The 72,089-nt window shown below is 31.0% G+C and overlaps 2 protein-coding genes, 1 long non-coding RNA gene and 2 pseudogenes across 11 annotated transcripts; 1 reads left to right on the forward strand and 4 right to left on the reverse strand.

Annotated features, from left to right (window-relative positions):
• Window positions 1-1,967: 1,967 nt before the first annotated feature.
• Window positions 1,968-5,517, reverse strand: LOC146887357 (putative disease resistance RPP13-like protein 1; annotated as a pseudogene).
• Window positions 5,518-10,085: 4,568 nt separating this feature from the next.
• Window positions 10,086-15,068, reverse strand: LOC146887358 (uncharacterized). Of its 2 annotated transcripts, XR_014994558.1 has the most exons (6): window positions 14,288-15,066; window positions 13,085-13,140; window positions 12,714-12,845; window positions 12,581-12,631; window positions 11,119-12,476; window positions 10,086-10,597 (listed from the first exon to the last, which is right to left on the reverse strand). It is a non-coding gene; the product is annotated as an uncharacterized LOC146887358 (long non-coding RNA). The 2 variants fall into 2 exon arrangements; XR_014994557.1 differs by having other exon boundaries at window positions 12,714-13,140; window positions 14,288-15,068.
• A 494-nt stretch (window positions 15,069-15,562) lies between these two features.
• On the reverse strand, window positions 15,563-19,575 carry LOC114182592 (putative disease resistance RPP13-like protein 1; annotated as a pseudogene).
• A 2,918-nt stretch (window positions 19,576-22,493) lies between these two features.
• On the reverse strand, window positions 22,494-30,941 carry LOC114181875 (ATPase E1-E2 type family protein / haloacid dehalogenase-like hydrolase family protein). Of its 3 annotated transcripts, none has more exons than XM_085672424.1 (11): window positions 29,900-30,941; window positions 28,001-29,361; window positions 26,977-27,090; window positions 26,603-26,879; window positions 26,297-26,385; window positions 26,103-26,211; window positions 25,797-26,027; window positions 25,544-25,669; window positions 24,524-24,632; window positions 23,956-24,008; window positions 22,494-23,409 (listed from the first exon to the last, which is right to left on the reverse strand). In XM_085672424.1, the coding sequence occupies exons 1-11, from the start codon at window positions 30,293-30,295 to the stop codon at window positions 22,813-22,815; spliced, it is 3,462 nt and encodes a 1,153-aa protein (XP_085528550.1). In that variant the 5' UTR covers window positions 30,296-30,941; the 3' UTR covers window positions 22,494-22,812. The 3 variants fall into 3 exon arrangements, with proteins under 3 accessions (XP_085528550.1, XP_027924291.2, XP_027924292.2); XM_028068490.2 differs by having other exon boundaries at window positions 23,956-24,147; window positions 24,534-24,632; window positions 29,900-30,938; XM_028068491.2 differs by having other exon boundaries at window positions 23,956-24,147; window positions 24,534-24,632; window positions 26,977-27,087; window positions 29,900-30,937.
• Window positions 30,942-52,423: 21,482 nt separating this feature from the next.
• Window positions 52,424-66,554, forward strand: LOC114181106 (Protein kinase superfamily protein). 6 transcript variants are annotated; one of them, XM_028067456.2, is made up of 23 exons: window positions 52,425-52,784; window positions 56,530-56,627; window positions 57,698-57,765; window positions 58,228-58,300; window positions 58,645-58,899; window positions 59,170-59,294; window positions 59,382-59,426; window positions 59,550-59,631; window positions 59,732-59,800; window positions 59,893-60,063; window positions 60,147-60,212; window positions 60,351-60,419; window positions 60,538-60,684; window positions 60,799-60,872; window positions 61,441-61,638; window positions 62,089-62,180; window positions 62,431-62,507; window positions 62,998-63,120; window positions 63,210-63,252; window positions 63,332-63,378; window positions 64,675-64,733; window positions 64,817-64,868; window positions 65,961-66,554. In XM_028067456.2, the coding sequence occupies exons 5-23, from the start codon at window positions 58,672-58,674 to the stop codon at window positions 66,003-66,005; spliced, it is 1,812 nt and encodes a 603-aa protein (XP_027923257.2). In that variant the 5' UTR covers window positions 52,425-52,784; window positions 56,530-56,627; window positions 57,698-57,765; window positions 58,228-58,300; window positions 58,645-58,671; the 3' UTR covers window positions 66,006-66,554. The 6 variants fall into 6 exon arrangements, with proteins under 6 accessions (XP_027923254.2, XP_027923252.2, XP_027923257.2 ...); XM_028067453.2 differs by having other exon boundaries at window positions 52,424-52,784; window positions 57,698-58,300; XM_028067455.2 differs by lacking the exon at window positions 56,530-56,627.
• Window positions 66,555-72,089: the final 5,535 nt, after the last annotated feature.

The following is a 72,089-nucleotide window of genomic DNA, read 5'->3' on the forward strand; positions in this document are numbered from 1 at the left end:
GATTCCTCATGTCCTTACACACACTAACAAGCTCACATGAATTTCCCTTGAAATTCCATTTCAACCACAACTCCTCATAATTCATATTCATCAAATTTTCACCACTCACTACATTTATAATGACATTTCAAACATATAGGAGATTAACTGCACAAAATTACAATTTTACATATAACTTCACTCCTTAAAACAGGACTTCAAGCAACCCACTGCAATGGCCCTCGCTCAAGCTAGACAATCTAGCCTAGGCGAGAGGTCGTCTCGCTTAGGCGAGTCAATCTCGCCTGGGCGAGGCTCTAGCAGTGGCAAAAATTAAAAACATGGGCGAACTCTCGCTCAGGCTAAGCTGGTTCGCTTAAACGAGGGTGGCTCTTGCTTAAGCGACCTCAGCTCGCCTAGGCGAGACTTCGCGCAGGAACATGGGTGGGTTTTCTGGTGTTTTCGCTCAGGCGAGAGCCACTCGCCCAGACGAAAATACCAGATTACGAACCTGTTCCCACATGCAAGAGTCCAGATTCTTCACAAAATCAACACATACTAAAATCATGCAATTCAAACATCATTTTCAACACTTAAACATGCAATTCAGACTCATCAAAACAGATTGTTATACAAATTTGAGTAAAAATCGCTAGCTCCCCATACCTTTGAAATTTCCACAAGTAAGGACTCTTTCAACAAAGGGGACACCTCAATCTCACAACCTAAGGCACTAAATTACAATTGCCAAGTGTAAGAACAAACCCTACCTCAACTTAGAAAGACAGAAATACCTAAAATTCGAAAATTGGAAGACAAGGGAGGAATACATATTGACTTATGCGTAGGGAGGGAAGGCTCAGCTTGAGGAAGTGGTCTTGATCTAGCCTCAGGTCTGAATTCTATAACAGTGGGAAGGATTTCGGACTTTTGGATGTGAATTAAAATGTTTTCGGGTAGAGAGAAGGCAGAGAAAGAAATAGAGAAGGAAAAGAGTGCAAGGGGAGAGTGTGCTGTTTTCTGTGAAGTGGGTGGCAGCGAGGGAGGGTTCTCACACCTGCCATTGATAAAAAAAAAAAAAAAAATTGGTTATCTTCAATGAAAACAATTTCGATTTATGTTTATAGAGAAAAGGTCAATATTAGAAGAAATTATCTTAACAAACTTTGACAAAAAAAAACATCAAACGGCTGAAAAAAATAATCACTATTAATATTTTAAATCATTAACAATTTTTTTATATTTAAATAATTTTTTCAAATTAGTGGTAATTGAAATATTTTAACCAGACAAAAAAAATGAAAATCTAATGAATTTAAATCAAATTATCTAAAAGTAACATTAAAAAATAACACAATATGAGATGACAGACGTTCAAATTGAACGTCTTGATTTTTTTTTTTTAACAAGGAATTTTTCGTAGAAATAAAATTGAACTTATGAATACTAAATTCTAAAGCAAAATCACCACAATGAGAAATATTAGATATAATAAATTTTAAATTATAGTTCTAGCTAACTGAGATTAGTTTAGAATAATAAATTGATTTAACATGAAATTTAGCAGAGCAACAAATTAATAAAAAAAAATACTAAAGTAATTTTTGTTTACAATTTCTTGATCAATAAATCTTTGTAACATACTTGCTGATATTGTTCAAAACTTTTAAACTTCCACTTCATCACTGTGCCCAATTCTCAACTCTTCAATGTGAGAAATCTTATTCCAGTAGTCTTGGGCTTTTGGATTCCTCCGACAACGAGGTTCGAGCAATGGACAGTTCCAGATTGAGAGAGAAGACATGGATTTGGGCAAACCCTCCTCTGGTAAGCATCGAAGGTTGGGGCAATCAAAAAGTCTGAGAGAGGAGAGGTGGCAGAGACCCTTGTAATCCATCTTCTTAAGATTTGGACAATCAGAGATTCTTAGAACAGTAATTGAGTGTGGCAGCAAAACATCATCAGGAAAAGACTCCACATCTACATTTTCAATACACAAGCTTTCAAGACATGTGTTGGCATCCAAGTTCTCTCTCAGGGTGGCGATAAGTTTGAAACTTGAAAGAGACACATCTTTTATATTTGATGGCAAACCTCCATCTGGAAACATCTCCACTTTTGGACACTCAATTACTCGCAGTTCACCGAGAGACGGAAGCAGGATTTGCATGCATTTTGGCAACAACTTCAGATTCTCATCTCCTCGGATTTTAATCTTTTGTAGTTGCGGAGTAGATAATCCTTCATTGGGAAAGGATTCAAATTGAGGGCATTCAACAATTGTTAGTTCCTTGAGATGATTATGAGTCTGCTCCTGTGAAATTCTCTGTAAGTTTTGGCACCTTTTCAATTTAAGTAAACGAAGCCTTGGAAAGAAATCAAGCTGAAAGATTGTAAGAGAGTCACAACCATTGCCAATCCTCATTTCTTCAAGGAGATGGTAATGGGTGATAGGAACATTTACAAGTGGGCATGAATAAAAACTCAATACTTGAAGCGACGATGTGTCCATGTTGTTTCCACTAATGATGACCTTATCACAGGACTTGATAAACAGTTCCTTTAAATGAAGATGATGTTCTGGCAGACCTTTCAACTTGCGGCATTTATCGATAGAAAGATGTTGAAGTCGTGGAAAAGAAGTCGTTTTACATTCCCATTCTTCCCATTCTTTCATGTTGTAGAATTTCAATGTTTCCAAGGACCTGAATGAAGAAGAGTCGCTCCCATAAAATTCAGCACCGATGCTCACTATTCCATCAAGCCCCGTAATCTCGAGGGACTTCAGAGATGACAAAAGTCCCAAGGGAGGCAACCATAGACAATACTTACAGTTCTCCAAATGTAAAAACACCAAATTTGATAATGAGTTATCAAATACCCAACTTGGGAATTGTGTACCACCATAGTTCTCTATTGACAAATGTTCTAAGTGTTTGGGAGGTTGTAGATTCTCAAGCACTTTCTCTTCTTTCCTTGGATCATCGGGGATGTGATTCGCATTCCATTTTAACTCAAGCTCCACAAGGTGTTGATTTTTCAAATTTGCATCCAATGCATCCAGAGGATTCACAATATTCTGCACATCATTAATTGATAGCCTTCCATAAAGATTGAGTCCTCCTAGTTGCTTAGTACTAAACTCACTAATTCTATCAACACAATACATATTCAGTACACGGAGGTTTTTCAATTCTCCAAAATGCATAGGCATCTTTGTCACTTTTGTATTTTCAAATTCCAGGCAACGCAATTTTGTGAGTTTATGCAAATTTGAAGGCAATTCCTCCACGTAAAAACAATGGTTCAACTTCAGTATTAGCAAGTTATAAAGCAAACATATTGAGTCGGGTAGTTTTTGTATCAAAGTACAGGAAAGGTCTATCGAACGAAGATGTTTAAGATTACCAACAGAATCAGGGACCTCTTTTAGATCAGAATATCCATGCAAAGATAAGACGCGTAAAAACTTCAACTTGGAGAACAATTCATGTGTCAAAACCTTGAATTGACAAGGAAGATTCTCATAGAAAGCGTTACTTGTAAGTGGAAGAAATGAACGCAATCTTTCAGCATCAGTTAAACTCCCTAAAGCATCAAAGTATTCTGTGTCAAGGAATGATAATGAGAAATGACGGGATGTTTTGGGTATACAATTTCCTTTATCAAATTTCAACCTGAAACAGAAGTCTCCACAAACATATTTTGCCAAATCATTCATAAGGTCATGCATGGTGAATCGCATTTTAAAGCTTGATTGAAGAAAGAAAGACCTCGTTAGTAGATCATCAAAATATTGTTCACCAATTTCTTCTAGATTGTTGCTCTTTGGAGAGTAATGGAGAAAATTTTCAGCCATCCACAACAAAATTAATTCCTTCTTGTCAAACTCATAATCTTTGGAGAATAAGGCACAATAAACAAAGCACATCTTGAGATGAGAAGGAAGGTGTTGATAGCTCAATAGCAAAGCAGGGATAATTTCAACTTCTTTGGGTAAGTCCCATATGTCGCTTTCCAATACGCTTTGCCAATCTGAAATGGATGGCTTTGTGCGGAGAAGACTTCCAATTGTTTTCAGAGCAAGGGGTAATCCTTTGCACTTCTCAACTATCCTTCTACCAATCTCCTTTTTCTCATCATTCAATTCATGATCATCATCTTTTAGTGCATGCTTTTTAAAAAGTTTCCAACATTCCTCTTCTTCTAATTGCTTTAGCCTATGCACTTCAGACATCATGTTAGAAGCAACTTTCTCACCACGTGTTGTCACAAGAATTCTACTTCCTGGTGCCCCATAGCTAAGAGGAGTCTGCACAGCCTCCCATTCTTCTCGCCTTTCGTTCCAAACATCATCTAAAACAAGAAGAAATCTCTTTCCAGATACTTTTTCTTTCAATCTTCCATGAACCATTTCTAGGTCTCTGCTATCATCTTTAGATTTAGTGATTGCCTCAAGAATTGTTTTTGTCACTGTCAAAACATCAAAATGATCGGAAACACAAACCCAAGCTCTGATTTCAAATTTAGCCTCCTCCATCTTTGGGTCATTGTATACATGTTGGACGAGTGTGGTCTTACCCAACCCACCCATTCCCACAATAGAAAGTATTGATGGATGGTTATGATTGTCGGTTTCAGATGTGAGCCAATTAAAGATCATTTCTTTGTCCGCATCCCTGCCAAAAATAACAGTTTCAACCACCAAAGAAGATGATGGCAATTTCTGTGACACTTTACTACGTGATCTATCATCAGAATAAGTACCCTCTTTCAAACCAAGAGCACCCTTTTGCTTGGCAAGATATTCTAGTTTTTCTACCACTTCTTTCAGTCCTGAATCAATTTTCTTGTTAAACGAACTGAAAGTAGAGGTGAAGAAATTTGATACCTTGTAAGTAAAGGTTTGAGGTTCAGATTCAGCTTCCACTTTGCATCTGGTGATTTCATAGTCTATTTCATCCAAGATATCCTCTGCATCAAAGACAGCCTCTTTGACAGAAAAAAGCCATGCTTTAATGTGTGGATCTGTGAACTGTTTTTGTTCTGCATCATGAGCGAGAGCATTGATGGAGTGCAGCATGATGTTCAAATTGCCGAGAAGCTTCTCATCAAGTTTTCTGCCGCGAAAGAAATCAGCAAACTGAGTAGAAGCCAGCTTTTCGAATGCAACCTGAAGAAAAGCAGAAAGAAGAGCACCACTAACAAGTTCTGCTGCCATCGTAAGAGTTGGAAATGGAGTGAATGGTGAATGGAAGTGTGTAATTTGAAATCCAAGTGCAGGGATGCTATACCGATGAAACGAGTATGTGGCTATTTTACGACGATGACTTGACTTTAAGGATAGTGGAACATCATTTTCTTTTATCGCAATTTTTCTCAGCTTTGTTCCACAGTTCTCTTTAGATTACGAATGGACAGTTCAAACATTCGATAAGTTTGATTCGCCATTATAAATGTGAGTAGTAATATTCATTCAAAGGTTGTAAAGTATGAAATTGTGAATGGAGGGAAAGTTGAGTCCCCGTGAAGCAATAATAGTTGAGTCTTTCGAATCAGACAAATTGCTCACAGCTGTAATCCATGAATATAAAGCAAAACTTGTCTGATTATAAAGCAGTAGTGACATCTGACTTGGTATATCGTATTTTGAAACCAAAACTTTATATAAAAGTAAATATCTTTTCTGCTTTATCTTATATTCATGCAAATTTATTTTGATGTACTAATTCTCATCCTCTATTTATTCACTTAATTGACTATCATGAGGTAATTAAGCTAGTTCAGTAGATGTTTAGTCAGTAATTTCTAATTAGCCGAGATTTAATTTATTAGTACTTCTTCGCCTCTTTTTTATCATTTTTTCAATTTGGTTTAATAGTAAGCATATTATGTCCTTTCCCATCTCTGTTCTTAGTTAATAAAGTCATGATAACATGATGTAAAGACATCATGAGTGTATAAGATTTGGAGAGTTGAAGTGACCATCTTACAAAAACATTTCCCAAGAATTATTTGTTTAGTAGATCAAGATTGAACCGCTAATTGAATCTCATCTTACTTCCTCTAAGATTGTTAATTTAAATAAGTGGTATCGATGGTTTTCATGATATTTTGATTTATCTATATGATATGTTGTAGAATTTTACAGCCTCAGACCCTGCTGTAATATTACAATGAACACAGGAAACAATTATCTCTTTATACATCATGAACTTTAATTCCTTTTTAATAACCTGCTGATAAGTCTCCATTTGTTCATACTTTTCTAGACTAATTATACTTTTTTTAGACCTTTTGCTTTTATTTCTTTGTTTAAGGACAGATTTGGTTTTCCTTCAATAAATATTAGTTTTTCTAAATCTTTTTTAATTTTGCATTCTAACAGTTAGATTTTTTTTAGTAATTTATTTTTGTTGATATTAGGATTTTCAGAAAAAAGAAAAAAAAAAGGTGACAGCAGCTGTATGGTGCAGAGAATTGGAGTTCAGCAGTTTTAAGCAATCATTGAAGAACAACTTGTAAAATGCTGAACCGGTTAAATTGGTCCCTAATCTGTTTTCATGATTCAACTTGTGTTTCCATTTCATAATTCACATTTCAATTCAGAGTTCTCATTTGTTCATCATGGTAGGTAATATAGTTATGGTAGTTAATATAGTTGATCTTTCATTTTCAGATTTTAGCACTGGTTCTGCATATTAGATTTCAGTTTCTGAATTCATTTTACAATTTTATGCATTATTTAAGTTTAGTTTCATCATTTGAATCTTGTTCATGGCTTTAATTCCAGTTTTGATTGCATATTTCAGTTTTTACCCCATTTTAGAAAGTTAGGTTTATTAGTTTAGTTAGTTTTCCCCATCTTAAAAATCTAATTCTGCACTTGTTCTTAGTATCAATTCTCGGTTATAGTTTTCAATTAGTATGTTTCTAGACTACATTGCATGTTGCGTCCATGATTCAAACCATTTTATTGCATCTTAATTCAGTTTTTCTTATCAATCTTCATAATTTAGTTTTCAGTCGCATACACTACTCACTGTTTTCATTTCAGTTTGCTGTCTAATTTTGTTTCTTGGTTTCAATTTGTTGTTTTAGTTTAGTTTTATGGTTCTAAAGTAGCTCATTACATTGTTGTATTGATTAAAGTGTGTTCCAATTGCTCTCATAATTCATTTAATATTTCAGTTTCGTTCAGGCATTTTATCAAACAGTTTTGTCCGGTTTTCATTTTCACTCGGACATTCCATCAAACACTTTTTATTTTTCATAGTAACTCACTGTTTTTCGTGCTTTCCATTGTTGTTGCATGTTACATTCTCATTTTCATTGCTTTATATGTTTTCATTAGTCAATTCTTGCCACTCTAATTCATTCTCATTAATTTTTGCGACTTTACTCACTTTAGTCCCTCAAGAATTGATCATCTATTTCACATGGGGCAATGCAGCAAATAAGAAAAGAGTGGGCAACATTTCTCCTCCAAAATTGGAGTTAGGTTTAGCTTTAAGATTATTATCATATTTAGTTTAGATTAAAACGTTGAAGAAAGAATTTTAGATTATGAAATCTACATTTTGTATTACCATAATTTTTGTTTTGAAATATATATTCTGCGTTGTGACTTTCTGATTATCATCAGATTTGGTTAATTGACAAATGTAAGTAAAACATAAAAAAAGAAAGAATTTGACATTTGTTTTAACAGACGTAAAATTATGTCGATTAGAGCAACATTTGACGGAATTTTACTTCTATTAATGTCCTAACATACGTAAAATTCTGCCCTTTTTTATTTAAATTGGCTCCAAATTTTATTTTGGTTCCTTAGAGAACAAACATTAATTTAAGTGTATTACAGACCACGTTCGACTTAAAATTACATTTGATGATACCTCCAATATCAATTTATAACACAGGTAATAACGTCAGACATTTCTCTGATGTCAACAATAACAAACATAAAAAGTTTTTTTTTATTAGTGATATTTCCTATCTGCTTATTTATCTTTCCTTCTCTGAATACTTTTTCTCCCTTCTAATTATTTAACTCTAGGTTATTTGTTGTTGCTACTTTAAGAGTAAATTTCATAATAAAAATTATACTTTCTTTCATAAGTGCTTTTACCCACATCAATGGCTAAGAACACATGGATGAAAGAGTTGAAAAATCAAGATACAACTCAAGGTGAAGAACTATAGTGATTCGTGTTAGGAATAATCCAAGTTAGGAATAATCCAAGTGTGAGTCAAAGTCTCACATTAGATAGAATGGACAAAATTAAACACTTATAAAAATAAAGACTCATAACATCATTGCCTTAAGATTTTGGTGTAAACCAGGGGTCACTTATACCTAAAGAAAAATATATCATATGAAAAAGAAAAAAAAAAAAAAAGTGGACTCACTCTTGGAAGAAGATTGTTGGAAATAGTCCAAGTGTGAATCAAAGTCTCACATTGGATATAATAGACAAAGTTAAACACTATATAAAAATAAAGACCCATAACATCATTGTCTTAAAGTTTTTGTGTAAAAGGTTACGACTCGGTTGCAAAATATAACACATGAACTACGAACAGTCACAAAGTAGTACCTGTGAAGGAATGGTCTCAACCTGTCAACATTAAACAGATGTGAAGAAATTGTCACAATGTTAATTGCCATCATAGCTAGCTGCATGTTTTGGACTAAAAATGTGAGAAATTAAACAAATTTAAGATAAATAATTGTTCAGCCAAATTGATTTAAGGACATTCTGCAATCTTGTTGCAGTAGCTACAGCTTCAATTGACTATGCTACTGAGTCAGTGATGTACTTGATCAATGATAAAGTACACGTGTCTCTGGCATTTATGTATATGTTTATGCATATCAAAATTAAATAATTAATTTTTATAAATCTACTATTTCATCCTTTTAACTAACAACAAATTATAAAAATAAATAAAAATATAAAAATATATATTTATATAATATAATTTATTAGTAGTCCTTAAAAATGTTATTTTTCTGACAATAATGTTTAGGATTTTTTTTTAAATGTTAACTTGAAAATTTTTATTAACCTTAACTAGGATTGCTTTAGTCAATGTCGACAAAACAAAAAAATCCAACTAACAATGTTGGAAAATTAGCCTCGATTGAGAAAACAATTTGGATCTACTTCAATGGATAAAAGCTTCGACAATATTAATCGAAAATATCTTAACAAACCTCGGAAAAAAAAAAAGAACTTTAACCAAGAATGATTATAGAATATCATCACTAGTGCAAAAAAACCTTTTTATACCGGTTAAGAAAAGTGTTTTATACCGGTTGTAGAATCGGTATAGATATAAGCGGTATAAAAAGTTTCAACTTTCTATATTTGTTCTATAACCGGTATAAAAAGTTCCACCTTTCATACCCCTTCTGACTTAAACCGGTATAAAAAGTGATTTTTCATTTTTTAATGAAAAGTTTGTTTTTGCTTATTACCACATACAAAACAGGTAATAATTATCCAAAACATCCAAACAACAAATTTCATTCAATCTAATATTCACATAAAATACAATCTAAATTTTATATGAAATATAATACTGATCACATTTCTAATAGATAAAAATTATATTATTGGTTCAAATTTATTAGATAAAAACTAGAATAAATAGAACACACAAATGAAAGGAACAGAAAAATTTGTAATTAATCTCCCTAATAAAATGCACTCAAAAGTGTGTTTTAAAAAGTGTCCTCTTCTAGACAAGTAACCAAATTAGAAACCGTATACTATAGCATCCCATCATCATAATGTATAGGACATTTGTTAAAGGTTCTAAGTACAAAAACCATTCTAGCATCAGAGGAATACTACTGTAGTGATTAGACACACCTCAACATAGCCTTCCCGCAACTTGTCCAAAGATAAAGCTACATCTTTAAGATAAGAGGCAGCACAACCATATTTTCCTTCAAAAAATAACAAAAGCAGAGATTTTAAATAAAGTGTATTTGTATTTATTTTTCTAACCTAAACTTTAGTCTGCATTAGCATAATCAGATGATATATGCAGCAGCAAGAAATGTTTACCGAATGTGACAAAAGCAGCATTGTGGCCTGAGAGCAAGTATCACGAAATTCAGATCTGACCACTTCCCCACCTTTCTCTGCTACGTTGACAAACTGCTGAAGTAAACGCACAAACTTATTAAGCAACATTCCATTAAAAGAGTCATCCTCAACTTGTGGGTGCTGAGGAAAAGCTTTCGATATAATTCTCTGAAGTCCAGCTCCAAGTCCAAGACCACCAGGAGGTGCAACACCAGATTGAAATCCACCAATGCTGTTATACAACCTTCTCATTCCAGCAATTTCTCCAGCATGGTTGCACTTAACTGTCGCTGCAGCTTGGTTACACTAACCAGTACTGATAACATCTAAGTTAAAAGACTCAGATACTTTTAAGTTTGCCCCGGAAGCGTAGCTGTCGCAGCCATTACTGCAAGAATATTTGCTGTTTGTATTGGCCATTCATTTTTCCCAATGCCAATTTTTATCTCAGATAAAAGTAAAACAACATCAATTGTGGGCTGTGCTCTTTGCCAAGTATTTGCTTTACAAAGTTTATTCTGATGTGAAATACATACACACATAGTGTAAAGAGAAACTGGTGAGGACTTCATAAAAATAAAGATATAATTACACTGTCACCAATATATATATATATATATATATATATATATATATATATATATATATATATATATATATTACACTGTCACCAATATATATTTATATATATATATATATATATATATGCATTAGAAAGTAAGTAATAATCAAAATCAAAGGAATTTCAACAGAAGAAGCAGAAGCACAAAATCAAACCTTAAATTTTCTATGAAGTTACTTTTTTGAGCAGAGAATGACAATAAACCCAAGTAAAAGATCATCGTGCGTTTGACACTTTAAAAAACATATTTGAATTTTAATTTTCAAATAAACTTACAATTATGGTCATACAAGAAACGACATATCACAGCATGCCCTCCATATTGTGGAGAATATGATGGTGATGGTGATGATGATGACAAGGTAACTACAAAAACATAAAATATTGGTTTTCAACAACGAAATAGATAAGCCCAACCTGAAGAAGGCCCTGGCTAGTGCATGGAGCACTTGAAAGTGATTTAATTATCCAATCTCGAACAATTCTCTGATACAAGGTACGGGCTGTGGCTGTCCAAGCTGTGATGTTCTCCACTCGACAAATTAAGGTAGTCACAATGAACATGGTACTTCCATATAGTGCTGGCAGATTGTTCTAATATTCTCTCTGTTTCAGTTGCTGGTCTCACATCATTCTATCATGCGTTGTAATTTGAATCATCACTATATGATTGTATTGTTAAAACAAATTTATTTTCCATGAAATTACTTGATCTTCAGTGTGGAACCAACCATACAGGGATCTACCAAAAAGTAAGGTTGTTTGTAACTGGTGAATGAGATATCTGATTGTTTGAATCAATGCATGCACTATGAAAGAAAATTGATGTGATCAATTTTGCTTCTTCTTTTTCCCTGCTCTTATTTCTATTTGATGGTTGAAAATCTTGTTGTTTTCTTTTTCTCCTAGTCCTTTGAGTTTTCCTGTATTTTGCCTGACTTCTATGCTGTTTTGGGATGAACAGGTCAGATACTCGTAAGCAAGATTTAAGGGACAAAATTTTCCCACTTCAAGATTATAATGATGAGGAACCTGGCGATAAATTGGTAGAAAAAATAAAGAAGAATTTAGTTTTGTCATCACAACCCAATAGAGAAATATCCAAATCTGGTTTTAGAAAAGAAGCAGATCTTTCATCTCCCAAACTTGATAAAGTGGAAGATGCAAAGGAAGATGAAAAGCAGGGTGAGGCTGAATTTGGGGAAGAAGGTGCTAGAATTGGATCCGCTAGAAGAGCGAAAGCTGCGGCAAGAATAAAATTTATCTGCCCTGCACAACCTTCAGGAAAAGAAAAGATAGAGGGTGATCAGCCTCGAGTTGAAACTTCCAGTGGAACTCTCAAAATCAGAATTCCGGTAAAGGTTACACATTTTTTCTTATCATGTAATCTTTATCAGGTTCTTCTTTCTTAATCCTCAGTGTGCCTCTCCTTTTAGGGAAGCTAATGTTATTTTGACCTTTTGTTCAAATGATCTTCACATTTGTGTTTTAGCACATGACTATTTCCTGTGATATGCACAATCCTTCAAAACCAAACACTGAGTTAAGGAAAGAAAAGGCTAAAATGTTTGAGCCAGTAAATAGCATGGTGGGAGCTGGAAGAAAACGCAAGTCCCGTAATAATTCCACCATGCAAGAAAATGGTGCGACTTCAGTACCTGTGCACTCTAAGGACGATGACCCTGAGGTTGGTATGGTCGAAATCGACAACCGTAGTCACAAAACTGATGGTAACAAAAATGAGTCAATTCCTTCGAGCTCTGATTCAATGAAACCTATTGCAAGCATCCAAGAAAGAAGGCCAAAACTTTCGGAAATTCAAGCACTAAAAAACCAGCCAACAAAAAAACTCAACAGGAAATAGGAATATAGAACTCACTTGACCCGTAGGTAACACGAAGATAGTTGAGGCAGTGGTGCAAGTCCTTGACTGTATAAGAAAATTCAAAGGTTAGATATTCAAAAATTAATATGATTATCAATGTTAAATAGGCCATCAAACGTAATCTCACTTCTCTTCCGAAGCAAGCAAGCAGAACCAGATTGGACCAAACTCTCTGCTGCTTTCATTATCGAAATTTGATTATCTGGCTGCTGTTTAATTGGTAAAAAGTTGTTTCTGTATATTCCAATCTCTTCTAAACCTACAAAAACAACCTTATAAAAAACAATCTTATAACTCGTAAGTGTTAGTAAGAAAAATTAAACGCATAACCTCACTCTCATTCTCACTCTCCCTTTCAACTTTATCACTAAGTTATCTCATAACTCGGTTCAATCTATCATGATGAATCCATTCACATGTTCAACATGTAAGTAAAAAGATGTAAGCATAAGCAATATAAACCTAAAGAAAATGTGTAAGACAGATTAAAATTTTGACCATATTTCCATGTTTCTTTGCCCTTTGAGATCTTTAGCAGTCTCCATCACTCCATCCTGAGACAAGAACACATTTTCAATAACCAAAAGTATTCAACAGAGGAGTCAACATTTGATCAAATAAGACAGCAATATCAAGTCACTTGCAAAAATAAATATTTTAAGCCACACCGCAACAATGTTTCTTAAAATCATTATTGAATAATTTTTTACCCATAGGAACTGGTTATGGTTATATTTGATTATAAAAACAATTAATTATACACATGATCAGTTGTTGAAGAAACAATATCACTTTTGCAATGTTCACCAACTAGACAAAGTAACTCTAATTGTTTCCTGAATGTTTTCTAACAACTTTAATACATAGCTCCTCTACAAATCATAAGATTGAGAGAAAAAAAAAGGAAATAAAAGCTCCTAGTACATCACATACTTTCTTGCCGGTTGAAATGCATTCATTAATAACATCAAAGACACCTTTGTTCAACATCTTGTAAAAAATCTTGCACGTGTTGTGATCAATTGCCTAGAGGAAACTTTAGAGTTACTTTCATAATAATTGTAAGAAAGGAATCAACAAAAGAATAAAGCTCATTTTAGGTGATGAAAACCCCTTTCAAAAGATAAAATAGTCACAAAATATATAGCATGCACAAACCCTGCCTTGTTGATCAAAATCATAGACACAGAGGAATGAAAACAATTCATTCATGTAAGATTATTCTCCTAATTAGCAGAAATATGAAAGTAAGTAACATTTGTCTCACCACTCATAAGTACTGTTTTCAAGAAGCAACATGTTTTTTCCAACTCAAATCATACATTGGAAGGCACTGATTTATAAATCTCTGCCACAAGGTCACTGAGTGTTAGTTTAAAACCTTTAGTGATAGAAATTAGAATGTAGGGCTAGCACAAAATATTCATTCCAATACAAAAAATAATATAACAAACTGCCACACATTAATAACATCTCAATATTTATTTCATGGTTAAGCTCCTGCAATGCGATAAATAGTAGATGAAAAAAGGGACATAAGTATTTGAAAATGCCACCAACCTTCAACTTCTAAAATAACACAAGAATTAGTAAAGCACAACTATTGAATGCAAAATTCATTTGCCAAATTTTAACTGAAGCACTCATAGTGGCTTCGGTATCATTATTGAATAAAAAAAATTTAGCAGCTCCATAGATTACCTTCGTTGGATAAACTCGAGATGTCATGGACAACCATTTCAGCCACAATTTCAACACCAACTTGTTCCCAACCACCAACCACCACTACGTTCTTCACCTTTAGAATCAATGTTGATTGCAACTGGTTGAACCTTCATCGGAGCCATTCCGTTCTTCTGCTACTTTTTACGAGCTTCTAATTTTTTTTCCATAAAAAATCCCCAACCCTATTCAACACACATTCACCCTTCTAACTTCCAATATTAGTCAATAATAAGTCACGGATTGGCCGTGTTCTTCTAGGCTAAGAGATTTAACGTTTCAAGGGGAGGGTTTTCATGGAACACGTGGTGATGGTGGTCAGAGAGACGAGTATTGGTCATCGAAGGGGAGTTTTGCGTTGCCAAAACCCTAAACGAGGATAAACTTTTACCGGCAATCAGAGACCACCACCATAGCAGAATGCGAGAGCATGAGAGGAAGAAGGGAATACGTCACGAGCACCACCAACAACGACGGGAACAGTCAGTGACAATGCGCGAGAGGAAGAAGGGAATGCATCACGAGCACCACCAATGGCGACGAGAACGTCAGCGAGAGTGCGCGAGAGGAAGAAGGAAAATCGCAAGACAATGGGAAGACCTGACTTTGTCAAAAAGAATTGCTTTGAAGCAGGGAATGCGAGAAGCGGAAAAGACCGAAGAGTACATTTCACTTCTATATCGTTACAGGAACTAAACGGTGTGGAATAACTTTTATTATTATTAAATTGCGGTCACATTTTATTTCTATAACGGTTTTAAGTATAATAGTTATTAAATGTTTCTTTTTAAGAGTTTTAAACCGGTTGGAATTAAAACTGGTTTAAAAGTTATCAACATTTTTACTACCATCTCTTTTTTATATCTGAAAAATTAGAACAGGTATAAAATTTAAGCTATAAAATGTGTTTTTTGGATTAGTGCATTTTGAATTATCAACTATTCTTTGATATTTAAATAATCTGTTTGATTTACGTAATTTATCCAAACAAAAAAAATAAAGTTAAGTTAACTTATATAAACAAAAACATTTAAAAAGTAAAATAATTTGATAAAAGATTAACTCAAATTGAATGTCTATAAATCAATCACCACAATGAGATATATTAATAAATTTTAAATTGTAGTTTTCGTTAACAAACTGATTCAATATAGAGCAAACTGTTTCAATATAAAATTAGCAGAGCAACAAAATAATAGAAAATTACTATAAAATGTTATTACTTTTACAATTTTTGAATGAACAAATCTATAATGATATTTGCAACTTAATTCCTAATTTTGTTCAAGAGCAATAACATATAACAATAACAAGAAGCAACTTCTAAAAAAGTGTTTGATTGCCAAACTCATACTATCGAGAGAAATATTTGCGACTATAGAAAAGTGTAATGGAAAAGGTAGAGAAATATTGTGGAGAATTAGCAGCTGTAGAAGAGACAGAGAAAAGACAAGTATGCACATCTAATTTTGAACTTCTTTGTCTTATTTCCATTTCCCAACTCTCAGTTGTTCAATGTGAGCAATCTTTTCCCAGTCTTTGCCTTCTGGATTCTGACAACGTTTTTGGAGCAATGGACAATCCCAGATTGAAAGAGAAGAGATGGATTTGGGTATACCTTCCTCTGGTAAGCATTCAAGGTTGGTGCACCCATTAAGTGTGAGAGAGGAGAGGTGGCAGAGACCCTTATAGTTTAGCCTTTTAAGATTGGGGCTCTCAGTAATTAGTAGAGTGGTGAGAGAGCGTGGCAACAAACCTTCGTCCGGAAAGCACTCCACGTCCAGCTTTCCAATTTGCAAAGTGTTATCCAAGTTCACTCTCATGGAGGCCATAAGTTTAACATTTGAAAGATACATAAGTTTAACATTTGATGGCAACCCTCCATCCGGAGGCATCTCCACTTGTGGACAATCAATTATCCATAGTTGATTTAGAGAAGGAAGCAGGACTTGCATGTGTTTTGGCAACAACTTCAAATTCTGCGCTCCAAAAATTTCAAAACTGACTAGTTGCGGAGCAGATAACCCTTCACTAGGAAATGATTCAAATTGAGGGCATACCGCAATTGTCATTCTCTGGAGATGATTATGAGTGTCCTCCTGTGAAATTCTTTGTAGGTTTCGACATCTTCTCAAATAAAGATAACAGAGATTTGGAAAGAAATCTAGCGAAAAGGTTGTAAGAGAGTCACAGCCATCGTCAATTGACATTTCTTTAAGTAAATTGTAATGCGTAGTGGGAATACTCACAAGTGGACATGAATTCAATTTCAGGAATTCAAGCGATCGTGTGTCCATGTTGGTCTCGCTAATGATGAGCTTATCACAGTAACAAATAACTAGATGCTTTAAATGAAGAAGTTGGTTTGATAGACCTTTCAGCTTGGGACATCTATTCACAAAAAGATGTTGAAGACGTGGAAAAGAAGTAGTTTTACATTCCCATTCTTCCCATTCCTTCATGTCGATGAAATTCAATGTTTCCAAGGACATGAACGAAGAGTTGCTCCCATAAAATTCAACACCAATGCTCGATATTCCTTTAAGCCCTATAATCTCAAGGGTTTTCAAAGATGACAAAAGTCCAAGGGAAGGCAAACATACGCAATACTTACAGCTCTTCAAACGTAAGAACACCAAATTTGATAATGAATTATTGAAGACCCAACTTGGGAGTTGTGTACCACCATAGTTCTTGATTGACAACTGTTCCAAGTGTTTGGATGGTTGTAGATTCTCAAGTACTTTCTTTTCTTTCTCTGAATCATCACAGACATGGTTCGACTTCCAATCTAACTGTAGCTCCACAAGGTGTTTATCTTTCAAATTTGCCTCTAATGCATCTAAAGGATTCACAATATTCTGCACCTCATTAATTGATAGCTTTCCATGAAGATTGAGTCCTCCTAGCTGCTTAACACTGGACTCACCATTTCTATCGACCAAAAACATATTCAATACATGAAGATTCTTCAATTCTTCAAAATTCAATGGCATCTTTGTCACTTTTGTATCTTCAAATTCCAGACAATGCAATTTGGTGAGTTTATGCAAATTTGAGGGCAATTCCTCCAGATATGAACAACCGTTCAACTTCAGTATTAGCAAGTTATAGAGCACACTGATTGACTCAGGTAGTTTTTGGATGTAAGTACGCGAAAGGTCTAACGAATGAAGATGTTTAAGATCACCAACAGAATCAGGTACCTCTCTTAGATCGGAATATCCATCCAAAGATAATACGCGTAAAAAATTCAACTTGGAGAACAATTCATGTATCAAAGTCTTGAATTGACAAGGAAGCTTATAATGGTAAGATTTAGTTGCAGTTTCTCTAATTGGAAGAAATGAACGCATTCTTTTAGCATCAGTTAAGCTCCCTAAACCATCAAAACATCTTGCGTCTTCCAATCTAAATGAAAAATGACGGGTTGTGTTGGGTACAAAATTTCCTTTATCAAATTTGAATCTGAAACAGAAGTTTGCACAAACATATTTTGCCAAATCATTCAGAAGGTCATGCATAGAGAAACGTGTTTTGATGCTTGATTGAAGAAAGAATGACCTCGTTAGTAGATCTTCAAAATACTGTTCACCAATTTCTTCTACATTATTGATTTGTTGAGAGTGATGAAGAAAACCTTCAGCCATCCACAACAAAATTAATTCCTTCTTGTCAAATTCATAATCTTTCGGAAACAATGCACAATAAGCAAAGCATCGCTTGAGATGAGAAGGAAGGTGCTGATAACTCAATAATAGAGCAGGGATAATTTCATCTTTTGTTGGTAAGTCCCATATGTCGTTTTCCAATAAGCTTTTCCAATATGAAATGGATGACTTTGTTCGGAGAAGACTTCCAATTGTTTTCAAAGCAAGGGGTAATCCTTTGCACTTCTCAACTATCCTTCTACCAATCTCCTTTAGATCATCATTCAATTCAAGATCATCATCTTTTAATGCATGCTCTTTAAAAACATTCCAACATTCATCCCCTCGTAATTCCCTCAGGAGATGCACTTTAGACCTCATGTTAGAAGCAACTTTCTCAGCACGTGCTGTGACAAGAATTTTACTTCCTGGAGCCCCATAGCTAAGAGGAGTTTGCACAGCCTCCCATTCTTCTCGCCTTTCGTTCCAAACATCATCCAAAACAAGAAAAAATTTCTTTCCAGATACTTTTTCTTTCAATCTTCCATGAACCATTTCTAGGTCTCTGCTATCATCTTTAGATTTAGTGATTGTCTCAAGAATTTTTTTTGTCACTGTCAAAACATCAAAATGATCGGAAACACAAACCCAAGCTCTGATATCAAACTTAGCCTCCTCCATCTTTGGGTCATGGTATACATGTTGGGCGAGTGTGGTCTTACCCAATCCACCCATGCCCACAATGGAAAATATAGATGGATGGTTATGATTGTCGGTTTCAGATCTGAGCCAATTAAAGATAATTTCTTTGTCTGCATCTCTGCCATAGATAATACTTTCAACCACCAAAGAAGAAGATGGCAATTTCTGTGACACCTTACTATCAGAATAAGAAGTACCGTTTTTCAAACCAAGAGCATCCTTTTGCTGTTCAAGATATTTTAGTTTTTCTAGGACTTCTTTCATCTCTGATTCAATTTTCTTGTTAAATGAACTGAAAGTAGAGTTGAAGAAGGTAGATACCTTGTAAGTGAAGGTTTGAGGTTCGGATCCAGCTTCCACTTGGCATCTGGTGAGTTCATAATCTATTTCACCCAAGAGATCCTCTGCATCAAGGACAGCCTCCTTGACAGAAAGAAGCCATGCTTTGACGTGTGGATCTGTGAACTGTTTATGTTCTGCATCATCAGCAAGAGCATTGATGGAGTGCAGCATGATGTTCAAATTGCCGAGCAGCTTCTCATCAAGTTTTCTTCCACGAAAGAAATCTACGAATTGAGGAGAAGCCAGCCTGTCGAATGCAACCTGAAGAAAAGCGGAAAGAAGAGCACCACCAACAACTTCTGCTGCCATGGTAGGAGTTGGAAATGGATTGAATGATGAATGGAAGTGTGAGATTTGAGATGGAGTTTACAACAGGGATTCAGTGCAGGGATGCTATACTGATGTTATGATTGAGCAATATAAGATGTGAACAGCAGAATATCCATTCAACGTTGTGATGAATGAAATTATGAAATCCTAGCTGTGGGCCCAGTGAAGCAATAATTGTTGAGTCTTTCTGATCACAAAAATGTTCACAGCTGTAATCCATGAATGTCTCACAATAAGAATCAGCACTGACATCTGACTTGGTATACAGTATTTTGAAACCAAAACTTTAAATGGGCGAAGGAAACTATAATTGTTTGGATATTCTCTAACTTTAAAATATAAAAAAGTAAATATCTTTTCTGCATCAATTATCTCATATTCATGTACTAATTCTCATCCTTTCTTTATTCACTTACTTGGCCATCTTAAGCTAGTTTAGGATATGCAGTGAGTAACTTTTAATTATCCAAGATTTGGTTTATTAGTTTTTCTTTGCATCTTTAGCATATGCAGGGACCTCTTATTATTTTACAAGGTCTCAAGTTAGTTCCACTCTTATTTACAAATAGTAAGCTAATTTTTTTAAATATTGTTTCATTGACTAACTCGAAAGTGGGACCTGACATCTATTTGATATTATTTTTTTTAAGTACATACTAATTAGGTATTAAATTGGTTATGAGGACGATATCTTGATATACGATTTTTTTGAAGAATACGGTGGTGGCCGTAACCTGTCATTTAAAGATGTTGACAGCAGATGTGGTAAAGAGAATTGGAGTTCAGCAGTTTTAAGCAATCATTGAAGAACAACTTGTAAAATGCTGAACCGGTTAACTTAGTCCCTAATCTGTTTTCATGATTCGATTTGTGTTTCCATTGCATAATTCACATTTCAATTCAGAGTTCTCATTTGTTCATCATGGTAGGTAATAGTTATGGTAGTTAATATAGGTATGGTAGTTAATATAGTTGATCTTTCATTTTCAGATTTTACCACTGTTTCTGCATATTAGATTTCAGTTTCTGAATTCATTTTACAGTTCTATGCTTTGTTTAAGTTTAGTTTCATCATTTGAATCTTGTTCATACTTTAATTCCATTTTTGATTGCATATTTCAGTTTTTACCCCATTTTAGAAAGTTAGGTTTATTAGTTTAGTTAGTTTTCCCCATTTTAGAAATCTAATTCTGTACTTGTTCTTAGTATCAATTCTCGGTTTTAATTTACAATTAGTACGATTCTAGACTAAATTGCATGTTGCGTTCATGATTCAAACCATTTTATTGCCTCTTAATTCAGTTTTACATATCAATCTTCACGATGTCTATTTTTCAGTCACATACACTACTCACTAGTTTCATTTAGTTTGCTGTCTAACTTTGTTTACTGGTTTCAGTTTGTTGTTTTAGTTTAGTTTTCTGATTCTGAAGTCATTAATTACATTGATGTATTGATTCAAGTGTTCCAATTGTTGTCATAATCTATTTCATATCTTAGTTTCGTTCAGGCATTTTATCCTTCAGTTTTGTCAAGTTTTCACTTCCACTCAGACATTTCATCGAACACTTTTTGTTTTTTCATGGTTACTCACTGTTTTTCGTGCTTTCCATTGTTGTTTCAAGTTGCATTCCCCTTTTCATTGCTTTATATGTTTTCATTAGTCAATTCTTGCCACTCTAATTCATTCTCACATTGGTTTGCAACTTTACTCACTTTGCTGTCATGCATTTTAACTCTGCGTTCATGTGTTTTTCAGATATTGTTTTTAGCGCAGTTCTTTGTTCCTATTTCATGGTTTAGGATAGCCCTTTTAGTTTTAATTTTCATTTACACTTTCTTGCTTTAAAAACCCCACAATATTTGCATTTCATTCTCGGCCAGACTTATACAATCAACTACTTGAATCATGTTTCCTCATATTGATACCTCGGTTGATCCTATACCACCTTAAGCGTAACTTCAAATGTTGTTTGAATCTGAATCTGAATGCGATAAAGGGTTCAACACCTGCTTTCTTGTAGTTGCAACAATGTCCTTTCTTGAACAAGGAGATGTATTGTAGAAATTCTTATTAATGTCTTTTTAAGAGTGTCGGTTATCTAGCATTGAGCTTAGTTCATTCTTTCAGATCTTTGAGATCCTCTTCAAAAGACAAGCTTTCACATCGACGGCTACCAATGATCGACATAAATCAATTCCTCACGAGGATCGACGTAAAAAGTAATGCATCCAATAAAAAATTACAATGAAATGAATATGTGGTCTTTAGTAAAGTCATGGTTAAATAAAAATAGAAACTTTAGTAAACAAACATTAACGACGAAACAGATTAGACAAAAGTACTCTTCATGAGATGCACCACCACTGAAGAAGAAGACCGTTCAAACAGTATCACCAAACCACCACCTTTTCCTCATCAGAGATGAAACCCTAAGTCGGAAGAGCGTTTCAACATTTTCTTTAGTGAGAATGAGAAGAAAACATGTGGATATATAAATAAGAAGAAACTTATAATCGCTTATGGATCAACCTAAGCGATATAATTTTGGTCGAATGTTAAACAACTAAACATAAATTTTCTCGTTTATGTCGATACATAAGAAATCAACATAAATTGGTCGAATGTTGTTTTTACTTCATATGTTAATTAGGTGGCATCAAAGATATTTTTTTGTTTTAATAAATGTAAAACAATTCTAATAAAATATAATAAACTAAATAAAATACTTTCCTTATCTTATTTTCAATAATCATAACTTTGTCAATTTCCTTTTTTTTTATCAAGACCTACTATTTGCCCTAATACCTTTATCATCTCTTCTCTCACTTCCTTTATCAAGACCTACTATTTTATATTAATACTTTATCAAGACCTACTATTTGCTCTAATTCCTTTAGAATTTCTAGGTCTTCGCTATCATTTTCAGATTTAGTGATTTTCTCAGGAATAGTTTTTGTTTCTGTCAAAACATTGATCAAAAACATAGACCCAAGCTCTGATATCACATTTAGCCTCTTCATTCTTTGGATCATTATATACATTTTGGACGAGTGTGGTCTTACCCAACCCACCCATGCCCACAATGGAAAGTATAGATGAATGGTTATTGTCTGTTTGAGAAGTAAAGCCAATCAAAGATCATTTCTTTATCCGTATCTCAGCCATGAATAAAGATCATTTGTATATAAAATATATGGTAAAAGATCTATTGCTTCTTCCATTAACAAATACAAAGACCGTTTTCGGTACAACAAATACTCAAACTTTACATAACTAATCTACATCAGGTCACTGCTACACAAATTCTCCTCTCCTAATCTTATAAACAAATGAAAGCCCAAAAGGGAAAAAAATTAAAAGCTATTGGCAATTCTCACTACTTCCATGCCCTTCCCCAACTTAGCAAGAAATCAAATACAATTTCAAGGTCTAAGAATTTCAAGGTTTAAGAATGTATGTTTATAAGCATTCACATCTCACAACTCCCTTTGCTTCAATCTCTCTCTGAGGTGTATTAGTTTTCCCTGGACCTGTTTAGGTAACTCATCATCAGATAAGCCAATTTCAATGCCTTCTACTTGTTCTCTCTGTATAATATCATGGTACATTGGCAGAAACCGACTTTGGAAAGACCTATAGCAGAAATAGGGTAGCAACACACACACAACAACCAAAAGGGTCACTAGCCAATACAAACCACTGGGAGCACATGCTTCCACAAAAACCATGTAAGATGTTGTGGATATTTCTGGAGAGAGGTAGCCATAGACCAACACAAATACATACCAGAAGGCGATGCTGCCCCATATAAAAAAATGTTGTATCCAAGTAAAGTAATTGATGGATAGTGCCATTTGGCAATTCACAGTCCACACCACACATGTATACATTGTCACCCCAAGTATTTCAAAATCAACCACCTTACCATCTCTTCTGAAGGCTTGATTCAACACAGAATTAGTGGTTAAGAAGAAGATCACTAAAGAACTAAGAACTCCATTCAACATCCACCCAAGAATCCGGGGCCAGCTGAACAGGGTGTCTTCTACTCCCTCTAGATATAGAAAGGGATACTGGAATATAGACAAGAACTAATCATTATTTATAATCAAGAACCACAGAAGAAATCACTACACATGTCAGCCAAACAATAGCATTAGAATTTTACACAGTAATTCAGACACAGTAATCCAAGGCATTCAGAGATAACGCTTTAGGAAGAACTCTACAAAGCAGATGTATTCAGACACAGAGAAACTAGAGAAAAACATCTTTAAAAATGTCAAAAAGCATCCAAATCAGTAATGGCATATTTTGAGTGAATGTAGGAACATCACTGCTAGCAAACTCCTTTTTCCATCGCCTTAAGGCAGAGACAAGACTTTTACAAAATGAAATAATGAATATAAACTCTAGTGTGAACATATACTAATTATAAATTATGTATTCAACTCAAAAGCTCCAAGACAAACTGGTAATATAAAGATCCCATAGAGCAAAAAAGTATACAGTTCCTGTCTTATAAGGAGAATCGTATATGTCTATCTTCTGGTTCTTCGATATTCTTTAATACATACAAAAGCAAATTTAATAAAAAAAGAAAAAAGACAATATAGTACCTTTAGGCAAAGTTTGGCAGAAACATCCTGATCAAAAACACCTAGAGCGATTACTGGAAGTGAAGTGAAGAAGACATTGTAAAATGACATGTACCAATCATTGTAAGCAGCTTGACCAGAGAAAGAAGCATATGCCTCAAACCAAAAAAGGGTAAATCCAAATGCAATGTTTTTATAGAAAAAATAGCATATCTGCATAAAAGAATTCAACAAGATATCAGCAGCAATTTTTTGGACAAAGTTGCCTAATTTTTAATCTAAACAAGTGTGATATGGTTTAATGCATTCCCAAACACATGCATTCTTACATAGCAGACAGAAAATTGTGAGATCTTTTTCATCTGGGGACTAAACCAATCTACTCATCTATATAAGAAGCAACTAGAACTTTTTGTAAAACTCAGTTTTCAAGTAATGAAATAAAGTTTCTTTTCTATCCATTGTTATTTCTTGAATTCTGTTATTCCCTCTTTTCTGTTACTTCAGAACATTGAGGAACTAAAGTTGGACTGTGAAACAATTGAATAGGTGAACACTAAATCTTTAAGTGTGAGACATAGATGGATACATGGTTTTACCATCATTGATATACGGCGATAACACCAATGCCCATGTACCAACAAAAGACGTTCCAGAAACCGGAATTGAGCTATAGCAAAATCACTTGCCATTACAGCCTGCAGTCAACATTTATTCACAAATATCAGAAATTGGGACCCTGTCATTCAAACTCAATTCATCATTAGCTTATCATTCAAAAATTGGCATGTACATTCAAAAATGTTAATGATGTTTGTAGGATTGCTGGTTTTGAGTAGTTGTTACTAAAACAAATGTTTTTATATACCTATTACTCGTTATTTGGTGATGGTTTACTTTTTATTTGTTCTTCTTGTGATTGTGATGTAGTTTTAAACAATGACTTCAGTGGGTAGTTATTAGGCAATACAGTTACTTTCATATAAAGCTTATGAGTTTCCCATGGATATGAAACAGTGAAGTTTTCATTTCCTTTGCCTCTGCAGAAATTAAAGTTCTGGATTTCTTTCCTTATTAGATTTAAAAACAGAGAAAAGGTACTAGAAAAATTCAGTAGATAATCATCAATGCTAATATGATAGGGAACACAATTATGTTAAAAACTAAGTACAAAACCACTCAAATTCTAACCTTACAAGTTATTAAACACCTTTGGGGTATTGGGTATTATTCTAGACGTGAAAAAAAGAAAGGGAAGTCATTGTATGGAAAGTAATGGGCAAGATAACCAATTAAACTAGATGCCTTTTAAGAATATTTTTCCTTGAGGTAATGAATAGATGTCAAACCCAACTTGTTTCAGAGTTCATAAAAAGTGTTCAATCCAAAGACTGAGTAATAAGATCACCCCACCGATCACCAAATCCAATGTAGAAAATTAAAACCAACTTCCTTCACAATGCTGAATTTTATGAGTTTAGGCACTATCTACATGGCAATTTGATTGCCTTAAACATATTCATGGGATTTGGCACCTGAACACAGTTTCTGAAAGATAGACGTTTATCCTAACAAGCCTGATGGAAACAATTAATGGCTTTAACATTACCTGCATCCCTTCCGCACCACTAATACCAACTCCAATATCGGCCTCCTGAAGCATGCCAACATCATTTGCCCCATCACCAATGGACAATGTTGTCTTCCCCGTTCCCAATTTTACCAACCTTGTAACCTGCATATTTTTTTGTTTGACATGATTATAATATTTTAACAACCTAAGCTATGATTATACTCAACTACTCAATGAATGTATATTATTTATATGACAGAAATTCAAATTGCACACCCATAGTACTCACACGAGCTTTCTGTTTGGGTGAAGATCGACAACATATGACAGAAGCACAACTAATGGCAAGCTCAAAGAAGGACCTTTCCAAATTCTTGCTAAGAGAATAATCCAAGGACTTCCCATCGATTATCAAGCCAAACCCAGAAGAACTTCCTTTATTTGCATTAGAACTCTCCTTTGCAGAGTTGATTTGTGAGATTCCTTCTCCAATTTGCTTCTTAATGCTTTCAAGAGAAGCCTAAGAAATTTTTGTATCAAAGATCTACAATAGTGAGAGAAAATTAAATTCCAAAAAAATTCTAAGGCCGTGTACCTTTGCTAGAGCCTGTTTGTCCCCTTGTTTTTCCAAGTATAGGATATCTGAGGAATCAAGAGTGATCACTATCTTTTTCATGTCCTTTCTAAGTAAACTGCAAGCATACCTGTACAAAGAAAAGGGTGGAAAATAAGTTCAATTTTACACAACCTTCTCATAGAAAGAATCTAGAACAAGCCATGCTAATGTACCCTATGTTGACAGCAGTTTCCATCTTGTCTCCAGTCAATACCCATAACTTGATTTTTGCCCGTGCAAGCTTTTCAATACACTCAGGAACCTGTATTTCCATGTCGAATAAGCTCTATTAACTAATCAAGAACAAAGGTGTTTAGTACCTCATTTTTTTCCCTGTTTTTGTGGTCTATGTCTGAAGCCAAAGTTCAATTTTTGTCAGAAACTTCTATTTTGTTCTCACGGGGTATATAATTGTTGGAAACTTGCCTTGCAAAGACTTGCATAATTAGAATTAGGAAGATTAAAAACTTTGTACTTACCCCCTTTTGCAGTCTATCCTCAACTGCAGTAGCACCGAGAAGTATCAAATCTCTTTCCATCTTGTCAGCAGCTGCATCCACAAGTGCATCTCGGTCTTCTGTTACAGAAGTTTTGACCTTTGAAAACTCCTTATCCCATAACTTATACTCTTCTTCATCAAGTTCACGGTATGTGACTACAAGGGTTCTTAAACCAGCCTCGGCGTACCTTTTGATATGATCCCTGGTTTCAACCTCAAACTGTCTTCCATCTTTTGAGAGCCTTTCAAACATTACACTGAATATATGCAGCAAAATACACAATTTGATGTAACTACATGCAACTTACTATTAACAACTCCATTATTCAAAAAGCATGGGATAATAATTGAAACCTGTCTGCACCCTTGCTTAGAAGCAATAATTGGTTTTCCACATTCCTCACTATCACTGACATTCTTTTGCGGGAACTGCTGAACTCCAAGACATGCAGAAGCTGGTACACTCTACTAGTCAAAAATTAAACCAACGAACAGTAAATTAAAAACAGATTTTTTAAAATATGAAAATGCAACAAAATTATAATATGATATGAAAAGACTTGTTCAAAGCTTCTTAAATTGGTCTCTCTGCGCGGACCAGATGTATCAAACAGGTCCAAATCTATTGACAGAATTTATCAGAAATAAAGACAAAGAATACAAACTAGAAATGTATACCACTCAATGGCAGTATATGAATCAAATAATTTATAAATTTTCAAGTAGAATTTTCTCTTAGTAAGAGTTATAGATGATTCTTCTATTCATAGGAATTGAATATAGGTACTAAGAGGTTTTCAACAATTCACACACATGTGATAAAAATGATTTTCTTATAGTTGGTAAATTTTGTTTACATTTGTTTTGCTTCTCTTTTTCAAGATATTGAATCTTACGACCTTTACTATTATCCTTTTTCAGCCAATGTTCTTCCAAACAAGAAAGGATTTAATTATTCCCCTCAATCTTTCATCCTAAAAACAGAAACACAGACACTTTCTGAGAATCTTTACCTTTACATGTGCTTTTGCAGAAAGGGAAATTTCCCTACAACTATAACTTTTATCATCCAACAACAGAAAATTCATAATTGAATTTTTCTTTTATGGGTCTTATATGCAATGAAATCAGTTGAATAGATATATGAAGATGTAAACGGAATGGCAAACCAAAACTTTGAAAATCCTGCTATAATTTTGTTTTAGTGAGAATCCTGATAAAACTTTGTTGACAACAGAAGCTGAACTACTCTATTAAATGAAAACTATATAATCTAATCTGAGATGATAACTTTGACCACCAACATTGTGGCGAACATATCAGAAAATGAGGCAGATATGTATAACTAAAACAGACATGGTAAAAGGAGCTAGCCAACCTGTCAACCTTTTTTCCAGTTTCATAATTCAATTCGTGCAATGATATGCTTGTTTGTGTCCTTGCAAAAAACTCAAAACCGAGCTCCCTTGCTGCTATGACAAAAGCTGCTTCATCTGGTGACTCGGCCTCATAGGAAATTTCTCCGGACTCTTTATCTTCATCTGGAATAGCTGTGTGACAAATAGCTAAAACTCGGAAGAATTTCTGTATGAAATCTGGATATGGTTCATTAACCCATTGTCCGTTCACTATGCGCTCGTCTCTAAAATTAAAGCCCTTAACTGGATGCAGAGAATCAACTGACTCATTACTCTGGCCCAAGAAATCAGATGATCCACCATCATCATCAGATTCCCCACCTTTTCCTCTCCTAGCAAGTGCCTTCTCCACTTCTGTCATACCACGACCATATGCAATGCCCCCTATTGAACATTTCACAAACTCCATTGAGTTACATGTCAAAGTACCAGTTTTGTCACTCAATATTGTATCAACCTGGCCAAGTTCTTCATTCAAATTAGACGTGCGTGCATGAGCCGGCCTATCAGATTCTTCATAATACATTTCTTGGTCTTGGTTGATGAAAATGCTCTGCAGAACTTTCACAATTTCTATGGACACGTAAAGTGATATCGGAATTAGATATCCATACAACATAATGGCAGTCAAAAAATGAAGGAGAGCAGCAAGTGTTGCCCTTCTGGGATCATAGAACACAGTTGCATTGTCCGGACGAAGATACCATCTTCTATACCTTCCACCACTAATATCCCTTTTGGTCTCAATACCAAAAAAGACAGAACCAATAAAGGATATCAAAACCAAGGTACTGAAGAGGATGTAGATTATCTTATCCATTTTCCTCTCAATTTTGCTTCTCTTGGACGGAGGATCGGTCGAATTCTGCATAACTTTCGTATCATGGCCGGTAAAGATAACAATGCCATAGATAAAATCAGTGTTTTTCAACTTAGAATCTCTTAACAAGATCTGCTGCAAGGAAAGAGGATATTCTTTACCATCATGTTGTAAAGTTCCAATAAATGAGTACAGATTTTCATTGGGATCCTCACATTTAACCACAGCCCTAAACTTTTGTAGAGATTTTTCATCATGAAGATGAACTGTCACCTCCAAAGCATGCTTTAATTTTAGATTAGTTTCTCCATCAAGATTCATAGTCTCGACATAACAAACCCCATCACCATAGCTTGATGAAAGCAAAAGAAGATCAGCAGGAAAGTATTCATCCTTGTACACTTTAATGATATCACCAACACGGAGTTTCTTCCATCTAGTCTCCGTAAATGTATAATTTCTACCATATACCTGAACCTTTCTGTTGTTTGCCTCTACATCCTGAAGAAATACATGAATGATATGTAGGGTACATCAATGGGGGAAAAAGCTTTCCAGAAAACACAAAGATTTAAAAGAAATCAACCAAAAGGGTGACTCAACAGAACACAAAAAGTCAAGTACATCCTAAGCAAATGACTAAGAGAAAAGAATATTCAAAAAAGGCTAAACAAGTTACATAGGCATATAGCAGAACTTAATTACATGACATAATAATAGTGTGCATCAGAATCATCTCGTAGAATTGAATTGTCTTTTTAAGAATCAAGAAAGATGAAAATTATCAAACACAAATTGACATGTACAAGAATTATATTATACTACATATGTTCAAAGATAAAGGAGAGTTTTGCAATACCCCTTTTTTCCACTTTCCAGAAACAAAGGAGAATTCAAATATAATAATTTTCTAACATTAGAGCATTGTAAGATAAGGAACCTACTCGTTGATCATCTATAGTAACCAGTAAGGGGAAAATTACTCTCGTTTTTCTATTAATTCATAACTTTCATTATACCAAAAACAGAAAACTAATACCTGTTTTCTCCTCCTCCAATCTTCCACAGCTTCCTTGGCCATAGTAGCTCCAATCACAACCAGCAAAGGAGCAACAATACTCAGAGCAGTAAAAGGTGCCAATGGACTAAATGAAACACACGCAACAATGAGAAAGTAGATATTTGCAACCCTTCTGAACTGCTCAAACAAAGACTTGGGGATAAAATTAAAAGCTGTATACTTGGTTGTTGAAACATAATTGCCTCCATAACTCAACTGAACTGCTTCAGGGTTATCTGGATCATTGCAGTACACGACCCTGGAGTACCCTTTCTGCCCAATTTGGGAATGGCCATCTCTGAAAGGAGATTTCAAACAAGAAAAACTGTACAGTTTGCTGAAATGTATCCTCCTTTTGCTTCTCCCTCCCGGCATTTTCCAAATGGGGTGTCTAATTGTGTAAGTGTGTAAGTCTTTTCTCTTCACACACAAAACCCAGTTATTCCTCTACTTCTCCAAGGGATCAAAGAAGCACCCATCATTCATAACCCCGTCAAGCACAGATTTTGATCCTCACCTTCTATGAGCAGAATGAAAGCACCAAAGAACAAGGCCAGAAATTTTAAAAATAATAATAAAAATAATGAAAATTAGGCCAACCCCTTCACCTAAAAATGTCTACACTCAATTAATATGACAAGAACCACCCAACATGGCAAGTCAAAGATAAAACAATGGAAACAGAGAAAAAAAAAGCAAACAAGCTTTGATCCCTTCAAACAAGAACACAAAGCCACAATCACAGCCAAAATGAGCTAGAAAAAGTGTGCTCTGAAATTTGAAAACCCCTTAAGGTAAAACTTTGGGAATTCCTTCCCCTCAATGGAAGCTGCAGATGTCTCTTCCTTGCAAGTCCAACCAAACTGTTTGTGGAGAGAGAAACAAAGAAAGAGAGAGAGAGAGAGAGAGAGAGAGAGAGAGAGAGAAAGGATCAAAAAGTAAGAGCTTGGTATGAGTAGCAGTTAACTTTGCCGCTTCTAAAAGCAAACAAATGAGAGAGACAGAGAAACATTGATAGAACCGACTACCGAGCTGGTCATTACTATTAGTTTAGTATTCTGCTAAAATTTACTGTCTTTCGCTTCGATTCATTCACCAAAGAAAACATGACAAAAATAAAAATAAGTAGACCGAAAAACAGGTGAATAATACTGAATAAAAAAATAATGACAATAATAGAAACAGTATAATAGTATAGTGTACCCTTTGTTTGCATGAAGAAGAGTAGCACTTAGATGGAAAAGTTGGTGCAATCCACAAACACTTTTTGACGTTTTTGTTTGTTGCTTTGTAACACGTGTTGTTACATTGACAACAACAAACCCTGATGATACAGATAGATACTTCTTCCTTGTCCTCTGTCACAAACTCTCACTCATCTCCTCTGGTTAATATATTTTAGTGCCTTCATTCTACTTTTTCAATATATTTTATTGCCTTCATTCTACTTTTTCTCATTTTTCTTATTATTATTTCAACAATTTTATCATCATATCTTTTCCAAATTCTATTAATAAATACTCTTAATCAAGAAACTCAGAGAGAGACAGAACCTTATTCCAATGGTATATTTTTATTTACTTTACTGCTTGGTTAAATTATTCTTTGGTCTGTGTTTTATTAATGAAAATATAATTTTGTCTCTTGATTTGTAAAATCATAACAATGGCATGTTGATTCCTACAGTAGTAAGAAACAAGAAAAGGAGTCACCATCATCCCAGCCATGAAGAAAGAAAACTGGAAATGGACATGCAAAGTGATAACGTTTGGATATGAATAGAAACTTCCAAAAGTTACCATGACAAGTTAAGGGCATGTGACCCTGCACAACCTCACAAGTCTAGGGCATGTGCCTCTGCATCTTCTTCCATTAATATGTTGGGAAATCAAATTAAACCCTTGTCATTTGCTGCTTCCTACTCCAATATCCAACATAAATAAATAAATATATATATATATATATATATGTAAAGAAAATATTAGAAATCAAAAGGAAAACTTTCAGAATTTATTGTAGATGTAACACAATGAATTTGAAGAAAACATTTCTAGCTGTTTATACTGATTTATGCAGATTTACATGAAAAGGGAACTGTGAATTCTTGCTCCACTTCACTCCTCAAAAAAGAAATGAAATAAGTTGATAAAAAGAAAAAATAATAGACAATTTCATTGAATCTCCTTCTCGTATAATTTTTTAAATGTGTATAATTTTCTAAAAACACTATTTGTTATTTAGTGAATCTTATAATTAACATAATATATTTTTTATTTTATCACATTTATAAAATATTTCTTTCATTTTTACTGCTTTTTCTTAATTTCAATAATTTTACTCTTTACTTTATTTGTCTATCTTTTTTTTCACTCTCTAATTAAACCAAAGCTTACTCTAAAATTATATATTCTTAAGTATATTTATGTTTTATAGTTCAGTTCTTTAGATTTAGTATTTAAAAGTTAAAAATGCTTTTTTTTTCAAATTTAAAGGACTAAAAAGTTTTAAGAAAAATAAAAGGCAAAACAAGATTCATCTAAAACTTTAGAAACTTAAGCGATTTTTTTAAATTAGGGTAGACTTTTGGAATAAAAGTATTTTAAAAAGTATGACGTTAATAACACCTAGCCAGCAATTATTTTTGCTTTAACTTTCCCGTGGATATTGTGGCAGAGCTTTTCCATTTTTATTATATACTTTTGAAAAGATTTTTTTTTTTCATTTTTCACGATTAATATTTTTAATATTTTTTTCATATCTCTTCACTTTTTCAGACGAGGTTTAACTTTTCATTGTATTTTAGGTATGAAGTTTGCTATACTTTATAGTTAGTAGTTGGATTAAGACATAATTAATCACAATATAATATAAGCTTTTCATACTATATAATAGTTTAAAGAGATAAGGAATTTCTCCGGTGGGACCTACCCTAGACCTAAATCACAACAACACAACACAACCTTCATAAAGTTAAGTAAGCATTGCATTCATGGTCATATAGAAAAATAGTAGAAGGTATATAAAATAAAATAAAAAATTAAACATAAGCATTTGGGATTAAACCATGATATAAAACCTTCATAAAATATCATTTTTTGATATAAAAATTCATAAAAAATCCATTTTTTGATATAAGTGTTGTATTATAGAGAAATAAGAATAGAGTTATTATGTGTGTAAGAATTGAGGAGGAGAGTAAGTAGTAATGGTGACATGTGGTCCTGTCCTAAAATTGAGGGCAACTTGGCAGTTGGTACCTTTGAATAGGGTTGGAAAATTCCCAAACATGGCATGACACATGCTATCAGCCCCATCATGGCCACCTTTCTCTCAAACAAACACCAATGGTTATCCTTTTATTCTCTACATTACATACTAGATGTGTTCAAGGAATCTAGATACACATGTTATATATTCTTAATTTATATATAAGATCAATTGCTTATATACGTATTTTTGTAATTTTTTAATTTTTGACATTGACTTTTATTATAATTCATGAAATCATAAAAAAAAATGGGTTAAATATGTTTATGTTTCTTAACTTTAAGTGAAATTTGAAATTAGTCATTTTTGAAACTTTGGTTCAATTTAGTTTCTCAACTTTAGAACTGTGTGAATTTAGTCATTTTCAACCAGATTTTGTTAAGTTTATTTAACGTTTCAATCAGATTTCATGATAATATTTGAATTGTTTATACAGTTTGACACATTTTCGCTTCAACATTACCTAAGAAGCTATCATGAAACGTGTTTGAAACGTCAAATAAATTTAATAAAATTTTGTTAAAAAAACTAAATTTATATATTTCTAAAGTCGGTAGACTAAATTAGGTCAGAGTTTAAAAGAAGAACAATTCCAATTTTCTTAAAATTAAGAAAATATATATATATATATATATATATATATATATATATATATATATATATATATATATATATATATAACCTAACCTTAAAAACAATATGCAAGTTTGACTATCATGTTTTCTTTGTAATATATTCAAATAGTTATCTAATTTAACCGAATATGTATTTAAGTTCGATTAAATTGAAAAAAAAGTATATTATTTTAAATGTGACTTTAACTCATTTTTCTTAATTTTTCTTATTTGTAGGTTAAGTAATTTAAAGTAGATTTATATACGATTTATCAATATTAATTTTTTATATATTTTTTTATTATGATTATTTATTTCTTTTAGTTAAATAAATGAACATTTTTAAGTTTTTTTAAATATTCGATAGTATTTAAATATTTTGAATGTTTAAATTATTTATCCATCTAACTATATGAGCTAACATCTTTAGTTTTACTTACCGGCCTTTATAATATTACTAATCAAAATAAATTTTATTAATATTGAAGTAAAAAAGTGTCAAATAATATAAATAACACAAATACTATTATAAAATGTGTTTAACGTTTTAAACATGTTTTTTGACTATATTATTGAAGTGAAAATATATCAAACAATATAAACAACTCAGATGTTATCATAGAATGCATTTGAAACAAAACGTCAAATAAACTTGATAAAATTAATTTAAAATAACTAAAATCCTAACATTTATAAAGTTTCGAAGAGAAACTAATTTCAACTTTTGCATAAAAACTAATGAATCAAAAACATATTTAATTCTAAAATTTATATTAATACATGTATATACTATTACAAAATAAAGATATTTTGATATATTCTTAAATAAAACAATTGTCACTTGATAATTAATAAGTTAATTCTTTATTATAAATTTTAATTAATTTAAAATCATATATTATTATATTATTAGAGTAAGTTATGTTGACTTGACGGTTTATTTTTCTTAGATGTTAAATTATTATTGTTATTATAAAAAGTAGGGTTTGCATCATTCAGCTTTAAGTTCATGATGCTATTGACCCATTTGCTCATTAGATGTGTAGACAAGACATTTTGCCGTCCTGGAATTTGTCACTTTGGTTATTGTGTTTCGTTGAACTTAATATTATTTTCATGTTCTATTATTAAATTTCAAATTAATTTCTAATTAAATCTATATCTTAAATTCTAATTAATTAGAAATTAATTAAAATATAATAATAATAAAATAATTGTGAGAAATTAATTTAAACTCTAATCTATAAATTAATTATAAGTTTTTATTAATAATAAATATTATTTTAGATATTAATAATTTTTAATTTATAAAATAATGTTTAATTTAGTCAATATAATAATTCATTAATTTTCATAAATTAATTATTTAATGATTTTTTACAATGTTATATACCAAGTTATTTATTTAGTACAATTTTATCTCTTATATTCTTCACTTCCATTTATATTTCTCTCATATGAAACACTTCCATTTTTCTTAAATTTTTTCTTTTCATTTTCTCTTTTCCGAATTTCTTTTTCAAAATGTATTCATTGAAACGATGAAATTTAATAAACAATAAATATGATGAAGGTACTAGGCAGTAAATGTGGTGATAAGAGAGCCACGTGTACATATGACCCACTTTACATGTAGGGCCACGTCAGCATAAATTAGGGTTGTAGTAAAACGTGTCAAACCCTACAACGTACAAGTAAACCTGTCACAGACCCTCCTCCTCCTTATTATTATTTTTTTCATTATTTGTGTATCAACATTAATGGTAAAATTTTATTATGTTAGATTAATAATAATTACTGAAATTAATTTATGATATAATTGATGAAAAGTAGCAAAAAAAAAATGAAAAGAATATATAATCGAGAAAAGACGAAAAAAATAATAATAATACAGTGCTTGTTACACTTCAATGGTTGGCCATTTATTTTCTTTCTGTATAAAGAAATTAATGTGCATATTTATATGGTTGCTTGTTTATATTGCAAAAGTGAAAGAAATAATAGAGAGGAAAATGACATTTTCTTATTACATTATGGATAGACAGAGACGTGGTATTTATCCATAATTTAATGAATAATATATATGGTATGGTAGAAAGAGAGAAAATAGAGATAATATTGAAGAATTTTGTTCATTTTTAGAAGCATGAAAAGTATAATATTAAATGAACATGATTGAAATTATTGATAGATATATTCTATAAAGTGACACAAGTTTGAAACCTTGGAACACACATTGTGCTGTGCATGATGTCTTGCTTCAAATCATGTTAATAAGAAGAATTTTGTGTGGCGTGTCGTTTTTGGTTTTCAAACATTTTGGTCTCTAAAATGTTTTGTATTCTTTGGTTATGTAGTTAGCACAAGTTATTCCTCTCTTAAGGGGAAAGTGTATATTCCCCATGTGACACAAAGAGAAAAAAAAAATTATTAAATCTTTTGAGAGAGGGTCATTGGATAGATATAACACTAATGAAACATAACATAAATTTACACATAAGAGATTGATATCATTCTTAATCCAAAATTTTAAGATAATGGGTTTATGGGTCTTGATGCTTATATGATATTTCACTTTCTTACTTTTACTCAATATAAAATTTAGACTTACACTTGAATTTTTAACAAAATAAATTCCTTTATGTAATTATACGCAGGCTTATAAATAAAACATTTATAAATAAAACATTGTCACACCTATATGAACCAAAGGTTGGTTATACAACCATTTTATAAATTGGAAAGGCTTGTTATTTTGTTTTAAACAATTTCGTGTTTTTTTATGAGAACTTATTTCATAGCATTTATCAATTTTAAATTTTATATAAGAAAATATAGAAAGCCTTCAAAGTATAGTAAATCAATCATATATATTATGATTAATTTTCGTTCAATTATAATACAATATAATTTTATACAAATTGTAGATCGGGCATTTGCTTATTTGTTGATAAGGAATATATACAAATTATAAATTATAATTTAGGTTGTTATTATAATTGACAATTTAGGCTAATCGTATTATTTGTAAATTGATTTTTATCATGTTCATGCAATAATAATGAAATTTTCAAGATAGTTTGCTAAATAAAATTTTATACATAAGATATATTTCAATAATATGTGAAATTATATTATTTCATCATTTATAGGTGTATCAAAAGATTATCAACATTCGAGATTTTTTTGTGTGAAACAAAGTGCTAATTACGAATAATAAATATTAATATCGGCAAAGAACTGATCCATTGAAAATCTCATGTGAATCTTCAAATTTTTAAATGAGGGTAATAGCTCAAAATGTAAATAATGGTCCCAACTTTTCTTTCACCATATTACCGATGTATTCTCAACAAGAGATATAAGTATAATATTTCCAAAACACTAATAAAATTTTTCATATTTTATAAGATTTAAAAAGTATATTTATAAGAAAAGACTTTTTTTATATTTTTTTCAAAAATTTTAATTAACATATAATTCCTTCATATATAATTATTTTTTATAAAATTATAAAATTTATAAATATTTCTTACGAAATTCGATGAGAAAAGTGTTTTATACAAAATATTTTTTACAAAAAATTAGTACCAATTAAAAAATATTTTTCATAATAAATTTATAAGTATTTCTTACTAAAAAATTTAAAAAACTAAATTGACAAAAAATATTTTTTTTTTAAGTAATGAAAGTTTGGTACACATGTAATAAACAAAAAAGTTAACAATGAATGTATTCTTAAAATAAATGAGATTTATATAGAATTTATAAAAAAAATTAGTCTAATCCTAAAAAGCTTCAATGACAATACAATTCACTAAAGTTGTTATATATTGTAGAAATTAGAGTAGAATTTTGGCAACAATAATTAAAGTTGGGTATATGGAAACGCATTTGGCTATGGCTAAGAAGTCAATGATCGTGGGCTCAAATGGATTATTGGGTGGTTCAAATGTTTAGGAATGTGTCTAAAGTGAGGTGGTTGGAATTTTTTTTGTGGTGGATAAACATGCACACCTCTTTCTTTTTCAAAATCACATTATACTAATTATTGCATAATATCACATTCCATTCACCCTTCATGGACCAAATCCTTGCTCTTAAATACACTTTTTTAGATTATTTTCTTAATACTAAAAAAGTGTGTAAATTTTCTAATTCATACAAGTTTTACTTGTATTATTGGTTTTCTCTCTATTGGATCTTTCTATTTAGTAATAATGTTTCTTGTAAAAATTGTCAAATTTGAAATTTATCACTAGCTATTAATACTATAACCAATCACAAGAGAGAAAAGTAATTTTGAATTTTAACAACTATTTATTTGAAAATTGTAGTAAAAGAATTATTTGTTTTTTTTATTAAAATTACTTTCTATTAGTTTTCATAGCCATTAGGAATGTTTTATTTAGATGTTTAAGTATTTTGTAGTCTTAACCTTTAGCATAATAGTTTTGATATTCTTTGGTAATTTACTATATATATATAATAGTACACTTTGAATTGTATGAAATCTTGAATGTATTGGTATGTTGCAGGTTATTGGATAAGCCAAAAAACAAATCCTATATTTAAAAAAAAAATAGGCTTATTACACGATTCATACACTAACCAATGTAATATACACGATTTGTACATGACCAAGAGATATTACATCGGTTCATACATTAACCGATGTAATATCTCCCTTCGCCTGATACAACACCAGTGAAATAACCTATGTAATAGGAGATAAATAACTAGTGTAGTATCACTTTTTTGTATTAGTGAGAAATACAAATGAAGGAAGATGATAATGAAAAGGAACGAGACATGAACCTAATAAGAGGATAATGAAGTGTACCAAGCCAAAGTAAGAAGAAGAAGAAGAGAGGAACAACTCATCTTTTGTGACGAAGGAGAAAAAGTTTACATTCAATAGTGACTTTTGCAAGCAAAACAAAAATGAAATAGATTAAACTATTCAAGACAATACATAATACGATTCAAATAAAAAAGTAGTCTATTCAAGACAGTATAGACTACAATTTTAATTAATTATTTACCAATAATTTAAAAAATGTCATTGCTTAAATATATTTTACATTTTTATAATAATGTGTAGTTAACATACATATATTTATTTAATAATAATAATAATAACAATAACATCAATAATTAATAATTAATAATTAAAATGTTAAAATAGTTGTTTTAGATTGAGTTACATGATTTCCTTGAGCAACATGAATACGTAGTATACGAACTTGTTTTAGAATGGAACGTTTTTCCATCATGATTGTGTCGTAAAGTCTAGATTTCGAATTTCAAACCTTAAAGTACATAAATATGAAATTAGTTGTATAGCAATGACTTTGGTTGGAAAAGTTTTCATGGCATTCATTGATTTAAGAGATAAGTCACATACACATGAAAAATAGGTTAAGAAAAAGTTTGAAATTTTTGTGCTGAATTGCAAGTTCAACAATCATTTTCTTTTCTGAATAGTAATTTTGGCTTTTCTTAATTCTTTATTTGAAATTTTAGTTTTTTGTTATTTTTCTACTTATTTGTTTTCACCATTTTAAAAAATCTACAGTTAAAAATAAAGAATATATGTGATAAATTTATCTTATGACAAATAAAGAGAAAAATAAGAAAATATAGAATGAAAATTAGATTAAGATTGAAGAGAGAATATATATATATATATATATATATATATATATATATATATATATATATATATATTTATGATATAACAATGGTTTTAATAAAAATTGCATATGTGGTTCTACGAGAGCATCCCTTAACAACTTTATTATTCTTCATTTCCATATATATTATTGTTGCAATTTAAATTTGCTATTCATTTTTTTTCTTTTCTTGAGACATTGATTTCAATGGTATGATTTTAATTTAATTATTATTACAACCTTATTTAACAAATATGTTACCATGACATAGTATTTTTTTTTCTTAAAAAAATATTAAACGTTAAATCAATGAATAAATAAATAAAAAAGTATACAATATATGAAATGCCTTCCTTCTGTATAAATAAATTGTTTTCTTATTTTACATTTTAATATATAAGTACCTTTTCACATATATTTTTTATAACATCATTCTTTTATCATTAGCAAAAATCAAACACGATAGCACCTATATCATTAGAAGCTTAAATCAATTTCAAATTTGAATGATTTCATTAACTATATGCTCATAGTATAAAAAAAATGCAACATCTAATAATCAGAAACCTTTGATCACTTTTTTTTCACATAAAAAGTGTGAAAATATCTTAAGAATAATGACGTATTAACCCACTTTTAACCTACCATTTCAATTATCTTTAGATTATTACATTACATCATTACGAAAAATCAAAATAGATGATCTAAGGGTGACAGTGATGGATTAAAAGTGGATCAAAAAAAAGTAAGTTAAAATATCATTATTCATATTTTAAAATGCGCGTACATATGAATAATCTATTTCTAGAAAGACAAAAAATTTAATACCTTTCTTTTTACTTGTGAAGTTAAAAGAAGTTGTAAAGTGTGTGAAAGTAAAGTTGACTCTAACAAAAGAAAAATGGAAATAATACAATTCATAGTGTAACTATCCACATTATTGAATTGAACTAAAAAAAACTATGCATTGAAATTTGGATAAAGATGTTGATGATTGAAAGCAACAGCATAGTAATTACTACTCTTGAGAAAAAGAAGAGAAAATTCCATTGTTGAGAGGTACTATTGAAGACTCTATTGATTGTGACAAAAATGCAACTAGTTTTGGACACATTAGTTCCAATTTGGAAACGTATAATGCACTCCACTTTGTAAAATGTGGATTCGTAACTCATTTTGATGCAAAAGTCTTGAGAAGTGGCTTTCCAATACTTCCAACCATGGAAGTTTTGTTTGGATGATGTGGAAGCTATGGTGACAAGATTTTCGACCAACAACAAGATTATTGGGTCTGCCTTTTCATCTAAAACGTGGATCTCACGCCTTTCTTTGTAGGGAAATAAAAGGAAAGAAAAAAAGAAGTGTTTTTTATTATATGTAGGTTGTAGTTTTGCATTTTGAAAGAAATAAACAATTTGGAATTGTGCTTTTAGGTTGAAGTTAATGAAATCTTACATTCAACAATAGTGGTTTTGATTGGTCTCCTAAGAAAGATTAGTCAAGAATATATAACACCAATTAGATTAGGAGGAAATTAACCTTACAGTTGGATTTCTAACATTTTTTTCATATGCGGAACTTAATATCATATTCAATTCAACGTCTTAAAGTAATGACAATAGTGCAAAAAATACTTTTAAAATCGACTTACATACTTTGGTTTAAAAAAAAGCTGAAGTGTTTCAAAATACGGTGACATTTTGAAATTTTCTGCACAAATATAGTTATCGATTCTGACCTATATTAGTATAGGCCTTATCTGTACTAATGTGAATTTATGAGTTTTGATATGTAGTTTAACTTTCTTAAGATTAAATATGTTTTTGTCGTTTAACTTTAAGTAAAAATTAGAATAAATTTCTCATTAAAACTTTGGCCCAATTTATTCCTTCAACTTTAGAATTGTGGGGATTTAGCCTTCTTACTTAACCAAATTTTGTTAAATTTTTTTCACTTTTCAAATGCGATAGTTTTTTAGTTAACATTGAAGCTAAAATATTTTAAACAGTGTAAACAATTCAAATACTATCATGAAACGCGTTTAAAATGTCAATAAACTTAGAAGGACTTAATTCACGTAGTTCTAAAGTTAAGGAACTAAATTGGACCAAAATTTCGAAGAGAGACCAATTCTAATTTTTAGTGAAAGTTAAGGTACCAAAAACATATTTAATCCACTTCCTTATTTCTACTTGGTGTGAAATTTAGACTAAGTTAAATTTCCAATCGTTTTATACTTTGTAATTTTTATTCATGTAATGATTTCCTATAATTTTATGAATTTAGAGATTATGCTATGAAAGTAGTTGGGTTAGCATTTACTAAATTAATTATCTATTAATATATGTAAAAATTGTTAGACTAATAATATATAAGAATAAACTTCATCATAAAAAAGTTATTACCTATCTCAATAAATATGGTTATTTCTCACTTAACAATTTAATTATTTATTATTATTATTATTATTATTATTTATTATCTCCATAATAGAAAATTTGTTTGGTGTGAGAACCCACTATCTCTCCCCTCTCTATACACTCTCTTCTCCTACTCATATCACAGAATCACCCTCCACCATCACTATCTTCTTTCTCTCTGAACCAACTACACAGCCTTCTCTCTAAAAAGAGCTCAATTTTTCCCCTTTCTAATCACTCCTCCCCTCTGTTACAGCTGCTGGACCCGGAACCAGGAGAAGAACTCCTCCTCTAGCTGAGTCATCTTCCCCTTCCGGTAAGTCAATTTCGGTTTTCCTTAATTCTCTCCAATTTTGGAATTTCTGGAGTTCAATGCTTACCAAAACTGAATTAGGGTCTTGTACTCACTCTGAGTTTATGATTTTCAGCCCCTTAGGTTGAGGAATTGAGGTGCCCTTGTGATAAAGTCTTGCTTGTGGTGATTTTAAAAAAGGTAAGGGAAGCTAACCAAAATTCTTCTCATTTAAGTCGTGAATCATGTTTTGTATGAAGTTGGTGTGCTGAATTGATTGCTTGAAATGCATGTGTGAGTGTATGATCATTGTTGCCCTAAAATCAGTGTTATTGCATGTGAAAACAGTGGGATGATCTGGTATTTTCGCCTAGGCGGGTGGTTCTCGCCTAAGCGAGACTACCAAAAAGACCCACCCCTGATACTGAGCAAAGTCTCGCCTAGGCGAGCTGGAGTCGCTTAAGCGAGAGACACTATCGTCTAAGCGAGCCAGTTTAGCCTGAGCGAGAGTTCGCCCAGTTTTTAACCCTTGCCACTGTTCGAGCCTCGCCTAAGCGAGATGGCTTCTCGTCTGGGCTAGGTTGTCTAGCTTAAGCGAGAGTCACTGCAGTGGGGCACCTCAGCTTTTGTTTTAGAGAGAAAAATGATATGTTTTAATGTGGTTCTGTGCAAGGAAGTTCTTATATGCTTGAAAGGTCATTATTAATGTATTGTGTGATGAAACTAGAAGAATATGAGTATATAGAGTGGTGGCTGAAATGGAATTTCAAGGGAAATTCATGTGAATTGTTAGTGTGTGTAAGGATGTGTGGAATCCATATTGGTTGGTATCCTGAAACTCCAATAATCATTCACGCTCAAATAGAGTAGAATGGATTATGTCGTGAGGAGTAGCAGGAGGTCCTAGTCTTTGGACTTGATCCAGTCCTAGACGCGAAGGGGACTTACCCTGGGAACGGTCGGGTGATAACTCCTTGTGTCCAGACTCTGCAGAGTCTGGGAATCGTTACAGGTGCAAGCCACCAAGAGCTCCAATGTCGCTTACACAATCCGGATATCGAGTCTAGAATTTTAACTATTGAACTTTGTATTATGAATGATGTTATGTTGTGTTTTGCTTTATTTTCTCTTATTTCAATTAGCTTACCCCTTTTGTTTATGTTGTTTGTCCTTGTGTGTTCTCCTTTGCAATGATCACCTACCGTCGGTGTGAGCAGAGCCTAATCCAGATGATGATGCCCCCCTTCAGAGCAGGAATTGACCCTTACTCACTGCCATAGTAGTTTTGGGCCAAATCTTTGTGGAGTTTTAACTTGATGAGTAGTGTAGGCCCTTTTTATGTATCTACTCTTGCCTTCCAAGATTTTCTTTTGCATAATTGTACCAGCCTTATATACTTATATATATATATATATATATATATATATATATATATATATATATATATATAACTGTCAATTCTACTATCTGCTATGCTTGATCATAATATAATATTTTGTTTGATAGCGTGAAAAACTATTAAATGTTATATTTGGTATACCACTTTTGTAATACTTCTTAACTAATTGAAAACTATATTTTAAATTATATAATTTGTATTATAGTTCTGAACTATAAAATATGAAATATACAACTTCAGATTCTATGATTTAAAATATCAAATAATAAAATCTGGAATACAGTTTTAGATTACAAAATTCAAAATCTAAAATACGTATTAGATTATTTTAATAATATAATTTAGAAATGTTCTAAATTGCGAAACCTACAATATGAAATACAGTTTTAAATGGTATAATTTATAATATGATTTTAAAAAATAATTGGAAATTTTATTTTTTAAACTATATTAAAATAATAAATACAAACATATAAAACAATAAATCTAGAATATTTTTTTGGGTAGAATGTTTCATAATCTATTTGAAACAACATAATATTAGAGGTAATCAACATATTTCAAAAGGAGTTAAATATTTATTTAAATAATCGACAAAAATTTTAGTAGCTACATAATAATCATTAGGGTGAAATAATATATATATATATATATATATATATATATATATATATATATATATATATATATATATATATATATGGAAGAAATGAAGAAAGAAAATGTTCTCAGTTTCTTGTTAAACACGGGCTTCTTTTTACAGGCCCAATTGCCTTCACTTATTTTAGTTAGTCTTAACAACACTTTTTAAAACAATTTAATATAAAATATTTTTAGTTCCATAAGTTTTATTGAAATTTAGAATTAGTTCATCTTTAAAATTTTTGACTAATTTAGTCATTCATCTTTAAAAATGTGTGAATTTAATCTTTTTAACCAATTTTTGTTAGGTTTATCTGACGTTTCGATCGCATTTCATGATAGTATTTGAATTGTTTACACCATTTGACACATTTTCGCTTTAATGTTAACTCAAATATTTTCATAAAATGCGTTTGAAATGTTAAATAAACTTAACAAAATTCGGTAAAAATGACTAAATTCACGCATTTCTAAATATGAATGACTAAAATTGGTATAAAATTTCGAAGATGGACTAATTCCAACATTCACTGAAACTTGAACTTAAGATACCAAAAACATATTTAACCCAATATTTTTTAATATAAAAGAGAAATTAAATTTTATACCATATTTTCCTTTGTACGTTACACCATACCTAAATCATTTTATAATTTTACTCATAAATTATTCCTACGCATAACAAAACGTGATTACATTTTTCAGGAATACGTTTCTAATCTTTTAGAATTTAAATTTTTAAAATGATTAAAAAATCCTTATAGAATTAAATATCAAAACTCATCTAAATAACCTTCCATAATTACTTTTTTAAGTTTAAATTTTGGAATATATCAAACATTTTCTCAGAATTTTAATTCCGAAATGTTTTGTAAATCACACCTGCTTCCAAAAAAGAGAAACATCGACTCATCCATTTTATCTAAACAGGGATAGTTTTTTTTTTTTAATTTTAAAAAGAAAAAAAAAAGAAAACTAGTGTAGTTAAAAAAATTAAAAAGTAAAAAGATGGTGCGACAATGAGCATCGTTTGAAAGACTTCTCTTAGACTTGCTTATTGGGCCTTTTAGCCTTTTTGAAGAGGAAAACTTTTGGTTCACAATAAAAAAATACTAGAAAATCAATTTTGTAGACTTGTTTTCCTTTTGAACTTCATAATTTCTTCTTACACCGAAAATAATAAAAAGAAGTTTCTAAAATGATATTTTCTAAAAATGTATCCGATAAAAAAAAAACTATTTCCGAAACCTAATAAATAATTAAAAGCAGAACAGATTTGTTTAAACTTTTGTTTATAATATTTTCTTTGAAAAGTCAATCAATGATGATTTTTTGAAATAAAAACTTTTACATTGATATATCTTTTTCAAATTATTATATTGAAAGTCTCGGAATCCCACATTAATATAATAAGACGATTTTATAATAAATTAGAGGAGGTAAACCATATTTTTTATAATTTTGTGAAATTAAGTTAAATTTAAAATTTATTTCTTAATTGTGAAAAAAAACGATTTTTTTTCACGAAATTGGATGTTAAATTTCTAACGTCTAATCGAATAATATTTAATTTTAAAATCTGACTATCATGTTTAAATCTTTAAATTTAAAGAGTTTTTATTTTCGATTGTCATGTTTATAGATTTAAATTCTTTTATGACAGAACTTGGAGCAAATTATTTATTTGAATGCAAAGATATCGACTCCAATATAAACTATTTTTTGTAATTTGAAATATTAAATCTGGTATCATAAAAATGTAGGATCAAAAACCATGTGCTCCCACTGAGAATAAAATACAAATACTTAATTATTATCATAAATATCATTTAATGTTATTCATAAATGTCAGTGTCTCAGGTCCGATAGAAAATAGGAAGAGTGAAAGTTTAATTAATTAAAACCTCACATTTAAGCCTATGTTTTAATGTTATCAAGAAAATATATATTTAATGTTATACTAAAGGATAAAGTTATTTTAATTATATATATAATTTTTATTCTCATTTTACCCGTAATAATATAACTATTAAATAATTTAAAAATATATATAATTGTGATCTCTTATAAATAATCGTTATTTTGAAATATTTTGCATAAAATTATCACATGTTTCTCTTTTTCTTTTTATCTCTTTTGTTTCTTTATTATATTTGTAGTTCTACCACTAACATTCAGTTACTTCTTACTACTCTCATTATTTTTCTCTTATATATTAACTTAATTAGCGTATATTATTAATTTATAATATAATACAAAATATTCAAAAAATCGAACACACAACTCGATGATATATATGTTTACACTAGTATTATATATCTTGTGCTAGTAATTTATATAAATTCATGTATCTTGTGTTAGTAATTTACCTATACTATTTAACCTTCTAATTATAATTTTTTTTAAATATAAAAATAAACTATATTCTATTTTGTACCTTTCTTAAAGTTCTTTATTTCTAATAAATGATGTGTAACCTTTTTTATTTCAGTTATTTAGTCTAGTTATTTGGTTCTTTTAATATATGCATTTTTTTTCCTTATAAATAAGTAAGAAGAAGGTAAAAATGAAGTTATAAACATAATTGAAATGTCATAATTTATAGTGATGCCAACATGGTCTTATTTAGGAAGGAAAATACATATATTTAAAAAGTACATAATAAATATACAATTTTTTAAACACTAAATTAACTTCTATTGATAAAATTTAACTTTCTAAAATCTTTAAATAAATACCTACTATATTATTGGTAAAAAAAAATATACATAAGAACTAAAATAGAATAATTTTATTATATTAAAACAAACAAAAAATATTTTTCTAGACAAGATGTATTGAAGCATGATTAAAACAACTTAAACTTTCTCAAAACATATTCATCACAAACATTCTCATATACATTTTTTCCAAGTATATTTTAACACCACCAACACCTCCTCCTCTCAAAAGTTAAAATAATTTCTTAGATAATGACATTATAAATCCTACCTCTATATAGGAAGCAACTTTGAAAATGACAAATGATATCATAAAGGAAAAGTCAGAATCTAGAAAACCATAACCTTAGTGTGATATATCATTGTTATAAAGTTTTGTATAATAAAAGGTTGAATTTAAGGAAGAATATATTTGAAATTGGAAAGACACATAGATAGTGAAATATTTCCACCAAACAATAATTTTTTTGGTAACAATTAAAGAAAGTATTTATATATTCATCAATTCACTATAATTCTAATCAAAACAAGTAAAGCATAGAGAAACATGTCATCTTCTCTTGGTTTTTACATATAAAATGACTATTAACAATTTTTTTGAACATGTGATGTGATTGTACTTAAGTTATTTTTATTAGTTTTTGGGAGTTGAACTATTGACTAAACAAAAAGCCTAAAAACACAGTGCAGGTGAGACAGAGACATATGAATGAGTAGACATGTTTTGTTTGGTCATCACCTAATGCTTCTCCTATGTTTCAACATGCTTACTTGAATAATAGAGATCCAATAATAATGATGCCATAAATACATCAACTTCACAATCAACACCATATTTTATGCCACAAATTGCTTACGTAAATAATGATAGGATAACAACAAAAAACAATTAACATATATATATATGGATGTAAAACAAATCCACGGATATCCGAAAAACCCACAACCATTAGGAAATGATTATTGAAAATAGATATTTATGCGGGTACAAATATTTTGTATATCTATATGTTAATGGGGCAAGTACGAGTATCATAGTATCTGTATTCGTAGATAGATACTTGTATCTGCTATACTGTAATTTAAATTAATTTTTTTAAAATGATTAAAATATTAGCACATTGATTTTGAATGAGTTATTTTGTATCGATTGATTTTAAAAAATATTTATTTATTTATAAACTGTAATTCAATACTATTTAAATAAATTATTTATACTTTGTTTAAAATTTATAAATGTTATGTATTGTATTTTTATTTAAATTTATAATTAAAAATTGATGTTAATCTTACTCGTCCCATTGATATTTTTATATGTCTGTAAAATTCATACGATATAAGTGTGATACTTTCTTTAATTTAATTTAACTATTATCTTTAAATTTTAAAGAAAATATGAATTATTATAGTGGTATTTCTGTCTTATCTTTCAGCTTTTAATTAGTTTATATATATTTATTGTAACGTAGAAATAGAAGGAGTAAAATATACAATTTTATAAATATTTTATTAAACCTGAAAATTTAATTATTTTTTATTTTTTATAAAATATATTAAATGATATTTAAGAAAAATGAGAGAATATACATGTTTACAATATGTTTAAACATTTTCTTGTGGTATACGTATACTTGTTTGAATATAACTTTTTTTTCGGGTATATTCTTTATGAGGTCACTTGTTCCTTTCCCTTTTAGAATTACTACTATTAATATAAACTAAAATCTTTGTATTTTTGTAATTTCTTTTATAATTTTAATATTCAATTTTTTCAAATCAATAATCTATACACACACGTGTGTATATATATATATATATATATATATATATATATATATATATATATATATATATATATAAAATTCTTCTTTGTAATAATTTTTGTATCTGTTTACTCTTATAAATTTTATTTTTTCAATTTTGTAATTTTTTTAAACTTAATTATTTATTTTATCATAAAAAACTGGAAATGATAAAATCATAAAAGTAATTATTTTTATAAATATAAATAAATTTTTTTATTTCATTAATTATAATATATATATATATATATATATATATATATTTGTATTATAATAAGAAAAGAATGAACTCATGCAGGCATGTAGACATTTGTTATAACACCCCCTAATCAAGAGGGTCATGTCAGGTCTGCAGCCTAATACACTCCAATCCATCGCTCCAAGTGTCCCCCACTTCGTAAGGCATGTTGTTGTCAGTGGGTATCGAACCCCAAACCTGACCTTTAACACCCTCTCAACAAAAGAGATGTCACCAGTTGCACTATGTAAGACCCTAGAAAATGGCGTTTTAAAAGTGATAGTGGTTTAAAAATAGTGAGACTCGATTATTTTAATATTAAAAGGTTTTAGTATAAATAGAATTGTTATAAACGAGTTTCATTATTATAAAACACACCATCTCTCTAGAAATCACTTTTCTAGAGTTATCTAACTTCTCTCTAGAGGTTTTGTCTCTCTGGTCGTCTGATTGAAGAACCGAGACCGTAGGATTGATCCTCTCGGCAAGCTCTTCAAATTGGACCGATCAGTTTCTCCGTTCGCGTAAGTTGAGTTTCCGCTCTTTATTTTAGTCTTTTTCTATTTTCTGTTGCATGCAGACCCTCTTCTGCTTGAATGCGACGTTTTAATCATCAGTATGAGTCTCTGCTGATCAGTGATCATAACGGTATGTCTTGATCGTTCTTGTGATGTTTCTATGTGTAGATAGAGCATCCTGTGGAGTTAGAGATGTTGACGTTTTTAAGGCGTTGACGTTTATAAAGTTATCTAAACAGGATAACAGGTAAGGGAAGCTAACTGTTTTACTTGAATTTCATCTAGAAATCATTCTGATGACTTTGAATTGCATGATTGATTGTTGTATGAGTGCTTGAATTGCGTAATTGAGTGTATGATTGGATTGTGCTAGATTTCTTTGTTGTTGCATGTGAGAACAGATTGGGAATCTGGTATTTTTGCCTAAGCGAGTAGCTCTCGCCTGAGCGAAAACACCAGAAACTCATCCCCTGTTTCTGCGCGAGATCTCGCCTAGGTGAGCCAGTCTCGCTTGAGCGATAGTCACTCTCGTCTAAGCGAGACAGCTTAGCCTGAGTGAGAATTCGGCCAAAGTTTGGGTTGTTCTCTGTTTTGAGCCTCGCTCAGGCGAAAATGACTCGCTTAAGCGAGAGAGCCTTTTTGCCTAGGCGAGACCTTCTAGCTTGGGCGAGAACTCCTGCAGTTGAGTGTTATTTCTTTGTTTCTAATGGATGAAGCTATGTTTGAATGTTAAAATATGAACTTAGTTATGATATGCATGAATTGTTATGACTGGTAATATGTGTGGTGAAATTGCATGAAGTTGGAATATGATAAGAAGTGGTTGAACTAGGATTTCAAGGGAAATTCTAAGAGGAATGTTTTAATGTATGTAAGGACATAAGGACTCAGTTTTGGTTGGTATCCTGACGCTCCTAATAACCATTAAGACTCATGTAGAGTATGATGAATTACGTCTGGGGGAGTAGCAGGAGGTCCTGGTCTATGGACCCGATCCGCCATAGAGGTGATGGGACTTACCCTGGGAGTGGTTGGGTGATAACCCCTTGTGTCCAAACTCTGCAGAGTTTGGGAACCGTCGCAGGTGCAAGCCACCAAGAGATCCGATATCGCTTACATAATCCGGATATTAAGTCTAGAGTCATGTATATGTGTTATGGTGGTCTATATGATTCTGGTGATAATGAGAAAGATTGCATGGTTTCTGTTTATAATTGAACTGCATGATTCCTTAATCAGATTAGCTTACCCTTGCTTTTTGTGTTCCTGTCTTGTGTTGTATGTTTCCTTTTGCGATGATCACCTATTCGATGGGAGCAGATATGATTACAGTGTCAAGGACATTTCTGGAGGATGAAGAGCCATCGTGTTAGTGTTGAAGAGGAGGTTTTCAGTGGAAACTTTAGCAGTTGTCGGTAGTATAGAGTTTATTAGTTTAGTCATACCTTCTGTAAGACTGTAGTAATATATTGGGTACACTGGATTATCTGTTTTGAAACTATGATGAAACTCCCTATTTTTATTAGTTTTAAGCTGCTGAGATTGGGATGTTACATTTGTATTTTCACTAATCTATTATTTTAATTCAATAAAATCATACTTATCATATATTAATTTATGACATTATTAATAAATAAATTCATTAATTATTAAATAACGTATACATTAAAACGTTATAATTATTTTAATAAAACTATTTATAATTTGTATAAAAAAATTCTTAAACTGTACTACAAGATAAAAAAATTCCACCAATTTAAACTTTATATTTAAGACTCAAATTTAATACCACTTTTGTTTTAATCTCTGTATTTAAATCTGAAATTTAATACTACAATTACTTTAAACTTTGTATTTAAAACTTATTTAATTGCATTAATTAAAGTGAAACAACTTTATGTCAGTGGATGTTATTTATTTTATTAGGAGTTTCAAGAGACACGAGAATTTGGCGATAAAATAAAAAAGAGTCCGATAAATTCACCTACTTCAATTGAAAATCTCCTGGTGGACCTTACTTCAGTCTTTATTAGTTTATTTTTTCTCAAATTTTTTTCATATATATTAAAATCAAATTATATTTCTGTTTCTTTTTATAAATTTCAAATTATAATAATCATTTTCAGACCTAAGAATTTTTAATTAAAATGAACGAAAATAAATAAAAAATAATATAGTATAGGCAATTTTTAAGAAACATGTAATCTATTTTCATTTTTTAAAAAATACTAAAAAATATAAGGGTTAAATATGTTTTTTATCTCTTAATTTTTGGTGAATTTTAGAATTAGTCTATTTCGAAATTTTAGACTAATTTAGTCATCCATCTTTGAAATATATGGATTTAGTCATTTTAATCCAATTTTATTAAATTTATTTGACTTTTAAAGCGTGTTTTATAATAGTATTTAACTTATCACTAAAGCAACACTATGTCAAACATTATAAATAACTCAACTACAATCTTGAAATACGTACGAAACATACAACTAACATAACAAAATTTGATTAAAATGACTAAATCCACATATTTCAAAAAATAAAAAACTAAATTGGTTCAACGTTTCAAAATAGACTAATTCTAAAATTCGCTAAAAGTTAAATGACAAAAAACATATTTAACCCAAAATATAATTAATATTTTAAATTTCATACTTGTTTCTGTTTTATGAAAACTATAATTAATTTTAAAAAATAAAATAAAATATGTAACTTCTTCATATACCTTTTATATGTTTAATTAATTAGTCATTTAATTTACTATTAATGCAAAAAACACGTTGATTATTGATTAGAAATAGGGTTGAAAAAAAATGAATGAAGAATTAATTATATATAATGGTAGTAATTAGCATTACTTAATTTGATCAGTGTTGTGAATTTGGAAGAGTAGCAGTATAAAAGAGGAGAAGCACTGTGTCTCATAATTATTCCCATGGTTTTTCATTTTCTTGAATTTGTTTAAATTGTGTCCGAAAACAAGAGAGACCAGTCATCAGTACTGAGATTGAATCGAGGTTGAAGTGTGCGTTGTGTTGTTGTGTTGTGGCACAGAAACCGAAGCAAACTCAGAAAAACAGAGAGAGTGAAAGAGAGAGTTCTGATGTGAAATTGGAGAAAAGGGAACACAAAGCAATCCATCCATGGTGGTTCCTTTGGTTGATCAGAGGAGCAATTGAATTTTGGTGACTACTCGATTTCTCATTTGTTGTTGTTATCATTCTGACTTGGTCAGATTCAAGTAAACGCTCTTTCTTCTTCGCACTGGAAACCCTAGGTTCGTCAATTCCCAACTCTAATTTCAATTCACGGATTTTCTCTCTCTGCTTAATCTGTCGTTTACCTCTCTTGAATGTTCCTTTTTTTTTTTTTATCATTTACTAAGGGGGAATTCTCTTTTGTTCCCTTTTCGTGGCAGCCATAATGTTTGTTCTTGCTTTTATCGGTGAATTGTGTTGATCAAAATGCCTGTGGGTTGTTTGCTTTTGTTGAATTTCATGATTCTGTTGCAGCTGAAGTGCTAATAGATGTTGAAAATCTTTGAAAGATGTTTTTTTTTTTTTTTTTTTTTTTTTTTTATTAAGACTGGGGATTGGATTTGGTGCTTTACTAGGCACTGTCTTAATTGTTGGATTTTGCATCGGTTGACTTCACTGGGTTGTGTATCTGAGTTAATGCAAGTCTAGGATTTGGGAATGGTGAAATAGATTTTGCATGGAAATGAAATTCTTGGGTAGATAATAATGGTAGGTCTTGTTGAAGTAAATAATGACAGACAGAGAAAAAAGGTGGATTTTTCCGTGGATCAGTTTATCGTAGTAGCCGTGGCTTGGAGTGAGGAAGAGGGTATACTTTGATGTGTTTATGGATCTGTCTAATTTTTGTGGGATCTAAAAAATTATGCTCTTCAAAGCTGTAGTGCTATCGGCCAAACATGCTGCAATGTTGTTTGTATAGGTAGGAAGTCTGCAGTCTGTACCTTATGGCCTGATATCATTTGTTCCCTGTGGGAGGAGGATTTTGAGTGGGAGGGTGGGGGGATTTGTTGTTGAATGTTATATGCTGGTCGGAAATCCATTGCAGCACTAGAGGATATACAACAAACTGAATTCCTTATCTAGTGTTAAGTTCAGCAGATTCTATTAGGAAAAGGCCTTACTATAAATCTTATGTTATAGGTTGGAATTGTCCATGTTACGGGCAATGCTGTGTTTGCAATTGGGGGTGTAATTAAGCAACTAGAAAATTGATGTGTGGTTGAGGCGGTGAAGGTTTATTTCTATTATTGACTCTGACCTTACAAAGCATGGATTAAACAACTTACATTTATTTGTTGCAATGGAGTAATGGATGGGCATGGCTGGTTTATTTTAGTTTTCCTTCATTTTGTATGCTGGGTATTACTTGAATCTTAAAATCTATTTTCTGGATCAATCATGGGAAGCTTTCTTGGCTCAGAGGTCCAGGAGCTCTTAAATCTTAACTTTTCAAGGAAATTGTTTTTTGTCTCTCCTTTATAAAAGGAGAACTAAGCTTTTTGAAGTGCTTTATCTATTGGGGAGAGAAGGATGTACACACCTTGTGCCCTGAGCTTCTCCTTTTTGTTTACCACAATATTGAAAGCTAATTGTCGAGTATAGGTCCAGGGATTTAGCATATGTCTGAAATAATAGACGGCAAATCAAGGAATTCCATACAGAAACAGTGGCTGAGCATTGGAAGTATAAATGTGGAATGGATCCTAAGTAGGCACCATAACTTGCATATGAGAGGAAAGAGCTGTATGTGGCCTAAAAACTTGCAACATGTTAATTGAAATAATTCTATTCCTGTAACCAACCAGATACAAGATGTGATGTTAGGTGGAGCTTTGAGTTTCTGGAAAGGACTATTGAAAAACTAAAGTACAATTGATCTAGGTCTCCTTGGTTCCATATATTATCTTCCAAGTTCTAGCCCATATCAAATAATTGATCCGTGGACTCTTCTAGGGAGTAATCATGGTTTCATGCAAATCATTTTTCTAACTTCTAACTCATTGTTTGGGGGAAAGACAAGAGAGATGTGTGTAAGCATATATCAAGAGCTGATTTTCTACCCAAGTCATCCCAAAACTGGAATCTATTACCCACCCTCAAGGAAAGCATAGTTTATACGAGAAATATATTTGTATGGTTAGTGTTTTAACCTTTGTGGAGCATAAAAGCAACTTTAAAGTTGAAGTAGAAGCCCAGAGTTTTAATTTAAAATTAAACTGCATGTAAAACCAGTTTCTTAAATGCTCATTCTTTTAACTGTTTCTTCACTTAAATAAGTTGCTCTTTGAACATTTATATTTCTAAAATTCGTTTGCTCCAAATGCTCCTTTTGAGGAAAAGAGAAGCCCAAATTTAGCTAGATCAAATTTTACCTAACTGGAGAAGCTTGGATTGCGGTGTATTCACCCATTTTTATGTAAGCCATACCTACTATATTTGTTGCTTTGATTTGCTTAGGTTTTCTTAATATATAACATGCATGGAATTTCTCTGCCTAATTATTGAGGATAAATGATATTTCTATCTCAGAAAATTATCTATATGAACACACACCTCAATCTCCCCATGTTGTCCTTAAATTCCTTGTTAATTTTCTTTCTGCTTTCAAATTTGGTGGTGTTTATTAATGAGTTTCTACGAATGTCATCACTTAATTACTCAAATGAACCATATCAAGCTTTGGATGACTAGCTTGGAGTTCCATGATTATGGTGTTTTGAGTACATACAAAGAAGTCCATTGGAAGCATAAATAATCTTCTTCCATTTACTGATTTTTAGGTGGATAGATATTTGAGAATAGAGGAATAAATTCTGCACGGGAATGAAGTTTGTGCATTGATAATAGCAGTCCTTGTTAGGTAAATAATGACAAACATAGAAGGCTGGATTTTTTGTAGCTCAATTTATTGCAAGAGTAATGGCTTGTGGATAGGAAGAGGGTATACTTACAAGTGTTATGTGATCTATAATGGTTAATTGTATCTAAAGCCCTTAGCTTTTCAAGGCTTGAGTGCTAACAGCAAAGCATTGCTGAAGTGTTGGTTATATTGTGAAGTGTGTGGTGTGTACCTTATGCATTGATATTATTTATTACCCCGTGAGAGGACTTTGAGAGGAAAGGGGAATTTGTTGTAGAATTTTATATGCTGCTAGCTAGTCCATTACAGCACTAAAGGATGTACAAGAAAATTTGTATCTAATGTTTTCGATCAAGAAAATTCCATTAGGAAAAGCCCCTTATGATGAATCTTGTGTTGTATGCTGGAATTGGCCATGGCATAGGCTTTATTGTGTTGGCAGTTGGAGATGTACTTTAGCAACTAACAAGACTAGTGTGGTTGAACTGCTGAAGTTTTAAATTATAATGACTCTGACATTACAAAGGCTGCATCATGCATTAAACAAATTATATTTATTTGTTGTCAGAGAGGGATGGATGTACAGCTGGATGATTTTAACGTTGCTTCTGCTTGTATGTTGAGGAGATTACCTGAATCTTATAATCTATTTTGCTGGCCCAGTCTTGGGAAATTTCCTTTACTTGGAGGTCAATGAGCTTTCATGTTTTAAGGACTTACTTTTCTCTTTTAATAAAAAAGAGAAATTTACTAACACATTGAAAGGTGGGTTTTTCTCTGGCTCAGTTATTATTTTAGTTATCAGGTCTTGCAGAGGTGAATAATGTCTTATTAGATTTTTGGAAGCAAAAAGAATTCAGATGACTTAGCATTTTTAAGGCTTGAGTCCTAAGCTTACTGAAATACTGTTTGAATTGGGAAGAAGGATGTCCATACCTTGAACCATCTGCTTCCCTATGAGCAGTGGATTTTGAGAGGGAGGGAGGGGTGGTGTTGAATTTTATATGCTGCGGAAATTCGTTCAGCAGCACTAAAGAATGTGCAAGAAATCTTTATCATATATTTTGGATTGAAACATATTCCATTGGCATTAGGAAAAGACTTTGATAAATCTTGTGTTTTAGGTTGGAATTCCCAATGGCATACTGGTCCTGTTTTATGTTGGCAATTGGTGATGTATTTAAGCACCCAACAGAACTGACATGTGATTGAACTGCCAAAGGTTTGTTTCTAGCTACTGCTACTGACTTTACAAAGGATAAATTAAACAAGTTACATTTATTTGTTGGTAATGAGTGATGGATAAGGAGCTGGATTATTTTGGTTTTGCCTTGTGTATGTTGAGGTGGTTAAATGAATCTGAGTCTATTTTACTGCCTTAATCATGGAAGTTGCCTAGGCTAGGACTCGGAGCTTTAAAGTTTAAGGATCTTTTTTCTTTTTAATTAAAGCATGAGGAATCTTCCATAATGTAAGAGCAAAGAACAAAGTAAATAGGCAAAAAATAAAAAAGAATATTGATAGTGCCATGCATATCTAAACCAGTAATCTTCTCCCAAAAGTAGACATTTGATTTGAGCCATAACCTATCATCTAGAAATAAAGAGTTTTAATGGTAGCAAAACCACATGAAATAAAGTAGTCTGTTTGGTAATTTTATAATTCTTTGAGATTAAAGATTACTTTTAAGTTAAAGTTTCAAGGATAATGTGTTCTTGATTTGAAATAGAGGAGTTGAAGTCAAGAGTTTCTGAAGTTAGAGCTTTTAAAGCTCACTCTTTTATGTTTTATTCATTAAAAAAATATGCTCTTTCAAAAATTCTTTTTGGATCAAAATCTCCTTTTAAAGAAAATTGAAGCCCTAAATAAGCGAGGTAAAAACATTACTTTTATTTTAACAGTTGAAATTAATTTTCTGATTTTCATAATTGTTTTTCTCTTAGTGGTCTAAGGTTTTATTCTTGTCAGACTCATTCTTCTAATGAAAAGTTAAATTTAAGACAAGTTAAGTAGGCCTGTGCATCATTTAGTAGCTCTTGATTGAGGATGCATGTTAGAGATATATTATGAATCCATTCATGTGTCTTCACCTAGTACCTTAATCTTTAGATTGCTAGTTCATGATACTTGCATTGCATATATATGCAAAGATATATGATGGATATCATCTTTGTGGTATTATTGCAAGTGTGGATCTCACTTCTAATTCTGTTCTGTAATATTTTTTAATTTGTAGGGAGAATTGTTTAATTTTCTTGAGTAGTGAATTTTTCGTTGTCACCATTGCTGCAGATATTGGAGATTGACGTGATTCCCTCTTCTCCTTCCTATCCGCGTGCAGTGCTAAATGGATTCCTCTGGTTCTTATCTCGTGCTGTTTTAGTTGTGTAATATGTTATAGTGTCTGTTTAATTTGTTACACCTTGCTGAATAAAAAGTAGGCAGACATCTCAAAATTCAAGATTGGCAATACTAATTAAAATTGAATTAGAGCGATTATCAGTTACTTACAGCATTATCAGTGTTGAAAGGAGCATTTTGGTTGTGGATAAAAGAGCATCCCTGTAAAGTTGTTGGATGCACTTTCTAGTTTGGTTTGAGAAAACGGCAAATGCTACCAACCTGGAAGTATTATAACATTGATTTCACCACTTCAGTATGTGACCAAATTTTTTCGGGTGGTGCATTTAATAATAAACATATTGATGTTATGTTATAAGAAGAAAAATGGAGCATGTTTTGGAAAAAAGATTCCCTCTTAATGCAGAAGATTACAAGTTATATGAAGAAGTTGGTGAAGGCGTTAGTGCCTCTGTATACAGGGCTCTTTGTGTTCCTCTCAACGAGATAGTTGCAATCAAGGTTCTCGATCTAGAGAAGTGCAATAATGATTTGGTATGTAGACATTTTTTCAATTTCACATCACATTCCTTTTAGTTAAATTGTGCTGTTAGTTCCTTCATACTTGGTTTCGGGGGCTAATGATATTATGAAAGAATGATTTCAACCATCACTATTCATTACATTGTTTGGTGCTAATTTATGTATTTGTCTCCTCCCTTGTTCACTCTTTAAGTCTGTTGAATTATGTGGGTTGCATTATTTGCTTTAATTCAAGGATAATTTTATTCAATCTCTAATTCATTGTTTGATAATTATTTGTCTATTCATCTATGTGACTATATTCCATATCTGTCATATTGGATACATTCTTATTGATACTTCTGCAAATTGTGCAGGATGGCATTCGAAGAGAGGTACAGACCATGAGCTTGATTGATCATCCAAATGTTTTACAGGCACATTGCTCTTTTACTACTGGACACAATCTATGGGTTGTAATGCCATACATGGCTGGGGGTTCTTGCCTCCATATAATGAAATCTGCCTATCCGGAAGGTTTTGAAGAGCCTGTTATTGCTACTTTATTGCATGAAGTTCTCAAAGCTCTTGTTTATCTTCATGCCCATGGTCACATACATAGAGATGTTAAGGTGTGATGCATTAGCTATCTGCCCTCTTATTTTTTAAAACCTATGCACCCTTGTGATATTGAAAATTGAGAATCTTAAAGCTAGATTTCTTAATCTTAAACTAAATAGCATTAATGCATTGAATCTGAGATTTTGGTTTTCTTCTTTTGTGGTGCTTGTAAAGCTGTAGCTGAACTCAACAACTATATCTTATTTTTATCTTTCCCGTTTCCTCATGTTTGTTGGTTTTCTGTTCTTTTTCTCCTCTTTTAAATATTTGCAACTGTGCAGGCGGGAAATATTCTGCTTGATTCTAATGGTGCAGTCAAACTAGCTGACTTTGGAGTGTCAGCATGTATGTTTGATACTGGAGACAGGCAACGTTCAAGAAACACTTTTGTTGGAACACCTTGCTGGTATTAACCCTCCTTTATTGTTGTTCTTCGTCTGGTTACTATCATGTGAATGATTATTGAAGCTATGGATTGTCTTTATTTCCACAGGATGGCTCCTGAAGTCATGCAGCAATTACATGGATATGATTTTAAGTAAGTGTTTTCTATTCTTTTCTTCCCTAGTATGCACAATTAATACTTTTGTTATTGTTATCCTTTTGGTTCCTGATATCTTACACTCTGCTGGGTTCTCTATTTTTTTTTTTCTGTGAACAGAGCAGATATATGGTCATTTGGTATAACAGCACTTGAACTTGCTCATGGTCATGCCCCATTTTCCAAGTATCCACCTATGAAAGTAATTTCTTGTCTTCGAATATTTGCAATTGCCTATCAGCTGCATGTCTCTGTTTCTGTGAGCTCATGGTTGAATTTTTTCACTTATTTTCTGGATGCAGGTTTTGCTTATGACTTTACAAAATGCCCCTCCAGGTCTTGATTATGAAAGAGACAAGAGATTTTCAAAGGTTTGTGTTGTTTACTAAAGCACTTTGTAGTTCGTAGCATCTATTACTTGTATTCTTTTTTTATATCTAAACTTTTCCTCATCTCTTTTTAGGCTTTCAAGGAGTTGGTTGCCACCTGCTTAGTAAAAGACCCAAAAAAGCGTCCAAGTTCAGAAAAGCTTTTAAAGCACCACTTTTTCAAACATGCACGCGCTAGCAAATATCTTGCTCGCACCATTCTAGAAGGGCTGGCTCCTTTAGGAGATCGTTTTAGATCGCTGAAGGTTTGCTGTTCATTTGCAAATTCCCCTGTTTTATGTATAAATTATTTGGGTTTTTGTTATCATTTCTCTTGCTTGTGTAACAGGCTAAAGAGGCAGATTTATTGGTGCAGAACAAGGCTCTTTATGAGGATAAGGATCAGTTATCTCAGGTAGGTTTGTTTTAAGTTATGCGTGTAAATGATTGCTTCTGTGACTGTTTATGCAAGGTGATGTTTTATGAGTACAATTTCTCATTATGTCACTTTACTGTATCATTGTGTCTGTGTTGTGTTGTATTGTACGTACAGAAAGAATATATTCGAGGAATTAGTGCCTGGAATTTTAACCTGGAAGATTTAAAAAGTCAAGCTGCTCTTGTAAGTAATTTTACCTTCCTACTTTGTCTTATTTATTTATTCTTTTTAATTAGGTTGGAAACTTAAGCATTGTTGGACATTGTTATCTTTTTGTAAAACATTTTTCTTTTGTCAACAGATTCAAGATGATGACATACCTAATGTAGATGAGCCACAAAAGGATAAGAAGGAAAAAGTCAGATCGGATGACTTCAGGGATTCTGCAGAGACGTTATCATCTGTAACAGCTAATCATTCAGATGATGCACCCATTCAGAACAAGGAGGTACTGTTATTGTCCAAAAGTGATCTAATGCTTATTTTACCTTGTGCTTTTTTGAACTATAAACCTTTTTGTTTAAGTATACTGGACAGGATTTACACCATATCCATATTTCAGGATGGATTTAATAATCTTCAGGATTTGGAGGGTTCGCTTGCTTCATTTCCTAGTAAACCTCTTCAAGCACTTAAGTATGTTTATCTTCTCGGTCTTTCCCTTTCATCTTCTTTCTTTTTTTTTAAATTTTCAAGTGTTAGCGATGTGTTTGAAATTTGGGTTATGATATCATATGTGTTTCCACTTATGTGGGAACTTGTATTGCAAGCTGAAACACTGTTGGTTGTATGTTAGAAATCAGGTTGTTCGTTTTATGTTTAGTAATTATTTATGTAAAATAGTTATAATGTGCAAACTGAGCCCTTTGCTATCACTTTATCTCAAATCAATTCATTAAATCTTACTATATGATGTATGTAGAAGTTTAAGCAATAATATTCTTTTAGATTCAGTTCTCCATTTATTAATAAAAATATAGAATGATATACTTGTTTATATTACCTTTTTTTTGTCTAATTAAGAATTAAAGAGAAATTTTGGATGTGGCAAATGGCATGTATAATTGAATATTCAAATCAGTATTCTTTTGGTGACCAGTTGAAATTCTTCCTAGCATTTTCTACAATTATGTTATAGTTTAGCAAATAACAATGCATTTTTAATTATAGAACATTTGATCTTATTTATATGTAAATCATGCAGAGGATGTTTTGATATGTGTGAGGATGACGTTAATAACAACAGTCCAAGAGATCTGGATCAGGATTATGGAAATGAAAGTTCTGGGCCAAGTTCTTCATTACAACAAAACGCCAACAATCAGCAAAAAAAGTTTCCGAGTGGTTCTTTGCTACCTGATAATTTTCTTTTTCCCAAAAAGGTTGTTACTGATGGGGACAGGTAATTTTTCATTGTTACAACAATTGTTTGTAGCTTCATTATTTTTCTTCTCCATTTTCTTCTGGACCAGTTATTAGAACTTCTCATTCAAAATCAGTTTCTTGGAAATGAAGTATTTTTTTCAAAAGGATCTGAGCAAACTGAATTGTCCAAAATTTATAGCTACACATGCTGTGCAATGTCTGTCACTTTGTTTTGTGCTTGTCTTCATCACTTTTATATTTTGGGTTTTGTTTATCATACTTGCAGTTGCACTGGTTGCATTAGGAAATGAAACATGATTACTAATAATTTATGAAAATTTGGTATATGTTGAAAGCTTGGTTTTATAATGATCTGAGATCGAGAGAATTGTGATATTTTATTTTTCTAGTAGACATTCTTGTTACTCTACTATTGCTGCATATTTGGTTTGCAATGTGCTATCATATGTTCTGCTTTTCTTAAAAGGGATTACCTACAAACAAAGTATTCTTCGGAGAGGAATCACAGTGGACCATTGCAATATCGACAGAAGAGAGATACCAACAACCTTCCATTGGGTAGGTGTATCTTCTTAGTCTGCTTTATAGTTTAGGGTTTAGGGTTTAGGGTTTAGGGTTTAGGGTTTAGGGTTTAGGGTTTAGGGTTTAGGGTTTAGGGTTTAGGGTTTAGGGTTTAGGTGTATTTTGATAAACTTTATAGTTTTCTTTCTTCTGTTCCAGCTAGATTTTTATTTTATCTAAAATTAAATGCATTGAAAAATGACTTGTATATATTTTTTCTTTGTTTTTTTTTTTTTGTTGTGCACAGTTGATGACCCATCAGATGGAGCGTTTGTCCAGCGTAGGGGGCGGTTTAAGGTCACATCGGCTGATCTCAATCCAATGGTCTGTATCAAATGGCAGATATTTTTACCTATTACTTTTATCCATGATGAAGATTTCTTTGTAGAGATTAGTAAAGCAGTTTTTTTGGCACTTCATTATTGGGTGAAAGTAATATGGAACCCACTAAATCTCGTGGGTGGTAACGTCTTATTTATATTAACTAGTGGGACCAACATGAAATTCACCTTATATTGAAGAGTTTGTGAAATGAGTGTGTATTGTCATTTTTCTTGTGTATGGTGAATCTTCAAATAATGCCATCATATATGAGTTATGGATCTTGTTAATTTCTGGTTTGATCTGCTAGAGTCATTATATGCACATTATACTGTTTATTAAAGATTGTACCTTTGCTAATTTGTGATTATAACAATTTTGGTTGAATTTGTCTGCTTGAATGGTGGATTTCATTAATTACCAAGATGGAACTTGGTGATTTATGTTTTACGCAATGGCTTTGTAACCATTGCCTTTTCTTTTCCTCATTTAGGGTCCTTCAAACAATGCTTCTGGCCCAGTTGTCAGTCCTACCAGTCCACCAAATCAAAATTTCATGGCTGGTGCCATTCTTCCATCGCTTCAGTGCATCTTGCAACAGAATGGTTTGCAAAGGGTATTTTTTTGTTGAATTTCTTAGTTTTCTATCGTTTTTACACTTGACAAGTATATATCATAACCTTATTTTCCAATGGGTTTTGCCAGGAAGAGATTATAAAATTAATAAAGTATGCAGAGCAGTCTTCTGGTAATGCTTCTGTGTGTGTTTCCCCTTAAAATATCTGGCAATTCAGTTTGTTTACTTTTACTTTTTTAACTTGTTACAGGTAAAAATGCAGAACCAGTGGAGGCAGGGGCAGTTGATAGTTTGCAGGTAAATTACTCTGGTACAAATTTTTCTCGTCATACTTTTTCTTTAATGATGAGAAGCATTATCCAAGGGGAATGTGGAGAAAGTTTGGAAATTTGGGAGACTAAAATACCCCAGAAGGACAATTTCTCTGCCCTTCGTGGCAACATCCAACCCAAAACTATCCAAGTGATTAGCGTGCTTAACGTTGTCAAATTGGAGAGTCTATGCAAATTATCAGTTTATATTCAAATGACTGGTTGAATCTTATAAGAGTTTACTTTAAAAAACTATTAATGATTTATTTGCATAACACCACCGTTGTTAAAATTATAAGTCATATCAAGAAATTGCGCAATCTTTTGTGCTAAACAGTATCGCGTGCTGTGAATCATGACCGGTTTCATTCATGAGCGGTATTGTAGTAGGATCTTGATCTTCCATGAACAATAAATTCAGGGAGAGACAATGGGTGACAAACTGAATGTATTCTTTCCAAAATTCTTTCTCCCCCATGTGTGACCCTACTCCCTTCTGACTCTGCTTCATCTCTGGGGATCTTCTTTGTTTGCCACTGTCTGAGCATTTTTCCACAGGAGCCGTCTTCACCTGTCGCTGGAAAATGAGAATGAAAATAGGGTTTCTGTTGTCATTTGGGTTAGAGTGGCTGTTGGGCCTAAATAAAATGGGAAGTTTTTTTTTCTACTATACTATTATAAAAATATAAAGATCTCTACAATATTTAAGCATATTCATGGAGTAAATATCCGGTTGTTGCATTTTGGGTAAGAATCTTACAATCCTTCTTGAGTTTAACAACCTTGTATGGCATAATACTTATAACACAACAATGATTCAATATTTCTACTTCATAATCAATCTAGTCACAAGCCACTCTCATAAAGTTTAATAGTACATTGGTACTAAAATTACAAACTGCATAAATGGCCATCTTTCTTACGTTGACTCCAGATTTACACCAGATTTACACGAGCTCACATATCCAACAAAAGGTGTTTGATTGCTGTTTTCTTTTTCTCAAATCCGTTTTGCATTGACATCCTATTTCTAAACTTATCCTCGTCCTCTTTCCCCTTGCTGTAGCAGACCTTCTTGACCATGATTAGACCCATAAAAAATATTAAAGGAATATGACACGTTGAATTTTGGAACTGTGGTTGACACGGTTCGGATATGAATTTAAGAATGAAGTAAAGGATTAAGCAGAAAGACAATAAAAAAGTAATCTTTTAGATTTTGCTGTAGTTTGCTATTTTCGTACTGTTGTGTTAAATGGTTTCATATTTGTACAACTTGCAGGTACCTGCAACAAACAGGGAGAAGGAGCTGCATTTTCAGGTGGTTCAACTCCAACAGAGGTACATGATACAACTGAATTTTTTATTCTTTAATCTTTGAAACTTAAATTCAATGTACATCTTATTTTCAACTCCTATGTCAGCATTGGAAGCCTTGTTGAGGAATTACAAAGACAAAAGATGAAAAATGTTCAGGTATATTTTAATCTTGGTCCATCCTACTCTTCTATTTCATCTCAAACTATTTGTTTATGCCATGTTTTAGTTTCAATCGTTCACACCTCACATTTTTGTTTTTTCTTCAATATATTTCTATTCAAATTCCGTACCCATTGCCTTTGCAAAGTAAATTCTAAATTTACAATCTATCCAGGTAACAACCATTGTTCCCATTGAACAATTGGTTGCCTCTGTTTAGGGGCATATTGAAACTGTGCATTGACATGAGATTAGGATGGGGTTAAAAATTGTAATTCATAAGTTAATTATTAGAAATCGAAAAATATTAGTTTTATTCATATTAGAATTCCATTATTGGACCTAAAATTGTAATTATGATAAGTATCCAAGCACTTCAGTAACCCAGCTATACTTAGACTTTCCTAATTCTCATACCCTTATCATAAAACTGTCCCTAAGAGGGTAGCCTTTTTTGAGACAACGTATCCAATGACTTGGGGAACTCATCCTCAATAGCTATTAAAGGGGACAATCCAACACTTAAATGCTTAACCAAGCTCCCCATACTACATGACGGGGGACTTGGGCAAACAATATCAAAATTCAAAGTCCAATTAGAGTATCCCACATTCACTAGAGATATGACCAAATATATATTATATAAGTAGGTGGGTGCAAATCCCACCTACTAAGCTTAAGTTAAGCTTGTAGTCTACCTTCTAATACAACTAGTAAAATTTGTTGAGTCTATTGTTTCACCTGTTATTAGACCTCTCCTATTACCATTACCATGTTCACGAGGTGATAGGAACATGTTTTAGGCAGTATTAGTACATTAAACTCCTACTAGTTCCAAGGATGGTAAATTTATTAAAACCTACCAAGACTGCTACCTTTTTTGTGCCAAGACTTGTACCTACATCCGTATAATTCATAAATTTTGAAAGCACTAATTTATTACCAAAGCTGCATGTTACTTACCAAGATGTTCCTTAGTCTCTCAAGGATCAACCATGGATTACCTTATCACACATTTGCTTTCTGAAAATTTGGTATTTGGAAGTCAGCAGTGAAGTCATGGTCTAACACCTTCTGTCTGGTTTGCAGTTAGAGAAACAGTTGAGCAGTATGATTAACAAAATGGAGAAGTGAAGAAGTCTATGGACGTTATGATGGTTTAACTGATATTTAGACAACACCTGACGTTCATTGATAACAACATTCAAAGATGATTTGCAAGGTGCTTGAGGGATGGAAGAACGTCTCAATTGTATTACCATGTGTGGTGTGAACTTTTGTTTGCGGCAGACACTAATTTTGAGATGCTATTCCTTAAGTCGCCTGTAAAATGTAATTTATTGAGATTGGGATGATGATATCATGTAATTTAAACTTCTCATTTTCTCTTATTCTACCTAAAATTTACTCATCAGAGTTCCCATGAATGCATATAACTACATAGCTCAGCAGTGATGTAGCAATCTCTGCCTTGTGTTTCAATAAGTTCATATATCACCTGACAACCAAACACATACACAGAATGCTGGCTGAAATGGCTAGTGTTCAAGTGTAAAATTCCAATGGTTGATGGAAATTCAAATTTTTATTTATATTACTGACAATAAATTCTCCCAGTGGATTGTATTTTTTCATATAAACTGCAGTTGAAATTTATGTGTATAAAGAGATATTTGTTACTTATTTTTGTGATTTTTGAAATTGTGACTTAGATATTTTTTTCTTCACTGAATGTGTCTTTGCAGCGTGGCTTAATTGTGATATATTTTTCTCTGTAAGAGAAAAATGTAATGGATAATGACAACAAGTGATCGATTGTCTTCATTCCAAGAGTTATAATATAAAATTTTGATTTATTTTTTTTGGATTGCACTGTGCTATAACACTTTTTGAACTTGGTTGTTACATTTAACTTATTGGGAAGGTTTTTTCATTTATTTATGTTTTTAAGATAGATATAATTTTATTTTTATAATCTAATGTTTTATTTAAGAGTTATGGTTTTGAATTTTATGTCATTTTAGTACATTTTAATGAAAATATTTTATAAGATATATGTTTTAAACTTACACTTTTGATTATAATAACATAATGAGTAGTATTATAATCTTCAACGTAGATGCTTTAGAAGTGTAGAAAGCTTACGATAAAATATATCTATTATATGTTTATTTGCACATTCTTTTTATATGATAAGAAAAATAATAAATAAAATTAAATAATTTGGTAATAAATATCAACTTCTACCTCCTATGAATAGTTTTTTTTCTTTGGTAGGGTTGTGTATTTTTATGAATTTGGTTTTATCTTTCATGTTTTTTTATATACGTCATTTTGTAGAATGATATATGATTATTAAATTTTAAATTGTCTTTCTATATGAAAGGTTAATGTTTCTAGTGATGTATAGTGTATAAATTTTATTAAAAAAAATATATCATGATTTTTCATTATGCATAAGTTGTAAACCATGGAAACTAAAAGGTTGATTAATAAATACAAAAAGAAAAAAGGGTTAAAAATTTGTATACACTATTAATTATTATAGACAATTAAAAAATATTTGAACTGTGATTATGTGGTGAACAAATTACACTTATTAAAATATTTCTTGTTGAATGTATTAGTTTAGAAGTGAAGACTTTAGTAATGATATTTGTACGACAGAAATGTAAATAACATTTTTTGACACATTATGGTTTAATATTTGTTAATTAAAAACTAATTATATATAATGTTTTATTTTATAATGATTGATTTAGTATATTTATTGAGACTCAAGAGTTTTATTATTAAAAATGGAGTTAAATATGTTTTTGGTCCTTCAGTGAAAATTGTAATTAATTCCTCTTGGGAACCTTAAACCAATTTAGTCCCTTATCTTTATAAATGTGTGGATTTAATTCTTCAAACCAAATTTTTAAGTTTACGCTTTTCTCAACTAATATTGAAGCGAATATGTGTTAAAAAATATAGACAAACTAAAATACTATAATAAAATGTATTCCAAACGTCAAATAAACTTAATCAAATTCGGTTAAAAGGACTAAATTTATATATTTCTAAAAATAAGAAACTTAATTGGTTTAAGGTTTTCAAAAGGAACTAGTTCCAATTTTTACTAAAAGTTGAAGGATTAAAAATATATTTAATCCTTAAAAATATTAATAGAGTATATTAGGGATGTAAAAAAAATATAATAATAATAAAATGATTTAAGAAAATTGACTAATAAATTCTTCTAATTTTGGGTGCAAATAATATAAAGTTATATTTACATTTTTTTTATCTATATTTATTATTGTTTCCACCTAAAACCAAAATAGCACGATTTCTTTGTGAAACTGAGTGCAATGGTCAAATGTGTGGAATAGACGAGTTTGAAAGTTGATTAGAGTGTGTTTCAACATAATTCTTCTAGAACACTTATTATACATGAAAAAATAAAAATAAAATTATTAGTTGGGATTAATTTGTGTATAAAAGCATATTTAAATATGAATAAAACGAGTTTATGTGTAAGTTAAAATTAATTTATGCACATATTAAAATAAGAATTTAAAAAGGTTATATAAAGGACCTTTTATAAATTAGCTAATAGATAAGTTAAGTTTAGCATATGAAGAAAGTTTTGTTTCCTTATGAGAAACTTTTTCAAATATATTCTAACTTAATTTATAGAAATTCTCTTTAAGTTTTTATTTTTAAGAAAAAAGAAAACAATTATAGATAACTGGATGTTCGATTTTTTTTTTCTTTTCTTATTTGTTTTTCTAAAAACGTTTATTCAATGGTAAAATATGTTGGAGAAGATGGTTACAAGATTAGACTATAATCATTCTATGTTTGAATAAAAGCATCTTTTGAATACTCAACTATAATTAAACTTTCACCTTTTAGTTAAAATTTTCATGAAAAAAAAAAAAACTTTATCTGTTTAAAGGAAATGTCTTTATAGGTTTTTATATTTATTTTAAAACAACATGTATTTTTTCAATAATGTTACTAAATAGAAAGCATTAGAATTATTCATTAGTATTTGGTGAAATAGTAGTCTTTTTCTTTCTCAATTATATGCCTAATTGTATTATTGCTAGTTAAAAGTATATGTCCATTGTCTCATAATAATAAGTTTTGTGTAAAAGAATAACTTATAAAATCAAAATTAATTTTACTTTTTTATTGACATATCATTCCTTCTTCTTTTTTTTTTATTTATACCTCTGATAATATTAATGGGGAACAATGCGAACTCTAAATGAATTAATACTAATAAAGTTAATTTTTGAAAGTAATAGAGATTGTGAGAAAAAAAAAACATAATTACTATTCTCACTTCTTAACTTAAACATAACCATCACCTTCTATATAACCTAAAACTAATTCACATATATCACATACATACCCTTAATACACAATTAAATCATTTAAATCTTAGACATAATTAATTTAAATTAAATTGACACTTTAAAAAATGGTTTCACATATTCATATTAGCACACAAAACAAGTTATTCTATTATTCATTCTTCTTGTATTAAAGGAATATAAAAATTGTAATTAAGTTAAATAATAACAACCCTAAACAGAAAACAAATAGCAACATTGTAGAACTTAATAGTAAAATAAAACAACCCTAAAAAGAAAACAAAGATAGTAACATGAAGAATTTGTAGCAAAAAATGAGCACAAAAGTCTCAACTTTCAATGTCACCTTTGCATTATCAAATAATATTCATTGCATCTTATATACTTAGATTTCTTTTTTCCAGATATTATTGCCTTTTAGTCCACTTTGGAATTTTCTTTGCGTTATCATCGTCAACAAAATTTTTCTCTTTGGAATTCATTAATTTTCACCTTTTTTGTCACTTTGGATTAAAAATAGTATTCTTTTTTTGTCATTATCTACAATGTCAATTATCAACTATTTGGTGTTAATAGAAAAAAATCACACACACACTAATATTAAATATTAGTGTTGTTCCTCCATCTCTTCTTTAATAACATTGATTTTGTAATATGTTAAACTAATTATGTTTTGGTCCACTAAAGAACTCAAAGAACCAAAAACATTTTTTTATATCTATTTTTAGTTAGGAAAATAAATTTTTAAAAATACAATTGAACCTTAGAGATTGATTTTTTTAATTATAAAACTAAAATTAAATTCATTTTAATTTCTAGTAGGGTTAAATATGTTTTTGGTCCCTTAATTTTCAGTAAATTTTGAAATTAGTCCATTTTAAAACTTTGAACTAATTTAGCTCTTCATCTTTCGAAATACGTGAATTTAGTCATTTTAATCAAATTTTGTTAGGTTTATTTGATGTTTCGTTCGCATTTCAAGATTGTATTTGAGTTGTTTATATTGTTTGACACAGTTTTTACTTTAATGTTAAGTCAAATACTATTATGAAACACGTTTGAAATGTCAAATAAACTTAACAAAATTTGATTAAAATGACTAAATCTACGTATTTCGAGAGATGAACGGCTAAATTGGTCTAAAGTTTCGAAATGAACTAATTCCAAAATTCACTAAAAGTTAAGGGACCAAAAACATATTTAACCATTTCTAGTAATTAGAAACATAATTTATTATTTTTTAGTAAGTTGATATCTAATTTAATCTCACAAAATTAATTTATAAGATAAAAATTGTTACGAAATTATAATTTGACTTTATTTATATTTGTTGTGAATTTGTTTATTACAATTTCAAATATTAAATATTTGTATCTAATAAGAATAGGATACAGTAGATGGTATAACAATTCCAATAAACCTAACTAGGTTACACTTTAATATCAAAACTTTAATATATTGAATTATAAAATCACAATTAAGTTCTACTTATAAATTATAATTTAGTCTTATTTTAATTAATGTAAAATTTTGAAGAACATAATCTTCAAACAATTTATTTTTCTAAATATTAACATTTATTCTTCTACTATAATTATATGTTTTGAACTCTTAGTTTCATATTTTAAAAAAATTATCTAAATTATACTACACTAGTGAAAACACGCGTGTGTTTACTTTTTTATAATAATTAAAAATATGATGAAATTATAATTGTAAAAATAAATATAAATATTTTTTAAAATTTTGATTATAGATAATTTTTATTTATTTAATGTTATAAAATGGTTAAATGTTTAAAAATAGTTGAAAAAATGTCATAAAATTGAAAACAATATAAACATATCTTCTTTATATAATAATATACATTATAAAAATGTAATTTGTATAATTTTTATTATTAAATAGTTTTTAATTATAAACAATTGTTTAGATTTAAAAAAATATTATTAAAAAGATGAAATGATAAAAGAATTGTTGTAATTTATAAAATAATTAAATTTAGATTAGTGGTCATTTAAAAAATGAAAATGAAAATATAATTAGTTTAGTTTAAAATAAAAATTATTAAAAAAATAAAATTAAAAAAAATTGTATACAATTCTCTTTATATTTTTTATATATAAATATGAATATCAAAATTTAACTAAAAATACTAAAGATGGTAGAAACTCAAAATATTATAGAATCTTCAAATATTCGAATTATTGGCTATTTTGAACCTAAGTTCTCTCACGATTTTTTCTTCTTGATTAGACATCATAAGAGATGAAAAGTATTTAACATAATTATTATTTATTTGAAATTTTCATCATGTTAACCCTAATCATATTATTATTATGATTATTATTACAGAAGACTTAAGAATCGGAACAACACCATAAGTAAAATTAAAAGCCGAAGACTCGATCTTCTTTACCATAGACTTAAGATATAGTTGATGATTAGAGTTACTTTTTATAAAGTAGATCTTAAAAAATAGATTTTTTAGCACAAAATGTAAAAACACATGGTCCCACTTTTTGGAACCATCTCTGTAACATGGCATCTTCCATTATTTTAATGTAATAAAATATAACTATTTACCCCTTCAGGAGATTCTTTGCATGAATCCACAATCAAAGTAAAAACACATACTACCAAACACATTTTTCTTATTTTAATATATATATATATATATATATATATATATATATATATATATATATATATATTTGGAAGTCCTATCGACTAGAGATAAGGTCAATTTATAATATATAAGTGAAGTGCAAATTTCATTTTCATTTTACAAGTCGATTTTGTGAAGTCGAGTTAGGCTTAAAATCCATTTCTAACATGATATCAGAGTCAT

The sequence above is a fragment of the Vigna unguiculata genome, chromosome 4 (genome assembly GCF_037176805.1).
Source record: "Vigna unguiculata cultivar grain cowpea cultivar isolate G323 ecotype 2 chromosome 4, ASM3717680v1, whole genome shotgun sequence".
Lineage (NCBI taxonomy): Eukaryota > Viridiplantae > Streptophyta > Magnoliopsida > Fabales > Fabaceae > Vigna > Vigna unguiculata.

Coding starts and splice junctions, on each gene's coding strand:
- LOC114181875 (XM_028068490.2), bottom strand. CDS start 30,295: ATGCCGGGAGGGAGAAGCAAAAGGAGGATACATTTCAGCAAACTGTAC. Junction 26,212..26,296: donor GAAACTGCTGTCAACATAGG/GTACATTAGCAT, acceptor TTCTTTGTACAG/GTATGCTTGCAGTTTACTTA. Junction 25,670..25,796: donor CACCCAAACAGAAAGCTCGT/GTGAGTACTATG, acceptor AAAAATATGCAG/GTTACAAGGTTGGTAAAATT.
- LOC114181106 (XM_028067453.2), top strand. CDS start 58,133: ATGGAGCATGTTTTGGAAAAAAGATTCCCTCTTAATGCAGAAGATTAC. Junction 60,064..60,146: donor ATCGTTTTAGATCGCTGAAG/GTTTGCTGTTCA, acceptor CTTGTGTAACAG/GCTAAAGAGGCAGATTTATT. Junction 60,873..61,440: donor AAACCTCTTCAAGCACTTAA/GTATGTTTATCT, acceptor TAAATCATGCAG/AGGATGTTTTGATATGTGTG.